This window comes from Gossypium arboreum, chromosome 7, assembly GCF_025698485.1.
Source record: "Gossypium arboreum isolate Shixiya-1 chromosome 7, ASM2569848v2, whole genome shotgun sequence".
In the NCBI taxonomy this organism is placed as follows: domain Eukaryota; kingdom Viridiplantae; phylum Streptophyta; class Magnoliopsida; order Malvales; family Malvaceae; genus Gossypium; species Gossypium arboreum.
Window position 1 is genome coordinate 96,446,251 of NC_069076.1, and position 71,927 is coordinate 96,518,177.

The window sequence follows — 71,927 nt, forward strand, 5'->3', positions numbered from 1 at the left end:
ATAATGTCGCCATATTTTTAAAGCAAAAACTATGGCAGCTAATTCGAGATCATGAGTCGGATAGTTTCTCTCATGTGGCTTCAATTGCCTCGATGCGTAAGCTACAACTCGACCCTCTTGCATCAATACACAACCCAGCCCTTGTAAGGACACATCACTGTAAATAACAAACTCTTTACCGGATTCGGGCTGCACTAACACTGGAGCTTCCGTCAAAAGTATTTTCAGTTGGTCGAAACTTTTCTAGCACTTTTCTGACCATTCGAACTTAATATCTTTCTGAAGTAGCTTCGTCATTGGTGTAATTATCATCGAGAAACCTTTTACAAACCGTCTATAGTATCCAGCAAGTCCCAAAAAGCTCCGAACTTCAGTAATATTTCTCGGGGGCTTCCAATCAAGTATGGCTGAAATTTTGCTCGGATCAACTCGAATACCCGATGCGGATACTACATGTCCCAAAAAGTTAACTTCTCTTAACCAGAACTCACATTTACTGAACTTAGCATATAACTGTTTATCCCGTAAAATCTGCAACACTAATCTTAGGTGCCCAGCATGTTCGTTTTCATATTGCGAATAGACCAAAATGTCGTTGATAAACATAACTACAAACCGATCTAAATACGGTCTGAAGATCCAATTCATCAAGTCCATAAATACCACAGGGGCATTAGTGAGCCCAAACGGCATCACTAAGAACTCGTAATGACCGTATCTCGTTTTGAAAGCAGTTTTAGGTATGTCTGAGTCTCGAACTCGTAACTGATAATAACCCGATCTCAAATCTATCTTTGAAAACACTAAGGCTCCCTTCAGTTGATCAAACAAATCATCAATACGCGGTAACGGATATTTATTCTTTATTGTCACTTTATTCAACTGACGATAGTCAATGCACAATCTCATGGTTCCGTCCTTCTTTTTCACAAACAATACTGGTGCACCCCAAGGTGAGAAACTCGGTCGAGCAAAACCTCTATCCGTCAATTCTTGCAACTGGGTTTTCAATTCCTTCAATTCCATTGGTGCCATACTATACGGAGCTATCGAAATTAGTGTGGTACCAGGTACTAGTTCGATGCTGAATTCTACCTCACGAATAGGTGGTAACCCTGGCAATTCCTCAGGAAAAACATCTGGATACTCACAAACCACTGATACTGATTGAAGCTTCTTTTCTGATTCTTTACTATCAAGTACGTACACAAGATACACCTCACACCCCTTTTTGACATATTTCTGAGCCAACATCGAGGATATAACTGCTGGTAACCCGTTCATATCAGTAGACTCAACTCGGATTATCTCATCATTTGCACATCTCAAATCAACAGTCTTTCTTTTTCAATTCACAACTGCATCATGGACAGTCAACCAATCCATACCGAGAATAACATCAAATTCATTAAATGGTAGAAGCATCAAATCGGCCAGAAAATAGGAACCTCGGATTATCAGGGGACATTTCCTGCACACTTTGTCGAATAACACATATTGACCCAAGGATTTGACACTGGATTACGAACTCGAGAGACTCAACAGTAGAGTCTTCTTGGATGCTAAAGTCTCACATACATATGAATGAGTAGAACCGTGGTCAATCAAAGCAATCACATCAAGATCAAAGAGAGTAAAAGTACCAGTAATAACATCGGCGAAGAAGCATCCTCGGCGTGCGCAAGATAGCATAAGCTCTAGCAGAGCACGAGCCTCGGATCCGGTTGCAGATCTCTAGACCCTCTCGACCGCCACTAGCATTCCACGAATTCCTAGGTGGTCTACCTCGTCTTGTAATACTCGGTTTCCCACTGGTTCACATTTTGCTCGGATAACCTCGGGCGATCTTTAATAAAATGGTCGGTGACCAGATTTATAACAGAGTGGTCATGAAATCTACAACTCCCGAATGCTATTTACCACAATACTTGCACTCGTCTCCGTCCCGACGATCATTTCTAACACTGGCAACTGAAGTGGCTCGCGTACTCACTGGGGGTCGATTATGGTCTTGTCTGGAAAAGCCCGAAGTGTCTTTAGATTGACCTGAATCCTCTTTAAATTTCTTCGGTGACTGCTGAAAGGGCTTTCCCGAAGATCTTTTACGGAACTCTCTTGCTCCCACCTCAGCTTTTCTTTTCTCTTTACTAAGCTCTTCGGCCTTGCAAGCTCGCTCGACAAGTATTACAAATTCTCTGATTTCGAGAATTCCAACATACAATTTTATATCTTCATTCAATCCATCTTCGAAACGTTTACACATTATAGCTTCTGAAGAAACACATTCTCGGGCATACCGGCAAAGCCTCACAAATTTTTGTTCATAATCTGTAACCGACATGGAACCTTGTTTAAGTTCAAGAAATTCTTTCCATTTCTGATCAATGAATCTCTGGCTGATATACTTTTTTCGAAACTCGATTCGAAAGAACTCCCAAGTCACTCGCTCTCTGGGCACAACAGAAATCAACGTATTCCACCAATAATAGGCAGAATCACGTAGCAAAGATATAGCACATTTTAAATTTTCATCGAGTGTGTAGGACAGTTCATCAAACACTTGGATAGTGTTATCCAACCAAAATTCAGCTTGTTCAGCATCATCGCTATCTGTAGCCTTAAATTTAGTAGCCTCGTACTTTCGGATTCTATCAACCGGGGGCTTATTTAACCTCGTCTAATCAGTTACCGGAGGTATCATAGGTGCAGGGGGTGTATTATTCGGGAGTAGGGGTTGTGGAACAGCCGTATTGGTTCGAATGTATTGATTGAACCAATCATTCATTACACTATAGAAAGCCAGTCTAGCCTCATCATTCTGATTACTTGCAATAGGTTGAGAGTCCACCGGCACTGTTCCATGCGCGGGAGTAGGCGCTACACTCTCAACATCATCAGCTACCGCTCGATTGGGATCGAGATCCATTACTATACATAAACACGTTTTCAACAGTCAGAAATCACCACACTATCATATTAACACATAATGGCATGTATAGCTAGACTCAAACACTCTACGTTAGTCCTAGAATCGACTAAATCGTAGGTCTGATACCAATAAAATGTAACACCCTTAACCCGTACCCGTCGCCGGAGGGTTAAAGAGTATTATCATATACAAAAGAGTCATATCAAGATAATTAGGTATAGCGATTTATTCTTAAGTTCAATTCAATTATACATTGAAAACATTAAGCAAATCTCAACCACGCATTCACATTAACCATTTGGATCACATATAGTAACTTATCAAGCCATTTTCGCATGGCTACCCATATATATACATCATCAAAAAGATAGTTATTTAACAACAAAAAGTCAAGCCTATACATGCCATTATCGAAATTTAACTACTAGAGTACCAAGAAGCTTAGATAGTGTGGTCGACTTCGACTTTGAGATCCCGAGACCGTGGTGACGAACAAAATCTACAAAACAGAGAATTAAGGTAACAAGTAAGCATTACTATGCTTAGTAAGTTTTAAGCAATGCAAACAATTAATTTACTTACGATCGATTATTCAAATTTTAAGAAATCATTCCTAGATAATTTCCATTTTGGCCAAGTATCCATGAACATAATGCATATGTAGCAAATTCACCTCACTTGAATCTAAACTGAATTAAAACCAAATATTGAAATCAAAAATAAGATCATAAGAACTCGAAAAGCATCTCATTAACAAGTTTTAACCATGTTTGCAACAAAATCACAAATTTGCTACAAGTTGTCTTCCTGAGCAGCAGTCACTAAATTATTTATAACTAGAGCTAAGGAACTCCAAATCAAGTACCGTTAATTTTCCCTGAAAATAGACTTATATATCTTCTATCAATAAAATTTACAAAATTTTTGGTTTGACCAATCAATACCAGATTTTTCTTGAAATTTTCCCCTATTTCACTGTTTGACTATTCTAACCACTCTTCACTACAAATCAAATTTCTCATTATACAGAATTCAAAACATGTTATCGTTTATTTAATTGGAAACTATACTCATTAAGGAGTCTAAGAATATAAATTTTATCTTATAACCATTTTTGTACCATTTATAATGATTTTCTGAAAACAGAACAGGGGACCTCGAAGTCATTTTGACTCTGTTCCATGCCACTTCAAATATCTCATTATTGGCAATTCTTTTGCTTACACGGTTTCTTTTATAAAAAACTAGACTCATTAAGATTTCATGACATAATTTATTCAGCCTCTAACTCAACTCCCACAATTTATGGTGATTTTTCGAAATCATGTTACTGCTGCTGTCCCAAGCAGATTTATTACACATTCTTTGCATTCATATTATTTAACATGTATATCACCAAATCAATCTCATGTAACCTTTCACCATAACCGAATACACACATACACATATGAGATTTTCACATATACTTCTCATTTCGCATTCATGATTCAATTCCGATCAATCTAACATATAAAAGTATATAATACATACCTGACAAACTTAATGCATTGAACAAATTCAATGGTGGTTTCCTCCGAACATTCGAAATCACAATCTTACTCAAATCACCGGCATTAAGCCTGCTAGGTTTTTAAAACCCGAGTCCAATTTCTAGCACAAAGCCTGCGGGATTTAACCCGGATATCTATTACCAGCACAAAGCCTGCGGGATTTAACCCGGATATCTATTACCAGCACAAGCTTGCGGGATTTAACCCAGATATCTATTGCCAGCACAAAGCCTGCAGATTATAAGTCCGGATATATTCCTTCAATGAGCACCATACATATTTATTTACAATGAATTCAATTACATAACATCTCAAAATTTTGGTTTATTTACTCATTCGAATAGTGATATGCCATGCACCAACTATATAATTTTTTTTTTTGCTATAAGCTTGAAGCATAATTTATTCGTCATATCAAGACATTATCAAGATGCACTAAATGTGACTATCCGAACTTACCTCGGTATATTGGGACGGTTGTGGATTGACTACTCTATAGCTTTCTCTTTTCCCTTATCCAACTTTGATCCCCCTTGCTCTTGAGCTAAATAAGTATAAATAGAGATGTTTAATATTTTGATCAATAGTGTTTACTTATTATTCACATTTGGTAATCAAATATCAAACTCATTTTATAATATATTATCATTACCACAATTATTCTTAAACCTACCGATTTCATAACTAATACATGTTCATACACAAATGCTACTTTCGCCAAATGCTCATGTAATTAAGGTAATAATTTATCATTCAACTTTCAAAACCAAACGTCATTATATTACTAAATATACATGCACCCACATACATAAGCTCAATAATCATAATATAACATCATGTACTTATATTACTTATGTGGCGAATATACTTGGTCATACATACACATAAAAAAAATCAATTCCAAATTTTCATTTCATTTACTCACTAAGCGAATACACTTACCATGTTCACATACATTCTTCAACAAACTCCTCTTTAAATTAAGCACATATTCGGCAAAAACAATGGTAATTTAGCAACTTTAATTTAACTCTTATTTGCTTATAACACATTTTAAGCATTCTTTTTATTCTATCAACTCAAAACACACACATTATTCAATTATAAACAAATTTATGTTCGGCAATGGCATCAAACATGATAGCCGATTCTTCCCACTTAGCATCTAATGCATCCATATGATCATTTGTTTAGTTCAAACACCTATCTACCATTATTCATCTAAATTAGCATGAAACAATAACCATATCTTTTATTAACTATCATGGCTGAAAGTTCTACTCATTCTTAAAATCAAAATTTTAACATGGGTTACCTAAAGAACTTGGTAACTAACTCAAAATTAACTTAAATTTCAAGAATTTAACTTAAACTTCTTACCTTAATGAAAACCTAAGGTGGCCGAATGGTTCTTCTCCCCAACTCTTCTTTACATTCGGCTAGAAAGAACAAGATAAACACCCTTTTTTTTTTTTCACCCACTTTTTACTTTTAATTATTATAATTCCATGATATTAAGTCATTTAACTAAAATAATGTTAATATAAAATTCATATATTATATTTTAACTAGTAACATGGCCGGCCACTATCTAAAATGGGTAATTTAACATGCAAAACCATCCTTTTCAACACATGCATTAATAGCCCGTTTTAAAATTAACCTATCACATTTCAAAAGTGTCTCACATAAGTCCTATTAAATAAATTCACATGCAAATGACCAAATCAAAGCTTGAATCTTTCACACATGCATGTTCACATATAATAAGCATCGAATATGACGGTTAATTATTTTTATGACTCGGTTTTGTGGTCCCGAAACCACTTCCGACTAGGGTCAATTTTGGGCTGTCACATACTCAATTTCGTAGGACGTTTACTAATTTGACAAAGTTTGGTAAGTGTTACATGGAATTATGTGATATAAGGAAGTACGAGTTGATAAGATATGAGTATAGAACTTGGTTGATAAATGAATTCATTTGTGATTATATAATTGTTCATCTTGAATGTACTGTCCATATGTATTGATAATTCAAATGTTTTAATGAATAAAGTTCCGACATGGAATAAATTGAACATGAGACAAATAATTATGAAATTGAACTCAAAATTCATGGAAATGACGGTTATTGATATATGGAGACCTGAGACATTGTTATATGAATATGGAAAATGTTTGATAAATGTGTTTATTCATAATTATGGAATTATATACCTCATGTGTACTATTTGCATAAAGATGATATTTCAAATACTTTGGTTATTTAAGCTTAAATATGAAATAGTATGAAATCAAGATAAGTTGTTATGAAAATATATTTAGATTACGGAGATATGGCTGATATATGTTGTATGATTACATAATGTGAAATTGTGTATATATATGAGAAATTTAATGAGAATTGAGCCCATACACATTTCTTGTTATTTATGTGAAGTATACGACTGACAAGGGTGATGAAGTTATAAATAGAGAGTTACACGGGTTGAAAACACGGGCGTGTGACTCTCCAAAGTGTGAAAATTTTCTAAGGGCGTGTGACTCTCCAAAGTGTGAAAATTTTCTAAGTGTTGCAAAAGTTTCATATGTTTACGGTTTGATCCCGAACCACCCTGAATGTATGTTTTGGGCCCCGTAGGCCCATATAAGGGACGTTAAACATATGTATGAAAGTTTTTAATTTAGAAGAAATTTTATGGCTGATTTTTACATGATTGATCATATTAAGTTCGGTAATGCCTCGTACCCTATTCTAGGCCAGGAATACGGGTAGGGGGTGTTACACATTTAGCATAAAATAACCAATTTTGACTGAGGAGGGAAGAAACATACATTAGTTTAGTTTTTAGCTTTAGTTTCTCTAGGTTTTCTTTTAGTTTTTTCTACAACTTTTCTAGGGTTTTTATTTTCTCTTATTTTTTCTTAGTTTTAAAGTTTATTTTCTGCATCTACTTCTTGTTATTGGTGTTCTTAGTGTTAGTTAGGTTAGTTATCACTGTAGCTTAGGTTTATTTACACTTTGAGTCCCTGTACCTTGGTTGTAAGACATTTCTAGCTTTAGTTTAATGTATTTTTTTTACTTTAAATCAGCTAAACTTTGTTAATTTTATATTTATTGCTTTAGACTTTCTTATTAAATGCCTTTAATTTCATGTTCTTTAAGTTTTCTTACATAAAAATCCAAACTTTTATATTTTTCTTAAGTTTTACTTTCATGGCTTCTTTACTTTTCATTTCTATGTCTTCTCTTTATTTTTAGTATGAGTAGCTAAACCTAAAAACGAGGTTGGTTGGGAGATGTAGGTAAGTTGATTTTTTTTGGAAAAGAGACTAAATTGTAATAAATTGGACTAAATCGAATAAACCTAAAAACTTTAAAAATAACACCCCTAAGGGAATTTCTAGACAAGTGAAATCGAGAGGTAATCTTGTTGTGCACCAATTCATTAGTCTCGGATTAATCGGTGAGATTGAAAGATAAATCAGATTGATTCGTCTCAGTTAGTAAAATTGAGATTGAGAGATAAAATGGAGCCATTTAGTAATTTAAGTGATTTAAGTCCCTCATTCAAGAACCGGCAAACCACATCGAAATCAACCAACCACCATTAGTCATTAATTGATTAATCTCTTAGTTTTGTACTCTTTACAATTTGGTCATTAGTTTAACATATTTAATTTTCTTACAAAATTTTCTTGTTATGATTTTCTATATTATAAAATCATATCAGTAGCCGCTTAGACTCTATAGTGTACGCTATTTATCATTCAATTGTCATCTTCTTTAGGTTTGATCCTTAGAATACTCATGTGTTACATTGCAGCACTACAAATATTATAACTGACCTTTACGCTTGCAGTAAAATCGTGCTCTAAAATTGTTTTATAAAATCGTTTATTTTATACGTACGTACGTACGAATGTGGTCAAAGTTGTTGACGCCGTTGCCGGGGAGACAGTGCAAGATTGAATAATTTTTAGTTGTGCACATTTTATGTAGAGATAAGTAGCAAAAGTAAGGTTTATAGATACAACTTTGCTTTTATTTGTCTTTATCTCATTTGCAATTTTTAGTTAATTTTCTACACTCTTTTTTACTTGTAGAAGGCGTTATATGACTTAGACCAGTAACGATGTCTTACTATTTAAGTCGAAACTAGAACGTATCATTACACATGCAAGAAGGGTGTAACATCCTAGAGACACCCCACCTCCACAAAGAGATCAACCTATCGAATATTCACGAGTAGAGTTTCAACCACCACTACACCCACCCATGGAGCAATGTACTTTGCGCGACTACGCGATGCCTAATTTGGATGTTGTCTGAGGTAGCATTAATAGCCCGATGATTAATGCTAATAACTTTGAAATCAAACCAACCATGACCCAAATGATACAAGTGAACCTTAAATTTCGAGGGTCAATGAATGATGATCCGAACCAATATCTTAAGAGATTTCTAACCATTTGTGATACCATTAAATATAATGGGCAATCCAATGACGCTATCTGTCTTCGATTATTCCCATTCTCTCTTACTGATGATGAGTTTATTTGGTTAGATTCACAGTCGGTAGATTCCATCAATACTTGGGACGAGCTAGCGAGCAAATTCTTGGCGAGATACTTTCGCCTGAGTATGACAATAGAGCTTTGTATTCATATTACAAATTTTCGACAATTGGAAGGGGAATCACTATACAAGGCATTCATGATGAGTTACTAAATGGAGATGTGAATTGTAGCATTGATTGGCTAGAAAAAGCTATGATGGCGATAGACAAAGGGGCATTTGCAGACTTTGTAATTCTTATATACAATATGAGGAATGAGCGTGACAATGTAGTGCCAAAGGGGAAGCACTCAGCAGCCTACTTGATACTTGATCGAGCTAAGGGGCATAAGCCGATGTTGCTAGCCCGTTCGGGAGAGGCTTGTTGGGTTCCATTGTGGCAAGAGGCCTTCAAGGTTAATGTCGACACAACCTTACATGGGGATCGAGATAGAGTCAGATTAGGTGTTGTGGTGCATGACGATGATAGCTTTGAGCATGGGGTCAAGTGGTTCGACTACTTGAGGCAATGGGACCGAGCTGGGCTGAGGCACTGAGTGATCCTACTTGGTCTTCAAGTTGCATATTCTATGGATTTGATATATGTTATAACAAAGCCCGATAATGATCTTTTAATTTCTAAGCTTTGTACTAGTTTGATGGATATTTCTATTTTGGGTTCTTTTTTACATGAGGCCTGATAGTATAAACGTTTATTCTTGTATTTGGATTTTTCTCATGTAGCCCGTTTCGGCAATAGGGTTGCCGATAGTCTGATCTGGCTAGGGCTTGTGACATTTGATGCTAGTTGATTATTCTCATGAGATCCATGAATTTTTTTTATGCTAGTTGATTAATGAAAGTTTTGGCCACTTAGGCAGTTTATGCTTAAAAAAAAGAAAAAGAGAAAAATAAACAAAGAACTTTGTCATTGATACACGAACAACAGCAAAGAGTTTCTAGGGTTTGTCCGTATCGGTAAGCGATGGCGTTGGCTGCTCTCAGACGCGAAGGGAGGCGTTTCGCCCCTATGATCTCTCCCCACCCTATTACCGCCCTCCGATCCTCTCCTCTCGCTCCCTCTCTGGAGTACGGATCTCGTTTTTTCCGATCTCTCTCTATACACATATTCTCATCGCATTTCCTCTATTTACTTGGACTTTTACCGGACTGATTGGATTTTGAACTGGTTTTGGGGACATTAAGTTTGTGGACATTAAGTTTGGACTTTCTTTTCTTTTTTTCTTTTTTGTATATTTTCCTGCTATTTTTTCTATATATAAAATGGACACTTTTGAAATAAGCTTAGATCATTTTCCTGCTAATAGAGAAGAATGGATTATATAATTTTTATGGTTAAATACATATCTAAAATTGAGCTAAACAGTTTGTACTGGTGTGGCTCAATCACTTAAGTTTTCAGAAGGAAGGAAAAGATCAAAATTTGAATGTACCTTGTAAAATTTATAATGAAATTTATATTTTAGCAATTTTCTTTGATGCAATTTGAGCTAATAAATAAGTTAACTTGGATGGCAGGGATGAGGGTCCTATTGGAGTTCGTTATATTTCGACCCAAGTTGGTAAGACTGTTTCCTGTTTCTTTTTAGTACGATGTTATATGCGTATGCTTTTCATGTTCTCTTCTAGAGTTACGGTTCCTGGTGAAGGTTATAACTTGGTTTATGGTCAATTCCTTGTGCAGTTAGAAACCGTATGAAGAGTGTCAAGAATATTCAGAAAATCACAAAGGCTATGAAGATGGTTGCAGCCTCAAAGTTGAGAGCAATTCAAACTAAAGCTGAGAATTCCCGTGGCCTCTGGCAACCATTTACTGCTCTTCTTGGCGATCTACCTAGTATGTCCCACCAAGAAGCCTTGATATATACCCGTTTGCTGAGCAAGCTCAATTGATTTTGTTTGTGTTCTCATTGCATTTTGCTTAATGGTTGCTATCAAGTTGTGTTTTTTACCTTTATATTGAATTGGTGCTCATGTTGTGAATCTTGTCAGGCTTTGGCATAGTTTTTCTTCCCCCACTCCCTATGCCCAGAAGGTTACGCAAATGACTTTGATATTTGGTTCATAATAGAACAACTTGAGCAGATTAGCTGCACTTTTAATGCTTCTTTGTGTTTATTTGTTTGATAATTTTGTGAGTATATCCTTATATGTCCTAGGTTAATATAAGCTGATGATTTGGAGAAGATGGATTTTTCTCATTGATTTTGTTTATTGGGGTGTAATCAGGTTTATGATTCTCATATAATAATGCCTTATGGATGTTATGTGAGTGCCTATTTGGGCTTGCTCTGAAAGAATTTAAGCTTTAGATAGGTTTTGATTATTTACAGAACTGGTTCTGTATCAATAATACCTAGTTTGACTCAGTTGATAACTAATATTACGTGGTTCAGGTTGAAAGAGAATGGTGAATGAACTTGCTTAGTTAGGGTTATAGGGTCTTTTCCTATTCACTCCCTTGTTTTGTCCTTCTATAATTTTTTTTTTTATTGTTATGTTTTACTTGTATCAAATTTATATTTCTCTTCAGCCTCATTTTACTAATGTCTTGCCACAATGCTAGGTGCTGATGTCAAGAAGAACGTTGTTGTGACCATCTCTTCAGACAAAGGTCTCTGTGGTGGAATTAATTCTACATCAGTCAAGATAAGCAAGGGGCTCCACAAGTTGAACTCTGGTATATCTCCCAAGCAACTGCTTGTTTGTTTTCTCTCTGGTGGTATCCAAATTGGATGCTTCTTATGAGTTAAATATCTTTATTTTGGAAGGTCCTGAAAAAGAAACAAAATACGTTATTTTGGGAGAGAAAGCAAAGGCTCAATTGATTCGTGACTCTAAGAAGGACATTGAGTTAATCATAACTGAGCTGCAGAAGAACCCTTTGAACTACACTCAGGTCTGTCATTGTGCTTTTATGTGCAATAATGAAAGAACCTCTGATTGCTATATTCTGTAGAAATCAGAGTATTTGATACTAAATAGAACATAAATCAGAGTTTTTATATACAACCTATGACACTACTTTAGGAAACTCTAAGTTAGGAAAGATACTAAATAGGAGATATGATCCCTTAAAATAAGGGATTTTAATAAAAAAAATATCTACAAAATATTCCTAAAATATTTACAGAATATTCCTACATATTCGATGCTTGATTCTTTCTTTATTGTCGTCTTTTTTATCATGCAGGAGTGGGATATTTCACATTAAGAAAAATCTGGTTATATAATAGGCAAGAAACAGTAATTATAGGACTTAATTTGATAATAGATGGTAAATTTATCAGTTGGTTTAGAAAGGAAAGACTCCATTTTCAGGGAAGTAATGTGACAAATGATTCAACCTACCTACTGACCTGGAACGTGAATAGTAGTCATAACAGTAATTTAAGGTAGGGTTGAATCTTGGAGGTTTTTTTGTTGCAGATCTAATTAGAGTTTAATGGATAATGATTCTAGGGAGAGTGCTAATGCTTTATGTTTGGTTATAATCTGTCATGATGTTGGTAAATAATAATATCTGCACTTCACATGTAGATCTCCTCAGTCTTCACTTAAAAGCCTTAAAAGGCTTCATATAGGGTTAGGAATTCTTCACCCAAACCTAAAGAGCGTACATGTGCAAATTCTCCTATGATTCTTCTCTATTCGTTGAATGAGCTAATGTGAACATGTACTGTCTTTTACTTATCTCTTTGGATGAACTGGATTTTCCAATATAGTTGGATCTCTCTTTTTATGGACTTTTTCTACTCTTTTTTTTTCCATGCTTACAAATATATGTGCCCTTTCAGGTCTCTGTTCTTGCAGATGAGATCTTAAAGAATGTCGAGTATGATGCTTTGAGGATTGTCTTCAACAAGTTTCACTCAGTAGTTTCATTTGTGCCAACAGTGTCAACTGTTTTATCACCTGAAGTATGACTAAAATCATTCAGCTTCATAGTTTTTCTTGTTTCTTGTTCAAATGTTGCTTTATTTTAGTCTCTGCTTGTATTTGCTGGTTTGTTTGAATAGATTGTTGAAAGGGAAGCTGAATCTGGGGGAAAGCTTGGTGATCTAGACTCGTATGAAGTTGAGGGTGGTGAGACAAAGGGCGAAATACTTCAAAATCTTGCAGAGTTCCAGTTCTCTTGTGTAAGTCCCACTGTTTGATACAAAAATCCTTATTTCTTCACATTCTGCATGGAAGTTATACCATGAAGGCATGAACTATGAATAATTGAATATAAACATTTGATTAATGAAAACCAATCTTTCAAATTTTGTGAAATTTACTTGACACCTAGGTCTTAGAGAGCTGTATTAAGATCAGAAGAACCTCTTCTATGTAATGATCGTTAATGGAAGCAATTCCTATGATTTCAAAGATAAAGTAAATTCTTTATCAGTTAAGTTCCAAAGATTGTGATAGGGCTCTAAGGTTTTGCTTGGTAGAGTAGAAAGAAAATTGAAAATATGGAAAATTGAAGTGGTAGAAAAATAGAAAGAAAATATAATTTGTCTTTAAGTAGGTTCGCTTGGTAGGAAGGATGGAAAATTTGAAAGGAAAAGTAATTATCGTTTCCTTCATTGCTTGGTAGAGTAGAACAATGAGAGGAAAGAAAATGGAACTTTGAAAACTGCATAATTTTAAACTAACATACACCCCTCTTCCATTTTCTCTCCTCTCATCATCCCAATTTAGAATGATTGGTTGGTTTTGATACATTAGGATGGAAAATGATCATCTATTATATTTTCTTTCCTCTCATTTTTCTTTTTTACCAAGCATACTCAAATCTTATTTTATTGCACTTTTCAACTCTCTTTTTATCCTTTCACTTTTCCACTCAATCAAGTACACCTTGATACGAGTACACATTGATACGGTAAAGTGCGGAAGAAGGATCGTGTTCAAGTTGTTTGACTCAAAAAGAATTCAGATTTGATTTGTAAAGAATAAATAAACAAATTTAGAAATTAAAGAAAACGAAAACACTGAAAAGAAGAAATTTAAGAATTAAGAATAAATATTCAAAATAATAATTAACTAAATAAATAAACGAAATTTAAACGTGGAAGATGGATCGAATAAACCGATAGATTTGATGATAGATGGATAAATGTCTAATTGAACCTTATTAATGAAAACAATTGTATCTTAATGAACAATGAAAAAGCTAGGCTAGCTAAGTACATACAAATAGAGCTTTAAAGTATACTAAAGCTCTAATTAATCTAAACAATAAGTAGTTTTCAACTAAATTTTCTTGTTTGACTAAGAAACAAAAATTCCTAAACAACTTAAAATACTTAAACAATATCTAAAATTAAGAATAATAAAATAATAAAACTTAATAAATACAATATTGGGCTCATATATAAATAAAAATTAAGCCTAAAAAGCAAACTCAATTTGATTTAAACTCGAATTAAAAGTCTAAAATTCGTAATTTTTGTCATAATTCCATCCAGTAATTCTGCTCGCGCAATCTTCACTAAAATGGTCATAACTTGAGCTCCCGAACTTGAAATCTAGTGATTTGAAGTGTGTTTCGAGGTACCGTGCATATTTCATGTTTCCTCGAAAAGATTCATTCTCACATATTATCTTTGATTGAATCTTGGTTTGATTTACTTAGTTTTTGACTTTGTTGTTGGGTTTTGAGGTACCGTGAGTCATTTGCCAGGGTAAATCATTTAGTATCTCTTTGTACAATGTATTTGGATGACCAAGAACGGATAGCCATAAGAGAATTTTGAGCACTCAGGTGCCTTTAGACTTTGATTGTTTAAGGTGAAAGAAAATTGTAATGATGGAAAACTGGAGGAGGAGAAAGATGAAAAGATAGAAAATATATATACATCTATATATTCCTTCCATTGGTGTCTTGGTTGGAAAGATTAAAAAAAAAAAGTAATTTTCTTTCCATCCGTTATTTGGTCGAGTTGAATAATGAAAGAAGGAAAATTAAAATTAAAATTAAAAAAGAAAAAATGCATAATCTTGTCAGTGTGCACAGTTAACTTACATTTCTGATTTCTCTGATATTTATCATCCTTTCATTCCAATTTAGAATGATTTTATTTTTATGCATTGAAATGAAAATTGCTCATCTTTTCTATTATCTCACTTTTCTCTCCTACTATGTATGCTTAATTTTTTTTTTTTCACTCTTTCCATCCCTCCATTTTTCCACTCTACCAAATTCTCCCTTAATCTTGAGAATGGATGTCATCTTATCTTCTTACCAGTATAAGATACTCAGTTTTTTTTTTTTCTCTTTCCATCTATCTGCGCTATATCGTTTCGAAAATTTACCATTAAAGCATTCTCATGTTTCTTGCAGGTAATGTTCAATGCAGTGTTGGAGAATGCTTGTAGCGAGCAAGGAGCAAGAATGTCCGCTATGGATAGTTCAAGCAGAAACGCAGGCGACATGCTTGATCGCTTAACTCTTACATATAACAGGTCTCCCTCTCACCCTCTTTCTCCTATAAACACACTTTCATATGAATCGGTTTTCATATTTTAACTAGTTTTCTCAGTCACTTTTGTGGAGCCTCATTTAGTTGCTATTTCGTGTTACAGAACCCGTCAAGCATCAATTACCACTGAACTGATTGAGATTATATCCGGAGCATCGGCATTGGAAGGTTGAACAAAAAGAACAAGTGCTATGTTTTCGGGACAGTGACGAAATAAAATCCGAGTGAACAACTGCTATGTTCGGACTTGTTCATGGTGCTACTTTGTGAAACATTTTGGTGGAGCTAGTGCGAATAATGACCTATCCATTGTCAAGTGCAATGTAAATGTGATTTTATTTTTGATCATTCATTGACATCAGCATAAGTTGGTAAGTATTTAGAGATTGGACGAATAAGATTGTCCTTTTTTTTTTCTTTCTAAATTATACTCTAAAACAGCAGCCAAATCTAATAATATAAAGTTACAAAAGGAGGATGTAAGTTTGAATTTTGTCGAGGTGATATTGTTGGGATAGATAATTACGATCCTTATAAAAGGGATATGAAAATTTATATATTATTTTATTATTTCTGAATTATTAACCATTCAAATAATGAATTAAAATTAATTACAGAAATTAAAAATAAATTATTTAAAATTATTAAACGCTTAAAATTACATTCAAATTTTGTAACTTAAATAAAATGATAACTTATTAATATCTTACCTTATTTGTACAATAATTTTAAATTTAAGATAAATTATACAGTTAATCATCAAACTTTTGTAAATTTCCATTTTAGCGTTGAAAAATATATTTAAGTGATAATTTTAGACACCAGAATATAAGTTTATAGGAAAACTTGATTTTGTAGAAAAACCAATTTATTTATTTTACTTTTAATTGTATATTTTCTCGTAAAACAGGAAATATAGATGAATTAAAATTGTCTAACCTCCAAATTAATAGCTTGCGATCAAAATGAAAATATTTGTTAACGATAATGTTGGTATTACAAACTCTTTTTAATGCCAAAAATGAAAAATTATAAAAGTTTAGTCAGCCATGATCAAATTAAAAAAAGGAAAATATATTGTCGGTATATTTATAATTTATATAGGTTTCGGGTCAGTCCGAGTCTAAATCCAATTTTTTTGGTTGGATTTTTGTTCCCTCTTCAATCTTCACCTACCAAGTGTTCGGATAAGTAAATTACCCTAAAAAGGAAGCATTTTGGTAAATTTAAATGCACTATGAAAAGGAAAAAAAAAAAAAAAAACTCCAACAGCTTTCATTAAAAAATGAAAAGAAAAGAAAGACCTCCAACAACTTGAGAACATACATACAGACTGACACAGAGAGATCTGAATACACAGAACCCAATACAAAACAGTGACCACAAATCTCCAAACCAAGCCTTTTAGAAAAGTTAGTAATCTCCTACATCTCTAAACCCTCAACTGTAAGCTTCTTTTTTGCCTTAGACTTTTATTTGGGTTCTTCATTTTTTTCACTTTTTAATGTTTCTTTGTTTTGTTTTGTTATTTGGTTTCTGAGAAAATACGAGAATTTTGCTTTGTTTAATGTTGCACTTATACATTTTCTCAATCTGGGTTTGTCATTTGCCTCCTTACTTTTATGTTTTCCTTGTTTGGGTTCTTCATTTCCTACCTTCTGCATGTTTTTTTTTTTTTTTTGTTTATGATTCTTTCTTTCTCTTCCCTTTCATCTATGGTAGTGATGAATCCTTTAATGTTTTCGTTTATTGAGAAAATGCGAGAATTATGCTTTGTTAATGGTCTACTTGGACATTTTCTCAATCTGGGTTGTTGTTTATATATATTTTCTCTTTTGATTTTTTTTTTTGTTTCTTCTGTATATGGGCTAGTTAATTGGTTTTCTTATGGTAGTGGAAGATCCTCATTACTGTTTTGGATTGTTGGAAACAGATATATATATACTTTTTGATGGAAGGACTGGTGAATTCACGGATCATTCCTATTCGAGCTTCTTGTAGACGGCATTACTCTGTTTTTCTCCCTACATTTTCCTTGCAGTTAAGGAATAAAAACTTGAATAAGGGTCAAGTTTGGATGATGAGACGTCCCAAGTCATTGGATTCGATTGCTGCTTCGATTCAACCATTAGATGCCTCGACTACAGGCAACATTGATAACAGGCAGCCTTCCAAAGGTTTTTTCTTCTTATTTGGTTCATATATTTCTTTAATTAAGTTCCCTCAATTTTGGATGAAAAACAATTAATTGGTTTATATGAAAACTTTGAAAAATCTGATTGTACCGTGTTAGATACATAGTTGTACCCAAAACTCACAATCAAGTCTGAGTAACCTAGGTTAACTTTTCTGTGTTTTGTAATAGTAATTGTGTGATATTCATCTTTTAACATTTCAGAGGTTCTTGAGCTGTGGAGAAGTGCTGATGCAGTGTGCTTTGATGTGGATAGCACGGTGTGCGTAGATGAGGGAATTGATGAACTTGCAGAATTTTGTGGGGCTGGAAAGGCTGTTGCAGAATGGACTGCTAGGTTGTTCTCCACATTCATTTTAATTTCTTAAATTCCTTTGATATTGTGGAGCATGAATAGTTGATTTTGGTTTTGTTTGATAGAGCCATGGGCGGTTCTGTTCCTTTTGAGGAGGCCTTATCTGCCCGATTGTCTTTATTCAAGCCTTCCCTAGCTCAAGTCCAGAATTTTCTCAACAAAAGGCCCCCAAGGTATGAGGCTCATATTTCACTGTCTCGAATATACCTTGATATGTTCTTCATGTAACTAAAATGCTTCTGAATTATGGATAGTTTGCAGAATTTGATTGGTGGATTTTTCTAAGCCATGATTTAATCGAACCTCGCAATGTGTACAATATTTGCTTTAAACACCGTGAAATCTTGTTATATTATGTTTTAGTTCTAGTGCTTTCCTTGTTACTTGATGGAAAAAAGATACAAGAGTTTCATGTAGCTCCATTATTTTGTGTTGCTATGTTATAATGAACAAAATTCACCAACTCCTAATTTGGCAAGGACCATTGTCTCTAAAATATCCATCTTAACTTTTAACCAACATCTTACACATTTCAGAGCCTAAAACCCAATGTTTTATAGCCAACTGCCTAACCAAGGGTGAAGTTAAATTCTAGTCTTTTTCATCTCTTTTGTATTAGTGCCTTTTTATTTATTTATTGTTGAGATAATTAATTATTTGGAATAAAAATCTAAGTTTAGGTAATACACACAATCAAGAATTGCAATCTTATGAAACACCACCCTCAGTACTTCTCGGTTTGTGATTTTTATAATGCTTGCAACATAGTGGTCATTATTATTAAATTGTATAATGGTAGTATGCAATTTAAATATATAAAATTGTTAGTTTCCCCTTGGATTAGGGCTTTCTAAATGTTGTATATCATATTTACCAATACAGTTAAACTAAATTATGAGGTTTTCTAAGAAATCGCTACATAAAAATGACTACTGAAGGGCATCAACTCTCCTCAATGAATTAATGATTTTTTATTCTTGTTTGCCTTTCTTTTTAATCTTCTCTTTGACCTGATGTTTGATAGCCTAGTTCATTATTCTTCTTACTGATCTCTAGGATTTCGCCCGGCATTGAAGAATTAGTCAAGAAGCTGAAGGCAAGGAATACCGATGTTTATCTAATTTCCGGGGGCTTCCGCCAAATGATCAATGTATGCAACTATGCTACTAAATGCTTGAAAGACCATCTCTGTTTTACTTTGTTCTGTTAAGGCATTCATGTGGTTTCATTTGCCCTTCTGATAAATGCAGATCTGAAATCACTTGCAATATTTTGATGATATTGAAAATAGAAACTTGAATGTAGGAAACTGGAAACACGAAATGGCAATCCTTACTTGACATTAGATATTACACATGCAGCAAATGGTGACTTCTGAAAAACCAATTAGATATAAAATTATGAAAGTGTGATATGGGTAATGTTGTCATCAGTAAGAGTCATTGTACAGCATGTAGGTTCCTTACTATTGAGAGAGCCATGTTATTGTATATTAATGTAATCTTCCAATGGTTAACCATTGGCCAACTACTGCCAGAAAATAGTTAATTAAGAAGCGTTTTTGTAGCCTGTTGCATCAATCCTTGGAATTCCGCAAGAAAACATTTTTGCCAATCAGCTGCTCTTTGGAAGTTCTGGGGAGTTTTTGGGATTCGATGCTAATGAGCCCACTTCGAGGAGTGGAGGAAAAGCTACTGCTGTTCAACAAATAAGAAAGGTGAGTCTTGTGGCTTTTTTTGTATTGGCCGGCTAAAAGTTCATTTTCCAAGTCTAACCAAAAAAAATTTCCAGGTTAAGGGATACAAGGCATTAGTCATGATTGGTGATGGTGCTACTGATCTTGAGGTTAGTAAATTCATAGTAACTTTCTTTAGATATGGTTAATCTTTAAGGTTACCATATAAAGTAAATTTTCCTTCAATACATTAACGGTTAATGATTGCATTTAATATAAGAATATTGGGTAAAAGTATCATGGAGGCTTTTGTATTAAGAGCTAAATTGCATTTTGCCCTCTACTAAAAAAATGGGCAAATTTATCCATGTACATTATATAAAGGAGTAAATTGGTTCCTTCTGTTAAAATTTCATCCATCTGTGCTATTAAAAGCTAGCGTGGAAAACGGAATTACCAGACAGTGACCTGTGGCGTACCACATGTAACCCATACTGACATACATAGACCAGTTTTTAACAGTAGAAATGAATGAAACTTTTAATAGAAGGACCAGTTAATTCTTTGATCTAATATACAAGGACTAATTTACCCATTTTTAAGTAGAGGGGGAAAAATGCAATCCAACTCTAGTACAGGGGTCTCCATGGTTCTTTTGCCAAGAATATTGCTATAAATAGAATGTTAACAACACTTAAAAGAGTGTCCAAAGAGCGCCGTGCATGTTTTTAGAGGAAGAACATTTCATGTTTCAACATGCTTTGAAGTTAAAACAACTTTATTAATTGTGTCAAGCGATCTTGTTGCTTGTTTGAGGGAGTGATGGTGAGGTTGTGTCAAACGTATCCTGAGTTCATTATCTATTAGCTGACTTATAATGTTGAGCACCTATAGGCTATTGAGCTGTCTGATGGATAAGGGCAATTTCTGGGTTTCTTTTTATTATATCCCTTCATTGTATTCAGCAACATTTTGCTTATCCAATGTGATTTTTGACATTTTATTTTATTTTCGTCTTGAAATTTAGGCCCGTAAACCAGGAGGTGCCAATTTGTTTATTTGTTATGCTGGTGTTCAACATCGGGAGTCCGTTGCAGCAAAAGCTAATTGGCTGGTGTTTAGCTTCACGGATCTTATAACTGCCTTGGAGTAACTTGCTTTCATTCTGATTTTTATGCCATTTTTTGGGGTTTTCTATGTTCTGTTATAAGTTTCCTGCAAATACTAATTAGGCATTCATTCTTGTTGTTCTTATAACATCTATGGCTGGTATATGGATTTGGCGAGATATTTAGGCCCAAAAGAAGCCAACAGCTATGTCAGAGACTCGGGTATGAGCGTTGAATATGAGTGTGTTCGACGTTGATATGTTTAATTGTTTGTAAGTTTTTCTATGTATTTAGAAGGTGTTTAGAGGATCATATTTTCATACTTGGTCAAAATCTGTGTTAGACATAAATGTTGAACATGAATATTTCAAAATAAGAGTTGGAGTAACATAAGTCAACAGCATACATGAACTTAGTTTATGGACATGAATGGTATGAGATTTTTGTATTAATGAATTTTATTATGTTAAGAAGGTTAGATAATTTTATAAGAATTTCAGTGATTTGTATGGTAAGGAACTTGGTAATTTATTGAAAACATTGGGATTAATTTATTTAATTCATTTAAATGAGTTTAAGGAAGTGTTGACTACTTTGGTTGAATATAATTTTTGTTCGGTAATATAATTTTTAAATTTTAAATTTTACAAAAGAATGTTAATTTTTATAAAAGTATCTCTAACAGGTAATAAGACTCAAAATCAAATCATGTGATTACTAAAAAATAAATAATAAAAATAAATATTTTATATATTTTTATCTAATTAATTTAATATTCTTTATTTGTTGTGCTATTCTCCTTCTAACATTAAAAATAAACTCTTATTATTATCGATTGGTTTTAGTGAAGTATAACTAATTAATAATAACACTTTGTAATTTAATTAAAATTAGTATAAATAATTTCTAATTAATATTATTTAATTTAGTAATGTATGAAAAATTATTTTTCATCAATAAATTTTTAAATTATGTAATTGTGACTAGTAAAAATTATATAATTGTTAGGGTTTAATTGAAGCAATGACTAGAGTTTCGGTTTGGCACTTAGATAACACAAAGGTAAGCCTTGTTATGCTCTTTCTCTCCATTTTGATACTTTTTAAACTTAAATAATGTAGTTTATGTTTAAAAGTTATATGATAATTAGATTTGAGTCTAATTATTTGTAATTACTAATTTAATTATTTCAATTTTATCCTCCATAAGAATTAGGGAGTGTAGTTGAGGTGCTCACTTTTCTTAATCCTTAAGAATTGGAATGTTTTAATTACACACAATTTAATAAGATCTACTAATTATCTAAACATATCACACATAACAAAATTTAATTACTAAATGAATCTTAACATTAAATAAATTTTAATAATATAAATAATTATTTGATTTAATATTTTAATAAATAATATGAAAGTTTATAAAAGGACCCAAAGATACTAAGTTTTTAAAATTAAAACGAAATAAAATAGAATTTTATTGAGTTTAGTGTGAGAGCTTATCTAATATCTAGAACAAGTAAGTATTGATTTTCAATTCAACGGGTTGATTTTAACTAATGTTAGAATTATATTAAATTGGTGAATCAAATTAATTGGATTGAGAATTAACTGAAATGTTGTTTTGAGAGAGATAAAATTAATTGATTCACGAGTCAAGACTAGTCATTTAATTTAAATTAAAAAATAAATTACATTTAGGGTTAGAATTGGATTTTATAATTTATAATTATTTTTCTAAATCTTTTAAGAGAAATTATTTGCATCAAGATCTGGGCTCCAACTGCCAGTTATCTGATTTGAATTGCTGGGTCATTTTCATTCTTTTCATTTTCATTTTCTTTGTTAAAAACAATACGATGGTGGGCTCTTGAATACTTCAATTTAATGTGGAGTCTATTCTTAAATTTAAATTTATATATAAAGTATCATCATATGGATGTGATGTAACTTTTAAATATCTTAATAAAACATTCTCTGTTTTATTTTTTAAATAATATTTTGAAATTGTATCAGGTTATTATTTAATTTTTATTTTTTTATTTTTAAGGAATATATATTTTTAAACGTTTAGGTGATGACGTGATGTAATTTTAAAGTTTCATCTCATCAAATGTTTACATGTGTCAAGTTTAGAGATTAAGTTTGATTTAGTTACCAAATTCATGTTCCAAAGCAGCTAAAAAATACAAGTATCAAAATGGATTTAATTGCCAAATTCAAATTCAGATTGTCACTTTATTAAACTTTTACATTTTTCAAGTTTAAGTATCGAAATGGATAAAAAATATAAATACTAAAGTGAACCCAGATTTAGAAACTAAAAATTACATTTTTTTTTTACTAAAAAATACACCCCAATTTCTTGTCATGACATGCTTTAAGAATGATTGATCAAGAAAGTAAAAATCTAAAATGAGTTTAAAAGAATAAAGAACAATATTGTTAAAATGTTCTTAAACTATGGGTTCAATTTTTCTAATTTAAGTATAAGATCAATTTAACTTTTAAGGATTATTACAATTATTTTTGTTATATATAACTCTTCCATCAAAACAATCTTCATCGATACGAGTTTGTTCTTTTGTCAGAATGGCCTCTATTAAGGGGACTTTCCTAACTACTCATCATGTTGCATTAAATGTACATATCATACATGACACCTCTGACAAATGCGCCATAAGACATTCCATAATCCAATACCCTACCTCCTAACACGATCTAATCATATGTTGTCCTATCCCATAAAGCCATCCTTTTTATAAGATAAAATACCATTCGCCAGAATGCTCATGTTAGACTTTCCTTCTCTTATAAAAGGGCCCCCAAACACAAAAGGATACTACAAGCCATCACCTTGCAATAGCTCCATTTATGTTCCCTTTCCAATCACTTACTCTCTCCTAAACACCCTTCTACCACTCTTGGCACATTGACGTGTGTGAACTACCCTTAGCTACTAACCCTTCAAATCTTGTATCTAGAATTGGCATCGTTTATTGGAACCAAGACAAAAAGTGATAGCTCAACCAAATGGTGGCATTCCCTGCCAACAAGAACAATGGAGAACGACAAACCACCAATAGGCTACATAACAACAAAACAACCTATAGATCACCAGCATGTGGTAGAAGAGTATTAACAAAAACAAGCTAGCCAAAACTATTATTCTAGGTTCGAAAGCAACTAGTAAAGCCACTATTATGCCACTCATAATGACCCCTATTATGTGGGCCAAAACAACACATATTGTGTTGCTTATTTTCAATACCCTCTACAAACTCACATGTACCAACAATAATAGTACTTTGGGCATCACAATCTGCCCCCACTATGATGAAAAAACTCATTATGGACATTGGACTCTCTATGATATTTTGAACTACAAGCTGAACTCAAACCTTGAAAGATCAAGAAAAATAGCAACGGGGATGATAAGGCAAAACACTAAGGTAATTAATACAAGAACTCCAAACATGTTGAAATAATCTATCTCGAAGAGAAGATCTAGAGCAAGAAAGGAACATGAATCAACGAGACTCAACCATCGAATAGGAAAATAGAGCATCCTTAGCGAAACTAGCTCGACAAGAAAGTAAAGCCAATAGTAAGAGAAGTAAAGTGATAGAAGGAGAGCATTGAACTCAGATGATGCTTTTTCAATAGTAAAATATACCTTTGAAAGAACAAGTGAAGTTTATAAGGAAAGAGATCAACTCTCCTACGAAAGAAAAGTTATATGACGTTGAATGGGCCCTTATGTGAACAAACCCTTAGCATCTCGAATCATTGCAAAACCAATGCCTTTAGGCCCTTAGGTAGACATATGACAACAACAAAGACCCCATCAACCACCTAACTCAATATTATAACCACTGATGTGTTGTGAAACTAATTAAAAATTTTACTAAGACAATTGTATCTATCAATTAATACTATAGCTATGGTGAGCAAAGATATCGTTCCAACGAGGACTAAAAGTACTAGTAATTATCGTCTTTCTATTATTTAACCGAATAATTGGAGTGATTGATTGAAACGAGGACTAAATATTGTTCCACTGATGTGTGGAATGGTTCAGCTCGTGTGGGTTACATGACTTGCTTTGACGCTCTATTAAGCATTAAAACATGAATTTAAAAGATTAGGAGCATAAAATTCACAATTAACATAAGATAATCACCCAAAAATACATTAAGAATGAAGTTAAAACATGTTACTTTTAACATTTATCAACCACATGAGCATCTAGAGAGTGTTAAGCACTTAAATGTTGGGTCTTCGCCACAACACTAAGGGAACATGCTAGGACATGGCAACAAATCTGTAAGCAAGAACCATTGGCAATTCCAAACAATTTCCTAATTGTTCCTTGGCCAATATCTTGCCAACAATACGACTTATAAGAGTCCTATAAGCCTCATTATTGTCAAGCAATATTTAATGAACCCTTAAGGAAATTTATATGTTGCTTTAATGAAGCAGCTTATGTAACACTCCAAAATTTATGATGTCTTAATGTCGTACTATTTTAAGAAGTGCATGAAAAAATTCTTGAAAAATAAATTTTGATTAATTAATAATCAAAAATAAAGTGGGACATTAGAGAATTATCTATTAAAGTGTAATAATTCTGTTAAGATGAGTTAAGGGATTAAAATATAAATTTACAAAAGAAAGGAATTAATGGTAAGAGGGGATATTGAAACCCCTCTACCAATGCCACCAAATGCCCATAAGGACTAATCAACGAACAAATGTCAATTCCACAATAAAAGGGGACATAAAACCAAAAAAAAAAATGTCTATCTTAAAGGTGCTATTAATGGAGCTGTAAGAAGTGGAGATCTCAAACAATTCATTAACCAATCATGCCAAAAACAGAAATCTTGATGGATGAGGCAATAGCTAAATAGTAGCGTGAGGCATAATTAACACGATATAATAGGCAGGAAAGACGGATAATACACCCTTTCAATCCTAAAAGGAAGGTTCAACAAAGGAATTTGAAGTTAATAAAAGTGGCAACGAAGAAGCTTCATCTAAGTGAAAATGAGGAATGATATATCTTCTTAGAGAGAAGGGTGAGTCAAGCATCATCTATAATTATTTTAGGTTTAAGTCTCACCATATGTAAATGTCAATGAAGCCTTAACATTGTTTGTAAAAATTGAGACCTTTAACTGTGAGTATCTAAGTTAGATGAGTTTTCCATTTAGATTTATTTTAATCTAAGTTTGGATATATTTCGATTTTTAATCTGTAATGCTTTCTATTAAGTTGATCTAGTTCTAATTGATCATATATATTATTTATGGTTTATGATTTATATAATGTATTAAATAAAAATTTTATAAGTAGAACTTTATCTTGCTTTAACTTAATTTTAATTAATAAATTACTTTTCATGCAATATATTTAATTATATTCTTTTAAAGACAACCAAAACAAACCTGGGATAACATAATATATTTTCATCTAGTCCAAATCCAAACATAATTACCGACACTTTGCATTTAAACTTAAATAAAATTAAACTACAATTAAATAATATACCTAGTCAATGAGTTTTGGTATAGTTGAAAAAAAAGTAGAGGCCTTTGATTTCCGGCATTCAGATTCAAGATGCACAATGTGCGATTATAGGTGTGGGTTTTCAAAGTACTATCTTATGCGGGTTTTAGTTTGATTGATTAGTTTGTTGGTAAAAATTCTTTACTAGTCCCTCTCAAATTCGAAAATGAGCAAATTGGTCCTTCTAAAAAACCGGAACAATTTAATTTCTTCAAATTTCAAAAGTGAGCAACTAATGACAATTAATCACTGATGTTAATATCTTCTGTCAATTGTATATAATTTTTATTAGTATAACAACAAATTTAGCCTTCAATGTTTGCATATTTTGTCAATTTGATCTTAATTATAAAAAGAAAAGAAGCAAATTAGCCTCTATATTTACGCATTTACACAAATGTCGTGGGATAAATTTGTTAAATCAAGTCAAATTGTCAGAATGTGCAAACTTTGTTATTATACCAATCAAAATTATGACGAAAAATATTAATGATGTGATTAATTCTTCTTAATTACCCACTTTCGAAATTGATAGGAATTAAATCACTTTAATTTATCTAAAATAGACTAATTTGCTTAATATCAAAATTGAAAGAGACCAAAAAAGTCTTTTTACCAAATTTGTTTCAATTCTTAATTTGCAATGATTGTTTAGTTCTCGATTTATTCCAATTTTTAGTTTGTTTGTACTAATAGATTAATTGTACATTTTGAGAGTACTATATCATATATTTATATTTTGATTGTAATTATAAACTTTAAAAAATAATATAATATTAATTTTCATGACTATTTTATTTAAATCTCTTTCCAAAATAGAGAATTTATTTAAAATCAATTTCATTGATTATTTTATTTTAATTGTCCAAATGGAAAGGTTAGAGGAAAAATTGGTCGGTGGAATTAGATTTTCTACATTCCCATCCAACAAACAAACATTTTATTATCCTTTATTGTATAGAAGCATCATATTAAAGAGCAAAGCTTTCTGAATTAATGGTATATTTTTTATGCATCAAATTGAATTTTAGATATATTTTTTAGAATTTTGGATTTTTTTTCAAATCCACACCACATGCACTTGCCCTTTTGCAATTTGCAAAAAGATAAAAACAAAGGCCAATGGGAAAATGAAATTTAGTTTAAAATTCTATAAATAAAAAATAAAAATCATTGCCCCCACCTCAATATTTCACATGCCAATTTTTCTTTTTTCTTTTTTTTTTAAAATAAAAAAGATATTTAATAATAGAATTTGGGGACCCTTTGGCCTTGGGTTAGGTTAGATAGTTGACATTGTCTCCCACCATATTATTTGAATCAAATAAGAGGAATGCTTTTTCTAATTTATATTATTGGGTATGATTAAGTTGGTATTATAGTAAATTGATTAAAAATTACTTAAAAATTCTTTTCTAATTAACTTCTAATTAAGAAAAAATTACTTTTAATTTTTAAATAAAAACTGAATATTAATATAATCGTGTTTTCATCTTTTATTATCCTTATATGAAATGAGTAAATAAAAGAACTAAAAATATAATGTTTAAAGATTCAACTTAAACTTAAAATTTATTTATTTATAAGCATTTTACTATTTTACATAGACCTCAATTGTTAATAATGTTAGGGTTAAATATTTTAGAAGTTGTGAAATTTTTATTTTTAGTTCTTTTTATAAATGCATTTGATAATTTTCTATTTTTTATAATTTATAATTTGTTAAAAGGAAAAAGTGTTTTTAAGAGACTTAAGTGTTTTTCTTGTTAGTATGATATTATAATATTATAGTTTTGAGAATGAATTATGTGTCCGAAATCAACTTGTATAAGTAATGAACAAGTAAAATAGAGAAGATCAAACACATAAATATTTACGTCAAAATCCTTAAAGAGAGAAAAAAAACTACGAACATATGAGGCTTCAACTTTTCACTACATGATAAACAAAACGATAGTATAATATAGAGAAAATAAACCTAAATACACTAAACGTACATTACTCAAACCCCAAGAACAAAATCCTAATTCGAGAACAAAATTCTCTCCATAGTTATTACAAAACTCTTACAAAAACTCATATGTGATTACATCTTGCCGCCCTTAAAGAAAAGCCTTTACTGATTGACATATCAAAATATGATACAAAACCCCTCTAAATAAACTAAGATTAGAGGTCTAATTATACTAAAATATCCCTAGAGTAATCAGAGTCCAACTGAGAGAAGTAGTCTTACTTGAAGTCTAAAACGTGACTGCATAACTTGGAGAAATGTTGTGACGTCCCATCACGCTTGTCACGACGTCGATGCCACGAACGTTTGGAGTTTCGTCACATCGTTACAACGTCGCTTGTCCTCACGCCGCGATGTTGTCTTTGTTTTACTTCTTCTTCGGTAAATTGTCGAACGTCCTCTTAAGTGCCCGCAGAATATTCAATAAATACGAGATAAATCCCATAATATGTTTAAATTTAATAGAGTGATGAAATATAGTTAATAAAAAAGATATATGATAATTTTTAATATAATTTATAAATAAATTATTTTTAATATATCGTGATAAATATGTTCTTATTTTCTGGTCAACAAATATTTCAAGTGAAATTTTAAAAATATTATTATTATAACTATATTATATTTAAATATATAGCTTTGCCGGCCTTTTCTGGCCGCCGTCTTCTAGTTTTCCAGCTTCTTAGATTCTGCAAGGTGGGATATAAAATAAAAAATAATCAAAATATATGATATAACATAAAAAAAAGTAAAAATATGAGATAAGTAAATAAATTTTAATAAATTTATATATAAGAAACTATTAATTTGTTAAAAATTATATAAATATACAATATAACCAATGTAAACACTGTTCGATCTCTAGTATGAGGCTATGAATAAAATTCCTGACCATTAAAAATACAAAAACCCTAAAACTTAAAAATTATTCAAAAACCCTAAAAAAGGAAAAATAAATAAAATTGATCCACTTTTTAGACATAATTGGAAATTATATGAAAGTGACCTTGCTCGGGTCAGTGAAGTCCACAAAAAATAAAGTTGGAGTCGAAATTTTATTTTCTCTTTTAAAAAAGATAATTTTTTTTAATAAAAAACAACAGTAATATTTATTTATTCATTTGTTGAAAACCCCCTTGTTTTTATTGTGAAAAAAGAAAAACTAGAAAATAGAGAATTTGATACAGCAACGAATACAGGTGAATGTAGCTTTGTTTAGAGATAACAGTGCAAAGGGTCTTATTCTTCAAAGGAATTCAATCTTAAAGATTCAACAATAAGAGATACTTCTCCTTTTGAAACTTGGGTCTGCTAGATTTTGCTTTAAAACTCAATCTGATTCTCACAAAACATTGAAGAAAAGAGGTAAAGACCCTTTCTTTTTACTCCATGTTATCAGCTTCATTTTAGGTTTAAATGGGTTCTTTGTTGACTGGTTTGTGCAGTTCTTAGATTGATTTCAAATTGGTAAACTTAGGATTTTCACATCGTTTTCAGAACTGGGTGTTTCTTTTGAGGTTGTTCTTGTTTGTGACGTCCAAGCTGTTTCTGTTAATAAATTGGATTTTTTGTTCATTTATTTGCTTCCAGTTGAATATATATATATATATTTTTTTTTGGGGGGTGAGGGGGTTGACAGTTATTTAGGTTGCTCTTGTTTATGATTTAGTGATTGATTGCTTATAGTTTCAGTTTTCTATTTGGTTGATTTGGTATCAATTTGCTTTGTTAAATTTCTGGAATTTTTTATCTTAGCTTTTTGCGTATTGCTTTGTGTTTTATGAGAACTTAGATTCAGGGAGACGAAGGAGATATCTGTCGTGGTTAATTCAGGCGTCGGGTTTGTAATTTGAGATGGTTTCAATGTTTTGATCCCTAGTTAGTTTATTTTTTTGTGTTCAAGTATGTTAAAGTGCTAGAAGCTGTTTAAGTTGTGAGACCTTAAGTTTTTCCAAGTTGGGGTTCATGGGAATTGTTGCTTTGAGGCTTTGGATGTTGAGGATTGAAATGAAGTTAAATCTTTGCGGCGATGAGCTCGGGTGGTTTCTGAAATTTACGTGAACGAGCAGAAATGGATTCGTGGTTTGTTGCAGTAGCTGCAGCAGCAGCTGCTGCGTATTTTGCTAAATATTGGCAAAATCTTACAACAGATAGGAATGGTTTTCCCAAGGTTTCTTCTGTGGATTCTGGGATTGGGAAGGCTTTAACAGGAAAGGATCTGGTCCACAAATTTGCTATGATAAGGAAACTCCGGGAAGATGTTTCTGATAGGAAAATATCAGATGTTTATGGACTAAATGTGGCTTCAGCTGCAGAAATTGATTCTGCTAGTGGATTCAATAGTGAAAAGATTGGAAGCTCGGGAAGTTTATCACCGGGATTGTTGACAAATGAAAACCTAAGAGAAAATCAATGTGGAAAGGAGCTGAGTGCTGATTGTGGTAGTGATTCTGCTAAAGCATCTATTGCTAGAGTCGACTCTTTTAACGAGCCTATGCACAAAAGATGCTCTCTTAAAGCTAAATATTCGTATGGACATTCACTTAAACCACTAAGTTCCTTAGATAGTTGCCTCATGGCACAATTACATATGCAACATGTTAAAATGGAGGAATATGTACTTAGCTGCCTTCCATCACCAACAACACCGATCTTGAGACCATTGCTGATAACTGACGGAAGCCGAATAATCAACAGAGCAAGTGGTGGTTTTTCTATTGGATCAAATGGAACCGGGGACAGTAAGCTGCATAATCTAGCCACTTTTGAAAAGAACAGATACGTACATGCGGTTCCTCCTCTGCCAAAAATTGATTCCTCAGATCTCCCCGAGAAGTTGAAATTTAAGAGCGGAAATGAGTGCGATGGAAGACCAAGCATTCCTTGCAAAATCAATACTGAAAAGCAGTTTCATGCACAATGGGGTACTGGTCTTACATTGTTTTTCCAATTTTGCTTTACCTATTATATTGATACTATAAGAATCTGTTCTTATTACTGAATGCTACTTTTCCGTTTCCAAATTTGTTTTCTTACTAAATGTGCCAGAAACCGTAAAAAACAGTAAACAAAAAATACATATTCACCATAGGGTAAATAGAGTACAAGCAATCTAGCATCATATTTTCAGATATGAATATGATTACAGCGAAATCCCAGGAGCATCACCGTTCTTTTCTTTTTGATTGTCATTATTTTCCGGTAGGGGAGGTCGGTGAAGGCATATTGGGGTGGTAAAATATTTTAGCGATTAGTTGGACCTCTCAGAGTTCAACATAGAAAGAGAATAAGATGTTGAATTGATTACCTTTTCCTCCATCTTTATAATGAGTTAAACTGCCTTAGAAACGGTTTCTTATACTTGTATATTTACATAGAAAGAGAATAGATATTGAATTGATTACCTTTTCCTCCATCTTTATAATGAGTTAAACTGCCTTAGAAACGGTTTCTTATACTTGTATGTTTACTTGGACTTGGGAGCAAGTATTAGATACAGGTATGTGTTTTGTTCATCGGAAATCTCTAGGACATTGGTTATTTGAGAAACATGAAGAGTCAATAGGATGTTTAAGCCTCTTGAACGATTTATTTGTTTTTATGCATCTTGTAAATTCTTTTCAGAAATCCATTATTCATGATACAAGCTTAAGCTTGATGTTAATTTAATTTATTTGTTTTGTCATGTTCTCAACTCTGCATATAAATATGTCTCGATTTCTCCATTGCACCGGAAACAATAGCATATCAGTTGCTTGTTATATTCGATGCATTCGTTTTAACACTATTCCATTCCTTATACTCGTGATTCTTCTCTTGTAGGCTAACAAATTGCATCACTAATCTTTTTATATGAAACAGGTCGTCATGATCGAGCTGTTCTGTTTTGTCTTGGGATATCTATTGGAATAATATGTTCTTACATAGGAAATAGAAGGGAAGTCGAGAAACTGAGAGGGTTGCTAAAGCAAACTGAGAACTTGGTTCAAGATCTTCAAGAGGAACTCGAGATGAAAGATTCATTGACAGTAAAGGAGCTAGCTAATGAGAATTATGAATCACAAGAGGCATGTGACAATTCCTTTCCTGACAGGGCAATGAATTCGTCTTCCCTTGAACAGAATACAGATAATTTAACAAGATTTGATGGTAAAGAATCACATCATCAAAAGGTAGAGGAAAGTCCAGAGTCTATGAGTAAAATTGAAGCCGAACTTGAAGCTGAACTTGAGAGGTTGGGTCTAAACATGAATGTATTGAATCTTGAGCAAAGACTGCCCGATCTTGGTGAGGTAAGCTTGAGTTTATCATAGCATTCCTATGGAGCTTTATAGATGTTTAATGAATTCTTTTTATTCATTGCATTTTCTCAGTTCATTCAATAGAATCCTCCTGTTTACTGGAGATCGCTATCTAATATGTTGAATCCAGTGTTGTAAAAACCGTATCAGAGTGGCCGGTTGAACCTCTTAAACTGGGAACCGGTAGTTCATCAGATCTGAATATACCAGCCAACCGCTAATCCTTTGAATGAATTAAGAACCGATTGAACCAATAAAAAGAGGGAACAACTGGTTTTAAACTTTTCTTAAGAAAAAAGTTATGGTATGTGATGGGATTAAGATATTTAACCCTTTAATTTATATTAAAATTTTTATTTTTAGTAAAATACATTAATTAAATATCCGTTATATTTAATTCTTATTTAGTATTAAAATTAAGTATTTAATATAAATCATTTTAATACAACAACTTGTTCAATTGGTCTAACTGGTTGACCAGGTTTGACCTATGGTTTTGTTTTTAAAACATTGGTTCAATTTCAAATATTGTAAACTTCAATATTTGGTCATTTGATTTGCTTGTTTGAAGCTAGCAACTAAACTAGGAAGTTAACTCGGATTCGGGAGTGGGTGTTAGATATAGGTATGCTTAACTTTTTGAATATTTTCCATATATTTGGAAAATCGACCCATATCTACCATGTTCGAATATTTTTAAGTTTCATATATTGGCCATGTTCGACTACTATCTAATATGTTGGAGAATCAGATGACCAAACATTCGGGTATATTTAAGTTTCTCATATATTTGGAGAATCACACCCCGTACCCATGTTCAAACATGTGATGGATACTGAGTATGAAGATGACTCTACTTAGCTGTTTGCTTTGGCATTTATTTATTTTTCCTTCCCTGCAAGTTTGTTTGATATCCTAATAATGCAGCTAAAATTCATGCAGATTGACCCAGATTTTGTAGCAGATTTTGCTGAAGGTGAGCTGAGATCTGATATGGTTACAGGACAAGCTCATGGCCAATCTATGTCTAATGAAAATAGAAGCGGCACCTCGACTACTCATTCCGGAAATTATGCAGTCTCACCCCGAGAGTTAACCTTGCGTTTGCATGAAGTTATTCGATCAAGACTTGAAGAACGAGTACAAGAACTCGAGACAGCTCTAGAGAACAGTCACAGGAAGGTGAAACTGATGGAATCAGAGCATAAGAATCCTAACCACAAATGGACATATTCGACAACAGAGAGTCCACCGGTAAATGAAGATCTCCATTGGACATCAAAGCCTCAAGTTCCAAAATTATCATGGGAAACTCCAGATCATGCATACAACGAGGCTTTTGAAGAGGCAAAAGAAGAGGGGACACCATTACGTATTTATCAAGAAAAGCTGGGTTGGGGTGATCAATATGACGCAAACAAATCAGATGAAACATTTTACGATCAGGTAAGAATATTGGAAGATCAATCTTTGAGGGTCCAAGAATTGCTTGATGTTGATGTTAGAGAAGATGAATGTACTGATAATGATGATGAAATGGAGAAGCTATTGATACAACAAATTGTGGAGAAAACCAAGAAAGGATCTCCTGTATTGCTAAATGCACAAAGATTATTGTTTTCCATGGATGAAATTTGAGAAACTGAAAATTTTGCAGTTAATACATATAAGACTTGCATTCTTAACTACAGCAATTTCCAGTGCATCATTTTGGTTCTTGGTTTCCAACTATAGTTTGATGCAATCTATTTACAGTGATTTGGGTGTTACTTGGATTCAAGTATATGTTTCAGTTCTTTTTCTGAGTTTCTTTTTTCCTTGGGAGGATCATATCTCTATATTTATGATGAAATGTATAACAGGTACTTAAAAAAGATGGCATTCATTTCATCTCTTTTGCAAAAATAAAATGGCATTCATTTCATCTCTTTTGCAAAAATAAAACAAAGATCACCATCTCCAAATCATAGATAAACAGAGTTTAACATAACATTTGACACCAACTTTAATGGAAATATTATAATCATATAAGGGAAAAGATCATGATCAAGGAAATGAATCATAAGACCTTAGTCTACCTATATTCTATGATTTAAAAGCATGAGATCATTTATAATTTAAAACATCAGAAGGTTCAAAGAACATTGTACAATGAAAACTTCAAGTAAGAACCTTGTTAAGAAATAAAACAACACACCGAGAGCTATCGACACGGGAAGAGCCGGTAGAGCTTTCTGATACAGTGCCAATAGCATCAATGTAATGCCCAAACCAGCTACAATTGCAAGATAACATGCATACACTGTCATAAAATCGTACATTGCTGCCCTACCAACTAACACGCTGTAGAAGATGAAGTCCCCTAATCCAAGCTTGATAGCACCAGACGAACCTAACCCCATACCTTCTAGCATCAAACTTTCAGTTGACATACCGTCTTGAGCATCCATTCTGTGATCAATCAACGGTGCTGAAAGTTCAGCATCCCTTTGTGAAACCTGTCCCTCTTCCACTCTAGCAATTCTTGCGCCATTGTGACTACTTTGAACAATACTGACTGTAGAATTCAAATCAGAATTCAAACTTGAACTGTCCTCGGAATCTAGCCTAGCATTTTGCCTTTCTCTCCAAATCCGCGTTTGAACCGGCCTTGAAGCAGAATCATGATGTGTAACTGGCCTAGCCTCATAAACCAAAGCTGGGATATCTTCATCCCTAGACATAGCAAGCTCAACAAGGAGCCTTAAAGGACCAACAGGCAATAAAACAGCAGCAAGATCATACAATGCCATTGCAACCAATAACACCCAAGTAGTCCATTCAGGCAAAAGAGTAAACCAATAAGCAACCAACATTCCAATTAAAACTAAGTAGCCTTGAGTCACAATAATTGGCATTTTTGACATAAAAACAGCCAAAACACCAATAACAGCAAAATTAAAGAGAAGCACCAAAAAGGTAATACAATCAACAGGAACACTGAATTCTTCAATCAAAAACAAGGCAATTTCACCACCCATGAATCCCAAAACCACAAAAGAAGAAAAACCCATATAGATTTTCAAGAACTTAGAGCATTTAAGGTAAAAAAAGAGCACCAAAATGAAGGTAGCAACAGTGACAACAGCTACAAAAACTAAGGAATTCAAAAGGGCACCAATGAACTTGTCCCAGGATGAATCTGAGCCGGTTTCTGAGTAAGCTATGGTTGCAATTGAGGAAGTTACGGAAAGTGAAGAACTTGAGTTAAGAATTGAGACCAAAAGGACGACTAAAAGCATGCAGATTGAAACGGGGGTGAGGATTCTGATGATTTCTTCACCCAAAGAATCAAGGAGGGATTTGGGTCGTTGGTTTTGGGCCATTTGGATGGTCAAATTTGGGAAAAAGTTTGAATCTTGGTGGAGCTTTTCTCGAATTTCCAGGTTAATTTTGATTTGGGTTTTTTTGTTAGTAAAGCTTGCTAAAATTTTGCAGGAAACAGTCGATGGGGAACTGGATTCAAACCATTATCAACCGTCGATTATTATGACTTTTCAGATGGCTAAATAATTTATGATTTGTCTTTATTATTTTTATTACCTAAAATTTTAGGTGAGTGAAAATATATTTCTGAAAGATAACGACAGAATTTTCAAAAAATGCCGAAAATAATTTTTTTTTATCAAATTAAGTATTTTTTGTGAAAATGATGAGATTAGGCTAATTTTACGGAAAGAAGAGTCTCTAGGTGATTTATAGAAAAATATTTTTAGTTAGAAGTGTTTTCCTCCGTTTTCTTAGGTTAGAGTTTTGTTTTTAAAAATTAATGTCAGAGTTTAGAGTTTTTAAGGTAGGGTTAGGGTTTATTTTTTAAGGTTTAGGGTTTGTTTTTATTATATATCTTTTAATAAATTTTAATATATATATTTAATTATTTTATGTTTTTAATGTTTTTAATTATATATATTAATTTTTATAATTTTGAGATGTAAAGTGAATAATTATTTAATTTGATGTTTAGAAGCATTGTATTTATACTAATCGTATATTCTAATTATTCGAATTGCAAAATTCTATTCACATCGTAATCAAACCTCAAACTACTTGATTTGATTAAATATTTCAATGCATTATTTTCGAACATTGAGATTTGTTCAGAAAATATATCCCAAGAATCTCAGAATATATGATGGTTGAATGGCTAAAAGTTAGGAGTTAAAATTCCTAGAGAGAAAGCGTTCCATATAGAATGCTTTTTCAATGCATGTTAGAAGAAAGTATTGAAAGCACTTCCTGCTAGACAAGTTTTAATTTGGAGGTGCTTTCAGTGCTTTTTTTTTTTTTTACATGCACTAAGAAAGCATCCTACTTGGAGAGCTCTCTCTCTCTCTCTAAATTTCAACTCTTACTAGCTCAGAAAAAATTTCTGAATCAATTGGCACTCACCTCCAAGTCTATAAAAGTAATATATTTCAGCATTGAATGACATAAGGCAGTTATGAGCAAAGAAAATTGAAAGAAGATCAGGAGAAGAGAATCGCACATAAGATATAATTTGGAGCTACCACGCAGTTTGCATAAAGTAAGGATCATTTTTTGTTGTTCATATTTAATTACAACACTATTTTTCTACATGATTTTTTTGTTTCGAACATGTGGAACAGGTTACTTCATTGAAAATGAGTGGACAAATTAATGCTATTGTTTATTACGACAGTGAAGTGTGTGACATCGAGAGTGGGGTCGTTTTTTTATTAGAGAACACTGCGCGATTGAGTTTTTACCAGAACATACAATTGTCAAAACTTCAAACAAGAATTAGGCGAAAAATCGTTGGATTCAACCAAATGAAAGTATCGTCCTTTAAATATCGATTTTATACTTCGATCGACCCTGTCAGATATGACGCTTTCGATACCAGAAGTGTAAAAGGGATAGAGGTGATGGTACAGATGCATATTGACAATGGATCACCATTTCTTAAGTTATATATGGAGTTTGCAAGGACAGATGAAGGCCCTCGGAGGTCGACATATGTTCATGTTTGAGAGGCCAGAACAAAAAAAACAAGCCGAGAGTCCAGCGACACAATTGTGTAGTGAGTTCACCGCTTTGTTAGAAAGTTCTTATTATGATATACCAAAATCATCAACGAGAAGGCACTCATCTGTTTCGGCCCTAGATGTCAACTGTAGTAAGGGGAACACCGAGCAGTCAAGGTTTGGTGGTAACATGGAATATTAGACCCCTACACGAAACTCAGTTGGTGGTTTTGATTTAAACTTCGATTAGTCGATGTTCAAATCTAGAAACACTCACAAGGGAATGACATCAAGTTTCAACGATTGGCAATCAACAGTTGATTTTGGTTGTTTTGACTATTATACAAGAAGAGATAATGTATTCCCTACGACGTCCAGCGATAAGAGGACATCTAACCTTGGAGATTTTGGTAGGGTGAGAATGTAAAGGGCACTAAATCTGATGTCGATCCAATCCAGGAACCTAGTGCCGATGGATAAAAAATTACATTATTTTTGTAATCGAAGCTAGTTCCAACTGAACCAGAAGATTGAGGTTTAGACAGTGAAGGTCTAGGCAAAGATGCCGAATAAGATCTACAGCTCAGGCGTACTCGCTTCTAGCCCACATGCATAATATGGACCTATCAATAGAATATGTGTTGGAGTTTGCATAACTACAACATAAAAGACTGGATATGTGAGTTCTTCATTGGATTCGGGTGATTTAGAAGTGGGAAATGAGTTTTCTTCTAAAGATGATTTTGTCACTGCAGTGAAGCGATACAAGATCAAGAACAAGGTAAACTTCCACGTTCTTAAGTCTTGATCTAACAAGTTCGAAGCGAAGTGCGCAATGTGAGACAGTAGATGTGTATGGAAAATCATGACTTCTATTAAGAAGAAGACGTCGGACCATAAAGAAATATACCGCTTCACATACGTGTGTTGCCATGGATACTGTATCATGACTATTTTGTATTATAACGATCAATGAATTGCTTATTTTAACGTATTCATGTTGTAGGTATTTCACAAGATCATCTGAAATTGGATTTGGAGATGATGGTGAACATAATACTACTTATAGCCAAAGCGAATCCCAAGGTGGTTGTGCCTGTTTTAATTGCAAATATCCGTAGTCAATTCAATTACACGCCATCGTACCGTAAGGCGTAAATCACAAAACAGAAGGAATTGGAGAAGATGCATAATGGGTGGGACACGCCATACAACAATTTTTGGAAGTAGTGTCGGGTCTTGGAGAGGTACGTTCCAGGTTGCATAATAGATCTCGAAACGATGCATGTGTACTACAACGGTCGGTTACTTTGTGGATGCCAAGTGTTCCAACATTTTTTCTAAACTTTCAAGCAATGTCGACAGACATTCCAGTACTGTAAGTCACTGGTACAAATCGACAATACCTTTATGTACGGGAGATACGCCCATCGGTTGTTGTTGGCTGTGGCACAAAATAACAATAGGAAAATCCTTCTGATTGCATTCACAATAATGTTGGGAGAGTCAACAGACGATTGAGATTTCTTTCTATCTAAGTTGAGGAGGCATGTTTGCCCTCAACCCGATATATGCGTCATTTTTGATAGGAAACTGGAATACTGGCCACAATTGAATGACAGAGAAGCCTTTAGGACCGCACGCATCATAAGTATTGTCTAAGACATGTTGCGGCAACTATCATGGACAGTACAATTCTACAGCTCAGCGCGTACAAGTGGTCAATATGGGTATATATTCATCACTATATCAACTGTTTGATATTTAACTGGTCAGCTGATGTTGTGATTAATGGACAACTTATTTGTTTCCCTCGACAGGGTACGAATTCGTCCAACAATATTTTCGTGAAATATTGGAAAACTTGCAGGCCATTAACAATACATGTGCAAGTTACCTATCCAACATACCCTTCGATGATATAATCTGTTTGTTTCAATTGTACTTATAGTAGGTATAGCAGGTATTGGGAAAACCACTGTGGCAAAACTAGTGTACAATCATGTTCAACTAAGAAGACAGTTTGATGTTAAATTTTGGATTTGTGTGTCGGATGATTTTGTTAAAAGGATTTTGAGACAGATGTTGGAACATTTTGTAGATGAAAAAACTCCAATAAATCAAAGTAATAAGAACTCCATGCTTAAAATGCTTGAGAAGAAGTTGAAAGGGAAATAGTTATCTTGCTGTTGTTGATGATGTGTGTAGAAAAATGGGAAGATCTAAAGCCTTGCCTGGTAGGTGTTAATAAAAGTAAGGGAAACCAAATCATTGCGACAACCCGTAGTGAAGTTGTGGCGTTGAAAGTTCAGGTACTTCCTCAGCAAGGGCTTCAACTCCAAAGACTTGAACACGACAACTGTTGGTCGATAACCAAAGAAAAAGCTTTCAATGCTATGCCGGTTCCTCTGGGCATTAAGCTTCATTCCAAGTTTAGGGGATTACCCTCCTCGAAATTGTACAAATTTTAGGCTGCAATGAGCTGGTAAGGTTTCTGATCATGGGAAAATGTACATCACTTCAAAGTTTATGAATTGCGGGGTGCAAAAAGTTGAGCAGCATAGGAGATTGATTGCCAACTTCTATTTGTCTGAAACATCTAATCCTACAGGATTGTGATCATCTGAGTGAAATTCCTAGACTGGATGGATTAGCTTGTCTTAAAGAGTTGATGGTTCACCGGTGTCCCAAGTTGAAATATGTTGCTATAACGGGTGACATTTCATCCCTTGAGCTGCTCAGTTTTGATAGTTGCAGCGAACTGCAGTGGACTGGAAATGGATTGTCCACTTGTGTGCAACTCCAAAGCTTAAGCATATGGTTTTGTCTGAATCTGAGTTTGGTTTCCGTTAACAATGAACTCTCATCTCTCAAGGAATTGAATTTGACAGCATCTGGTGAAGAAGGTTCAAGTAGTGTACTATCAAGTTCACTGCAATCCAACGCTTGTTGTGTTAGGAGATTGACAGTATCGGTTCCGGTAATCTAATATCCTTTCCAGAACATTTAGGGAAGCTACATTCCCTTGTTTATTTAAACATAAGCTGGTGCCGAAACTTGAGGAGTATTCTGGAAGACAGCCTCGTGAACCTGAGTTGCTTGACGACATTAAAGATGGGTGGTTTCTGGGAAGAACTGGAGGAATTCCCTTGTGTTAAACACCTCTCACTCTCCATTCAAGATATACATCTGATTGGATGGAGAAAACTCAAGCCTTTGCCTCATCAATCTCAAAACCTTACTGCCATCAGAGTGTTAAGCATTGAGCGGTTTGATGGATTAGAAGCCTTGCCTGTGGCTGCCCGATCTATCCCTTGAAGAGTTGGCCATCGAGTCATGTTATGATCTCATGCATCTGCCTTCTATGGAACTCATGCCAAGCTCACATTACAGATTTCAAGGTGTCCTCGATTAGACAAAAAATGTGGTCAGCAAAGCAACCTTCACATAACCTGGAAAAGTTCAATGTCCTTTTGTTTTTAAAATTATTGTTGCACTGTCATTGTCTTCATTTCCTTTGCTGCTGAAAGAATCCACCATTTCTCTGAAGAAAAAGAATGGGAAACCGAGTTGATGTTGGGGGGATTCATATCTCTGCTACTGATGATGTTTAAACACAGGATTGCCGAAATCTGCCCATCAAAGGTTGCCTTGCCTTGCCTTGCAAGGAAAAGAAACAAATAACCACACAACATTGTGAGACCCTTTTCTCCTTTCTTCCCAATGGTGATGATGGCCGTCGCATGGAGTGTGATCCAGAGGGATGGGTTCTTGGGTAGTAGAAATAATTCAGAGGAAGAAAACTGGCAGAGTGGGTTTCTAAAGGTCGTCCAATGCTTGTAGCCAGGTTGGTCCCAGAAAGGAGACTCCATTGGTATTTGAGATGGTGGGCAAGGTTAACGGAAACGACTCTTCATCTGTTTCTGCAGTGTACTAAAAAAATTCAATTTTTATCTCAAATCTAATTTCAACTTTGAAAGTACAAAAATCAAATTTGGCGTGAAAGCTTCAAGCAGCAGGTTTCCAATTGAGCTCCAACTTGGAACTGAACGTAAATTTATTTATTTTCCATAAGGAATTTTCAGTTCTCCATGGAAGGAGACATAAGAAAGTATTAGAAGTTTTACAAAGACCATAACTCACGTCATTTGATCAAATAAAAATTTGTTTCAAAAGTGATGACAATATAACTAAAAACCAAAACAATTTTACTACTGCAGACAGATTTAGTTCATGCCCTTTTGGCAAAATCACTGCCATTCTCATCATCTTCATCTCGGAAGTTTTCGTTCCTTGGCTCATTTGAGTCGAATGCTTCTCCTTCCTCCTTGAAGCCATCTTCGGTACTACCAAATTGATCACCACTGTCAATTCCCATATTAGGACTTCCAAATCCAGCTGAACCACCAGTACCAACACCATCAATGCCGCCACCACCACCAGCAACACTGAAACTCCCACTTTCGTAATTGGTTGCATCAGATTGACCAAAACCACCATGGCTTCCCTGGCCTCCGTAGTTACCACTGCCACCGTATCCAACATTACCTCCATAATTTCCAGAAGGGGGGGCAGCATTTCTGCCATAGCCACCGCCACCACTTCCATAGCCACCACCGCCGTAGCCACCACCACCGTAGCCACCACCGCCATAGCCACCACCACCGTAGCCACCACCGCCATAGCCGCCACCTCCAAAGTTACGAGGAGCTCTCTCAGTTGCATAGTTTACTCTTACTTGACGGCCATGGAGAGTCTGACATGAAAATTATTTCATAAGTTGAGATCATTAAAAGTTTTCTAATATATAATTAGTCGTAAGTTACGAATATGACAATTATCCTGATAGATGGCAACGGAACACAGGTTATATCATGAACACTAAGGTCACCACAGAGAAGAAACTATGTTATGAGAGACAACTCTGCAACAAGACGCACATTGACCAAGTTATATTATGCTATTCGGCACAGGTGCGAGTGTTGGATATCAGTATGCATTTAACACAAGTATGTTCAACAATACCATGAAAATTATCCTGATAGACGTAAAGGCAACACAAGTTATATCATGAACTCTAAGGCCATGACAGAGAAGATATTTTATGATATACTGAGTGAATCTGACAGTATATATTAACATATAAATATTGAGAAGCAATAAATTCAAATCTACAACTCTGCAACAAGAGACTCATTGACCGAGTCATACTATTGTACTCGGCTTGGATACGAGTGTTGGATATTGATACAAGTTCAACACAAGCATGTTCAATATTACCATGCATTTGGAGGGTACTTTGAGGGTCATATCCGCCTACCCATATCCGAATGTAAGTCAAACTCAAACATGGATATTAGACACGTGTACTTCAAGAAAATCAAAAAGCTGAAGCAACATAAAATCATATATTTCTGCTTCAGATTTTCTGGATGCGGCCTAGAAGCAATTTGGCAACACAATGCAAAGGCCTTCACCATAGTTTGAGCACCATGAGAAGAACAAAAGGCCCCATAGGATTACCTAATGGGGAGTACTTGCATATCATATTCTAATTTTGATCTCCTTGTACAAGGTTATATGCATCTATGCTTACCGTAAAACATATCAGAATCCTATAAGGTTTACTGCAAAGCAGCAACCAGTGGAGACTTGGAGACTACCAAGATCAAAGGAAAATGTGATTCCTCAGTAACTAAATACTTAGAAGCGTTATATTACCTGTCCATCCAAGGCCTGAAGTGCACTTGAAGCATCCTCAGAACTTGTGTAAGTGACAAAGCCAAATCCTCTAGACCTACCCGTCTCTCGATCCACGATTATTCTTGCTACAAAAAGATCAAAATTAATCAACTCTTTTACAAAGTCAAAACCAGTGAACCAAAATTGAACTCAAACTGCAAATTCAAAGTTAATACACCATATGTACAAGCATCCAGACAAACACAACTCAAAGTTAAAAACAATCATTCATTTCCAGAACATTTCATAAAGGGCATCTAATGTTAACAGTTCATGTCTTTAAACTCAGAAACTTAAACCGACACGAGTGTATGATTTAAGCATCTCAAGAGACTTTTTGACCCCCCTTCATGACAAATGCAAATTGAATTACGCAAATGTATTCATTGCAGCATACCTTCAACAACTTCACCATATTTGCTGAAAGCTTCTCTCAGACCTTGGTCATCTGTTTGGTATGAAATACCTGCAATTAAAGAAGATTAACAAGAACCCTAAGAAAAACACATAATAAAAAATTGCTTGCTTCAACATGTAAACAAAATTCGGATGCACCTCCCACAAATAGTTTTGAGCTCGGCATGTTCGACATGCACCGGAACACTTGAAAGAGGCTTGGACTTGATGCAGACAACTGGGCATTGATCTGTGTTGTCGAGGTCTGCCTAAGCATATTCCCAATTTTACTTAGGAAAGCCATTGTTTCACCTAGGAAAACCAAAAAAATTAAATTAAATTTCACTTTCAGAAAATGAAACTGATAAAGTAAAATGAGGGGGAAAAAATACCCAAGAAACAACTTAACAAACTATAATAAAACCTGAATGTTTTAACAAGATTGCTTCTAAACAGTGAACACATGCAAAAGGAAGAGCCATCAACTAATTTTAAGGTGCCACGCATATAAGATAAAAAATAATCTAAAACCCTATGCTATACACACTATTTTTCCTAAAACGCTTTTATCTGACACATATTAGAACACAAGTACAAAGGTATAATCCTCCAAATATATCATAAAACATAGAAAAAGGTTAAGCATACCAGTATCGGGTCGGACAAATATAATAGGGTAAATTCTAAAAACATTCCAACAGAGGAACCTACTTTTACAAGATTTAAACTTTTTATTAGTATTGATTTCTATCTTTATAACTCTTACAACCCAAAAACAGTAGAACATACATTTTCAATCAACTCCCTAAAAACCTAATCGTTCATGATCTTAAGAACCAAACAAGAACAACCCAGGCAGATCATTACATAATAATACGAAACATTAAACCATAAATCTGATACTATAAGAAATTAAAAAAAAAAAGGAACATCTTTTCAAGGAAACAGTAATCAAGATTCAACAGAAATCCTATTCAAATAAACAAAAGAACAATCGAACCAATAGATCAAAATCAAACATGAACAATAGTGAAAGCCATAAAAAAAGAGGGTTTTATGTCTTTTTGGAAGCTTACCCTACTGTTGTATGGGATGTAAGTGAGAGAGAGTGGGAGACGCTTGTACTTGTTTCTCAAGAGTAAAACCCTCGGGGTTTATGTAGACGGTGCGGCGTTCAGATATTTTTTCTTTTGGCAGAAAAATATTTTTTACTACACTTGTCAGTTTTTCATTGGTCTGTGCTTTTTCATGTCGGTAACATGACCTTTTCTTTATCATAAAAATCATAAATTTTATAAAATTCATTATTGATTATTGATTATAAAATCATAAAAAATTTCATTATAACATTATAAAAATCATAAAAATTTGTAAGCATTATAAATATTCATTATTATAATAAATCATTAAAATAATTTAATTTTACATCTAAACATAAATTTTAATGCTTTAGTCATATTGATTATACACAAAATTTAGAATAAATTATATTTTAAAAAGTTAAGCATTATAATGAACTAAATAATATAATCTTTTTCCTCAAACATCAAGCTATGTATATCAATCGGTAAATTGTCACGTCAATAATCGGTGCAAATATGAATTATCACACCAACATATGTTACTTAGTTTAAGCAATTTCGTTAGAAATGCAGATTTGGTTCACTGGAATTGAATAAAATTGTAATGGAATAGAACTGTATTTAGTAATTCAATTGTTTAGTTGAATGAAATGAAATAGAACTGTAATAGTATTCTTGTGTTTGATGAATGAAATAGATGTTGTTATAGCATAAGGGGAAAAATTAGAATGACTAGAGTACTCTTAGCGAGAAATTGTTTTAGGTAAATGACTATTGTTATTATTATTAAATTTTAATAGGATTATTATTAAATGTAATTTAATAAAATTATAATTATAATTTAATAATAATTTTAATATAATTTTTATATTAAAATATTTCAAATATTTTATTTTTATATTTTTGAGTTCAAGTTTTAAATGACTAATCTAGAAATTAATTTTGTTTTATTATTTAAGGTTGCATGGAATAACCATTCTTTGGTAAATCAAAGAATAACTATTACGGGAAGACAAATAATAAGAAAGTAATGGCGACTATTGAATAAGTATTACGTTTAACCAAATAAAAAAATAGTTTACCATGAATGCTATTCCATTGCCCCCAACCAAAGATGGTGTAATAGTCAACATTAATTAAAATGATAATTTGATCAATTTTTAAGTTTTGGATTCAATTGTATGCAAAAAAAATTGAGAAACTAAATTGTATTTTTTCTTTCTAAATTATTCGAGGATCTTTTATACTATGCATAATGACTTATTACGCCCTCCAATTTTACAAAAAAATTATTTTAACCCTCTATTTAATTTTTAGTTTCTTTTAGCTCTTAAGCTTGCATTGTTTGTCAAATCATCCTAAAATAAATGACAAAGTTAACGATTTGCTACACTTTGCTAATGTGACACCCGTGGATTATCATGTGGATATTACATTAACAATTAATTAAATTTTAATATTTTAAAAATATTAACATTATTTAAAGAAAGTATAAATATATATATATATATATATATATATATATAAAATTTTAAAAATTACTTAATTGTTGAATACGTGAATGTCACATCAACAAAATTAATAAATGTTAATTTTTACATTCATTTTGGGGTGATTTGGTAAATAATAAAAATTCAATAGTTAAAGGGAGGAAAAATCAAATGATTTTTTTTTTTTAAATTAGAGAGTTAAATAAGTTATTATACCAAATAATGAAATTTATAAAATTGCAAAAAAAAAATTGAATGAAATTCTTTTATTTAAAAATTATATGTTGAAGCTAAAGTCCTACTTTCTATTCCAACTTCTTCCCACAAAATATAGAAAGAGATGTATTTTGTAAAATAATTGACAACCACTCTATTTTACTAATTATTTTCTCTATATCATTCATAAAAAAATAAAAAAAAAGAATGCTTTTTTGTCAATTGGTTAGAAAATATAATTAGTTTAGACTGATTTCATTCTCACTAGACCTGCAGAAAAGAATAGTCTGTCCACAGCTCAACTAGGACTCATGTGAGTTATGAATACAAATACGTGTTTAATATTTATTTTTTTTATTTATGAACCTAGAGATTAATATCTATGTTCAGTAGTGTCATCTCATACATTTTCCAGAAAAAAAAAAATTGAAAATTCGAAAGGAGGACTCCTTAAAACTTACACACTTCGGTGCATAAACTCAACCTGAATTAAGATGTGCTTATTATGCCTTGGAGTGAATAAAGCTCAATGGATATGTTCTTAGGATGATATAAATATATGATACAATCTATCCTTTTCTATAAGAAGAGATCAACAAGGCAATTTTATCCACCAATTTAGATGCACTGTCACTATCCTTTTGTGAGAGAGGCGACGTCCATTCCTGGAAATTATGGAGGCTCCCTGTGAAATCCGTAAATAGACCATCAACTCCGATCTTGTTTAACCAATAATCATATTCCACGTACGGGTCTTGATGGAAATCCAAGTGTAAAAACATGTTTTCATTGCGGTATGTGTACGGATGAACCTGTATTATTAGCCTGTATTAGTTATCACAGACCAATGCCGACAATCAAAAGTTATATAGATGGGGAAGTACCTGTAGATCCCGGGCATGTGCTCGAGCAACAAGATCTGTTGGTGGTTGTAAGTAATTGTTTTTTACAGGAACAACCGTATCTTTCCAAGGTCCAATGCCGACGACATATTCCTTAATGTAGTCAAGATAAGGATCTGATGTAATTTCCCAATATGACTGCAATGTGAATTGCATTTTCTTCCATTAGAATTCCAAAATCCGAAAAGAGTTAATAGTGAAAGCAAGTTGCTTTGGTTCATGTTCAATCGGATGGAAAATTTCTTCCAATCAACTACATATGGTAAAGAAATCAATAATATATTGGGCAAACCATCTGATCAATGCTGGAAAACATCTTTCCATTTAAGCCTTTTTATGAAATCTTCTTTCGAGGGATTCAAAGAGTGAATTCAGGACAAACCTGATTAGTGTCCTGAGTTGGCATTGTGACATCATCGATCAAGAAGATCTTGGGTGAGTTGGTAAGATTTGATATGTACACAAGTGAAGTTGGTGCAAAGGACTGTATAAATATCGGCTTTTCTAACCAATCTTTCGACATGTATGAACCTTTATATCCATACTTCCTAAGTGTCTCCACAAACTTGTCCTCAAATCTCTTTCCATTCGGCCATTTTACCTGTTGAATGCATGGATTCAAAATCATGGGAATCAAAGTTTATAGGAAATATTAGTCAATCGACACAGTTCACCAGATTTCAAACCGACCCTAGTTTCACACTTTCATGTGGTTTGCTAATGGAAAATGATAGATAAGTTCTTAGCTTTTCACTGACATTGTTAAACCCATGGTTCAAGGGCCGTAAGAGGTATTATATGAATCCTAGGAAACACATGCTTTTAAGAAAAAATATGAAGGAGCAATCGGTTCAGTCTGAAAACAAACGATCATTGGTCAATCATATTCTTCTCTGGAGGCAAAGCAAAAAAAAAAAGCACTTACATGCTGGTTGATTAACACAGGATTTTTAATCTCGGGATAAATTCCAACAACTCTTGGTGCATCCAGTGCAATTGAAATGAACTCCTCAAAAGTAATAATGGAAAACTTTCCTGTTGAATACAAAACAACAACTATAATCAGCCTCGACAATTAAATACCTTCTTTCATAGTAGATCAACAAAATCAAGTGCCATAAAGTTGGTAATGAACAATGTAGATCAACGAAATCAGAAAATTTCTTAACAGCATAACTTGATAATATGGAGTTGAGATATGAAATAGTGTAAATCACGTAAACATGCAATAACAACCAGCAAGATGCAATGAGTAGCTAGTTCCATTTCACATTAAAAATGGTTCCCCGACCTTTTTATATGTTAGAACACAGAGTTTAAAAAACTAAACTGATAAAATAAATAAGGAACTAACCATTATACTGCTGATCCCGGAAATTGTACCTTTGCTTCACCCGTAACTTCTTTAATTCTTTCAGCGTGAAGTCAACTGCATGTATGAAGAAAATTTTGTCAGTCTTAGCTAAGATAAGAAACACAATATTTGTAAGTTAAGAGTACAAATCCAGAATTTGCGGTGAACTTAAGGTGTTAAACAAAATACAGTGCCCATCTACGGGATTTTTTATCTTTATGGCACAATAAAGGACTAAAAATTGTATGCTTCTATACCAGAAAAAAAGCCTGTGACGTTGAACCCTTGAACATTGTATGTCCTTTTACGATTTGCAAACTCTTTGTGATTAGCAACATCAGTTGTCAGGTCGAGGATAACATCATGAAAACATATAAGGACACCATCTTTAGATGATAGGATATCTGTTTCTATAAAGTCTGCACCCTCTTCAATTGCTCTCTGCAAGAAGCAGTATATGCTCAATGTACATATAAAATCAGTGATTTTAAATCGTGGAAAAGGATAAACATCGAATCTAAGCTATACACTCTCGTGTTTGAAGAGATAAAACATTAAAAAGAAAGAAAAGAAAAGCCAAAATAAGGGTCAAACTATAGAAACTATAGAAAGGGGAAAGCATATAGAGTAGGCAGAAGGTGTATAATCAAACATACCATGTATGCAGCAGCCGTTTCTTCAGGGATCTCTCCATTTGAACCTCTATGTGCGATATTATACGGACGTGAGGTTTGCATAGGCTGTCTATTTTGATTGGACATTTTACTAGGAAGTGGATAGAAAGGCCTCGCAGCACACCCAAGAATGAATGAAAGAAACAAGAAAGGGGCAAAGCCTGCAGTGTTTCATAGCATCAAATGAGTCACTCATATTGTTTACTTAAGAATGAAATACCAAATGCCATTCTTAACATAATAGTCATACAACTGCACACACATGAAAGAAGCTATGCAGCAGAAAAGTCTTTCTAAGATAAAACTAGATATAACGGTCGTCGAATCTGTCCCCAAGATTTAACACCAGTGATTCACTTATAGTTCATTAGATTTTGGAGAAAGAGTGCCATAATCTGAACAAGCAAAATCTGCAAGCAAGTTTTGAATCTATCATACAACTATAATAGTGGATGACCATTATCTTTTAGTTGATGGCTACATACACGCACATGTATATCTGAGTAATCACTTCTCCATAGAGATTTGGGGCAACCAATAGCAATATCATAAAACCAATAGAAGCAGAGGAGAATGCACATGCAGGCATCAATATATTATGCTTTATTTACAACCAGAAGGCTTTTAGCAATAAAATTGATATGTACTTATAAAGGGTTTTTTTCACCATATTTATGCATAATAATAGGTTATAACTTATAACCTATAACACTATAACAAGGGGAAAAATGAAAAGTCAATGAATCAAGAAAACCAGTCTAACAGTACATTAATGAAAAAAAATACAACACAAAACTATTGATTCAAATGAATAAATGCAAAGGATAGTGATTAATCTGTGACCATATTAAACAATGAACTGAAAATCCCAGAAAAAAAAGGGACTAAAAACAAACAATCTTAGCAGCACAAGAAAACATATGAACAAAACCCAGAAATACACAATCAGACTACTAAAAAAAACCATAACCCAGAGAAGGTCAACGACAATAATACAAACATAGTGAAAAAGAACAATGAAAAGCTTAAAACTTACATGTTAAGCTCATTGCTTTTGCCCTCAAACAATAAATCCACTTCTCTAGATCCCCTTGTTTCAACTTTTTTTCAACTTTATGCGTCCCAAAATTATGGGTTATCTATCAGTTGAAACAAATCTTCAAAAAAAAAATTATGAGAGGAAAGTGGGGAGTGTTTCTGGGTACATTATACATTATATTGTGTTGTTTGATAACATCATATGCCGTGGACGGTGGATCTACCGATAATCTCTCAGAATATTCCTTCTAAAACTCTTTGATTATTGGATTATGAAAGAATCCCATTGTGACAAAAATTCTTTTTAAATTTATATATTCCTGGATAATTTGGTTGGCACAAAACATTGGCAAACTAAAATAAAGCTCAACAACCGGTTCTTCTTTGACTGAAAAACGATGATTAGTCAGATATAACAATATTTTTGGTTTATTTACGATTTGATACTTCAATTATATCACTTTTTCAAATTTGTACCTAAGCTTCCTTTTTTTTTTTTTTGGTCGTTTGGAACTTAAAGCGCTGTTTTTCGATACCTTTTTAATGTCAACTATTAGGTCTATTAAAATAGATAACCAATTAAAAGCTACCACGTGTTATACAAATAAGCATTATTTTCTCTTTCTAATCAGAGAATTATTTATTTAATTTTATAATTGATTTCGATTTTTTTTCAATATGCAAAAGAAAAAAAAAAAAAAGAATTATTTATTTCGATGTTTAAATTTGGTCAAATTTGTACAATTTAATTCTTATCTAATCAATTTATATTTTTCAAAGGGCATTGGATTCATCAATTGTCTTTTATTATTATTAATTTTGTTGAAGGAAAGTAGAAAAAAGAAGAAGCTAATGTACTAAAGGTTTTGTTAATAAATCCTATTCTTTTGATGAAAGTCTGTGTCACATTTCAATTTCAGTATTTTTCTTCATCTTTATTAATTAAAATAATTTAGTCGCATTCCTAGAAATTTAGGGTTTTCTCTTTTTGAGGTAATGAAAGTAACGTGTCAAATTGAGAAAGAAAAGGGTTAAATAAATATTTTAGGGCTTAAACTTTGAAAATTATTTTCATATTGGGGTTTAAATTTTTTTTCTAAGTAAAGTTCTGAACTTGACAATTGTTTTTACATTGGGATTTGAGACTTTTTTTTGTCCAAGTTAGGCACTAAACTTGACAAATGTTCTCACATTGAGACATAAACTTTTTTTTATCCGAGTTAGCCCTTGAAAACCCTCAAATGCAAGCCTCAATGTAAGAACAACTATAAGTTCAAGCTTAATGTGGGAACAATTATCAAGTTTAGGGTCTAACTTGGTAAAAAAAATTAAGTCTCAATGTAGTAAAAGTTGCCAAGTTCAAACTTAACGTGGGAATAATTGTCCAATTCAAAATTTAATTTAGACCAAAAGAAAGTTTAAAAAAAATTAGCAAAATTTAGTCACAAATAGTGATGCTTTAACCTGAAAGGAAGAAGATAATTTTTTAATTTATACATTAGCTGTTTAGCATGAAACCCACTAGCTTTAAAAAGATTTAAATCAAAATTCCCCTCAAATTATAACTTCTTTCCCATTTAAGTATAATTTTTTTAAAATAGCACTTAAATTATCAATTTTATCTCATTTTACCCAAATCACAATATTGGCCAATAAAAAACCTGACACAATATGTTTTTATTTGATATCAAAATCTTGAGAATAAAATAAGACAATTGATAATTTAAGTATCACTTTTAACCCCAAAGCACTTTTAAGTATCTAAGTGACAAAATATGCCATAAATCTATATACGATTTAAAATTTTGAAATTTAATCTCTATACCTTTATTCCCAAAATTTTAATATTTCTATTTTAAATTTTAAAATTTAAATCTAACTGTAAACATTATTTTTTTATTAAATTCAAATTCATTATGACATTATTTTCTAGTTACATGGCTAATTGAACATCAAGTGAGGATTTTTTCCTCAAAATGTTACATCAACAAATTTTAAAAAAATCAACAATTTAACCTATTAGTTTAAAGATTTGTTTAGTATATTAGCCAAAGCAAATTGATATTAAACAAGACATCTTTTACTTAGAAATGACACAAATTTAACTTAATCATGATCACCTGCATTTTGAATATCAATTGAGTTAAATTTGAGCATTGAACAAGGCTTGAAGGAGGAAAATGAGTCAGAGCTTTAATCCTAAACAATTACAACAATCATCAGAAAGTGTGCATTTCATTCAATTCCAAAACATTTCCAACTGTATGTTATTAGCCTGCTTATACGAATTCATTGTTTCCATTCATCATCATCAATTAGATTCCTAAATTTCATACACAAACTGAAAACATATACCAAATGCAAGCATTTCCACATCATTGTGGCGGAGAAAACGACAACTCGCATAACATGGGATTACTCAGAAGCTTTTAATCCATCCTTTATTCCTTATATGGCCATAACATCGCCATAGTTGCACATTAGAAGAATCGATCCGCCAAATAACCCAGCAGCTCGCAGCAGTTTCAGCCAAAAAAAGATTTCTCGGGTTTACAAATAAAATTTGTTGATTAACATATAGATAATGAAACCAAACAGCAGCCTCGGAAACATGATTGTACCAAGATGTAAGAACATTTCTTGTGAACGTTTAAAGATGTTCGAACTTCAAATTCCGCTACTACTTGAAATGCACTGTTTAACATGGTGGTATAAGTAAGCTATGACTTTGATACTGCCCATAAGCTTGAAACAGATATAGAAATGCTACAGCCAATAGGCTGCTCATTTTCCCAAAGATAATGCAATTGACACACCCTTTTGCAACCTACGTTCCTTACATGTCTACATATATTCCTCAAGCCTTTCATAGGACTTTTCTTCTGCTTCATGCTGTTCTTTAAACCTCATAACATAATTCAGAGAAGATAAAAGAAAAAAAACCAAATGACTTACAAGCTTCTATTTATGTAGTCACTTTTGGGGTAAAAGAAAAGATATGTAAAAGCTTTTAACCACTACTCTTCCACAAAGTTTTCAGTTCTGAACAAAGCATCCATCAAAACCAATGGAGCCTGATATCATAATCAATCAATATATCAGTTTGCCACAACGACCATTATTTGCCCCAAAGAATGGAAAACAGTTAAGTAAACAACAAATCGAACCAACGAAGGCATTAGTTATCCAAAAAAGCTTCTCTCTTCATGTCAGTCACGTACATTACATAGACTTCTACTGACTCTAGAAGGTTGTCTTACTTTCCAGTAAAGTATCCACCAAAACTAATGGAGCCAAAAATCATAATAAAAGGATATATATAAGTTGGCCATTGAAACCATTACTTGTCCCAAAAATGGAAAACAGAGTAAAATTAAGTGAAAAAACAAATCAACCTAATGAAGGCAGAAGGCATTAGTTATTGTCCAAAAATTTCTCCCTTCATACCGATCATGCACATAGACTTCTATGACTCTAGAAAGCTATCTTACTTAACCAATGGAGCCAGAAATCATAAGAAACTGATATATAAGTTGGCCACGAAAACCATTACTAGTCCCAAGAAAAGAAACTAGAGTAAATTATGTAAACAACAAACCAAACAAATCAAGGCATTAGTTATCCTCGGATAAACTTCTTTCATATTGGTCACGGAAAAAGATTTCTACTGACTCTAGAAGGCTGCATTAGTTTCTCCAGTTGTTGTGTGTTGCTGTTATGTATATGTGGGTGTTTTTCTAACTATTCGCACCTTCGAGGAACACTCTTCGACCCATGATTTCAGTTAAGAATTAAGGCACCATATTAACAGGTAGTTTCATATAGTCAACTAACCACAATTGAATTACACCATATCAATTCAATCATATGGAGATTCATGACATATATATTTCAAGGTCCCAATGATGAGAAATTCCAGACATTGAACAACTTTCAAAATGCCTTGTTCCAACTATAAGTTCTGGATATGTTATCTTTATCCTGGTTGCTAACATGTTCAATTCTTCCAAATCAAATCATTGGTTTTCTTCTTTCATTTCCTAAATCAGTGGAGTAAAAACATATTCTCTAAACAAATTCCCATAAACCCAAATGTCAGCAAAACAAATGCATGATCAAAATAGAATTAAATCACGACTTAATGAAAGGAAAGACCCAAAAAAAGTGAAAACTATCGAAGGAAGAGCATAAAAGATAAATAAAGAAAAATGAAATACCATGTTTCGAGCCCAGTTTTCCTCGTCGTGGACTTGAGAATGCCAGAAGGCTTTGAGCTTATCGAGAGAGACCATGGAGTTTGCCATTACTGCTTCGAAGACGAAAAAAAAAAAAACAAAATTGAACACGAAATTAGAGGGTTTTTCAGACACGGCTGTTCGGGGTTTAGGGTTTTATTTTGAAATTTTTAACATAAACCTTCAATTTCAAACCCTTTTGGTTGATGGGATTTATGATTTAAGATTTGAGTTCGGTTTAAGGTTTAGGATTTATAATTTTATCTTCAGAGTTTAAGTTCAGATTTAATGTTCCAGATTTGGGGATCAGGTTAAAAAGTTATTAAAACTATATATTAATAATATTGAAAAATTATTAAATGTCATTAAATAATTGAAAAGAGTATACAATAAGGAGTTTCCAATCATAATATGTCAAATTGATCCTTTTTAAGGTTTAGGATTTATAATTTTATCTTCGAGTTTAAGTTCGATTTAATGTTTGATTTGGGGATCGGGTTAAAAGTTATTAAAACTATATATTAATAATATCGAAAAATTATTAAATGTCATTAAATAATTGAAAAGAGTATACAATAAGGAGTTTCCAATCATAATATGTCAAATTGATCCTTTGCTAGTCGATCGGACTATATTTGAATTAAAAGAAAATTCTACGACTTTGGAAATAATTTAATTGAGTTGATTTATTTGATGTTGAATTAAATTAGACAGCTATAAGAATTGTTCAACTAAAGAATTTGATTAAATAATTTTCCTGAAAAATTAATTTGAAAAACGTTAGTGATTTTTGAAAAAATTAATATGATAATTTTAGGAAATTAATTTTTAAGTCAAATAATTGACTCAATTGGTAATTAAACTTGAAAATTGGATCTGAAATCAAAAATTGAGGTCGAGAACCCAAAACTGAGGTTGATACCCAAAAATTGATCAAATTGGGTCTGATATATGAAACCGAGCCAATGATCCAATTAGTGGCTAGACTTGACCGATCGGGTAGTCACTGGCCTGGACCGAATCGACTCAGGGTCCTGTGAGGGTGTCGCACCTGCGATGGCACCACCAGATACGATGGTGCCGGCGACGACGATGGCGACATTCTGATGGTCGACGGGTGGTCCTTCGACGGTTGAGCAATGGAGGAATCACACTCCTACTAGAACTCTACTAGATAATTTGATTTTAGATTATCTATTCCAAAATAATATTTTAATAGATTTAATATTAAATTTCATTTAATACTTATATTTTGCTAGTATTTTATTAATTTAATATTAAAATGATTATCTTAATATTAAATTTAATTTAATAGATTTAATTTTAAATTTAGTTTAACTATAATCAAACTCTCTAAACTCTTTCTATATAAAGAGAGTCATGAATCATTATTTTTCAAGCTCATGAATTCAAGAGATTATAGAGAAAAATTCTCTGAAGGAATTATTTTAGAATATTTTTAGAGACATTTTCTTATTTACAATTTCACCTATAAGTTTAGAAAAATTGTGAAATTACCCAATTGATAATTTTGTAGAAGATTTTCTTATTCGAAGCAAACCTCACTCAGTAAACGTGAGTTTAAGGATAGTAGATAAACTTACTCGGTAGAAGCATTCATCCTAGACGAATCCAAAAGGTACAATTTTGATTAAATGTTTATTAATTTAAATATCACAACTAAATTTTAATTTTAGAAAAAAATTTAAAAATCTATTTTTTTTTAAATTTATTTTCCGTTACATTTTTCAAACTTGATTTTCCAGCATAACTAGGGTGAATTCAGTGGATCAAATAAAGGCCTTAACCCCTCCCTCATCACAATGTGAAATTGTGTTTAAGTCTCTTAAAAAATTATAAATTAATATAATAATAAAATTATATTTTAACCTCCTAAAATTTAAAATTTCATTCTATGCCCCTTGCTTTCGCCTTTGAAACAAGGGTGTCAATACTCTCAAAGTCAATATCTAATGGACAAATATAGATGAGGTCTTGTATCGATACCTTACACTATGGCATCGAGACTACCACTTAGGTATTGATACTAGGCATTGTGGTATCGACACCAACTTCCCTACTTTGATGATTTTGATGTTTAAAGGTGAAAATTGTGGTTGAATGTTGTATACTTCTCTATATAGATTTGGATTGTTGACAATTCAAGTAAGAGTTGTTACATGACAAGTCAATGTCAAAATGATCCTTAAAGTAGGGGAGATCATTTGATGTCGTCATTTAAACTCTTCTCATGAAGTAGAACTTTTAAAAATGACTTAAACTCTTCTCATAAATTAGAACCTTTAAAAATGACTTAAGTTAGTAGCTCACTAATCCATAAAGTTAGCCCATACTTATTGTGCTCAAATTATGCATGAGCATCACCAACACCTATAGTAAGAGCATAAGCACAACATCATGAAAAAGGGCGCATCCATTTAGTAGGAAATGGAAACCCACCCTCAACTTATCCTTTATGTACACATACTTATATTTGCCAAAGAGTAGACCACCTTGACTAGAGTTTAAGGGGGAATCCACATTGCCTCGCGTTATAAAATGGTACATTCCCAAATTTCCTTCATCGTTTGAGAACTCAAAGGATGAATAAATTCTTAAAGTTATTAATATGAAGAAATTCACACTTCTTACGCTTAAAAAAAGCCATATAAAAAGGTGCCATACACACCTTGCCAACTTAGCAAGAGTGATTCTGCACTCTGACAATATAGCCACAAACCATGTATAGAATGCGCAAATGAAATCTGCTTCAAACAAATAAATGGGAAGGAAAAAAAAATCCCTCCCATCTCCAAGAACATCGCTCATCCTACGAGTCCGGAAAGAAGTAACAAAATGATATTTATAGTGAGGCAGCCTAATCCCTCTCAATGCCAATATGACTTCCACTTCTTCCATTCTAGTGGAACAGTCTCAGATGCCATTTTCTATGTGAGCATCCAACTCTCTATAGTAGGAATCCTTTGAGGAAAATTGACTTTGGGTAGAGGACTAACCCTATCTTGCCTTTATTCCTGGTGCACTCTATTCGACATGATAGGAATTGTTGAAAGAATTTGTTTGGGAAATAACCGAAAAAAAAAAAAAAAACTATGAATGGCAAGCTAAGAAAACCTAATGGAAACATAAAAGAAAACAAATAAGAACGTATATGATTCAAAATCCCTATATATAATTAGGACAGGAAAATCAAACTATGAAAATCAACCCACCAATCAATGAAGCAAGCGTATAATGAACAATTGTAATAAATATCTCCAATAAATAATGACATGTGAAAGTGCATGTAGAAGCAAGAAGCAAGGAAACAATCATAAAAAATTATCAAATTAAAACTCAAGCATCATTGCAATTCACTCAATTACCAAGTACACTTTTCCACAACAATCTCACTATCATTAACCTCAAGGCAAGCCACTTGTTGCTAGGGCAATTGTTATACTTACATAAAATCCTTAAATGGCTTTGACAGTAAACCTCACTTCACATAGCCATTTTTTTTACCAGACAAACTTGTTGGGAGAGGACCTACCAAATCCTACGAGAATCTTTGGGAAGGTATACCAATCACCCTTCGCTTTTTAATACCAACATCCTAGAGCAAAGCATTGCCTTAATAAGTCACATTAAGTTAACTCGAAATCCTTTGACCAATTTAGTCCCCACTTTATTTTTGAAGCCCATGCAACAAGGCTAGTACTTAGTGGGACCACAACAAGCCCACAAAACGTCTATTACCTATTCTATTACTACTAAAACCCTAATCAAACCTTACGAGACGTTTAAATTCACTGCTAATGACTCTTGTCATCTCCATGGTATGAACTACTTGCAACTTTCACTAAAAAAAATTGCACCAACAGAATATTGCAATAGTAAAAAACCTCAAAATAGCCATATAAATAAACTTTCCTACAAGTAAACAATCTAACAAGTACAAGGAAACAACCTAACAAGCTTGACAGGAGCGAATGCAAAGGGACAAACAGAAAGATTGTCTCGAAGTAAAGTTATGTTTAAATCTCTTTAAAAATTATAAAATAATATAATAATAAAATTATATTTTAACCTCGTAAAATTTAAAATTCCAATTTGTCCCCAAAATTTTCCCTTTTCGCCTTGCTTTCCTCAAACCTTCTAAAGTTCAAATTTTAGATAATAATTAGAAAAAAAAATGAGAAATTTCTTAACCCACATAGGAAGACACTACCCTCGACTAGATTTCCATCAAACAGAAAGCCCAGAACAAAGCCTGCAAAGTAGCTCCCTTCACTTTTACCGTATATCCCAAAATCCGTACATGTAAAGCCAATCATTGTATGCCACGTAGATACTCAACCACTGAAAATCAATCCACGATCCTCACAGCATATCCATTCATTTCAGGCTAGGTTCTTTCAAAGCAAAAATCCCAACATCATCCATAGCTGTAAGAAAATTTGAAAAAAAAAAACAAAAACCAGACATGGAAGCCACTGCTGTTTATAGCAGCAAAGGAAGTCCATTTCTTTTTTCCTCTAGGATTACAACCAGAAAATCATTTAAACCATCACAAAATGCTGCAACTTTCTCACCTTTTCTCATTCAATCCATGGCTACTCAGAAACCATTGCCTTCAGTTGCCAAAACTGTTGGTTCTAGAAAGGTCAGTTTCTTTCTCAATTCAATTTCATCTGGATTTTCTCTTCTTGTATCAATGGCTGTTTGAGTTATAATATGTTGATGTTTTTGCTCTGTTTGTTTGGTTAAATGACAAGGTTTGATATTGAAATAAACCTGGAAATTCATCAAATTTTGATACTTGTATGAACACCAATACCAACATGACCATACTTGTTTATTGATTGCTTGTTGGTAAAGACTTAAATGTTAGAAATAGAACTTCTTACAAGGACTAATGCATGAAAATTCATCAGAATTTGATATGTATATGATCAACAAAAACTATAAAAAGGAAAAGAAAAAAAGCTTCTAACTTGATGGCATGCCATGAAAATGATGCAGGGCTCGAACTCGACCGTTTTTCCACTCGGCGAGCCAGGGCCAAGGAACAGCACAGTGGTGACACAACCAGTGAAGCTACTGACAAATGTAGAAAAACTGAAACTGCTAACCAAAGCGGAGAAAGCAGGGCTACTATCCGCGGCAGAGAAGTTCGGGTTATCGTTATCGTCCATAGAGAAACTCGGGGTCCTATCCAAGGCCGAAGAGTTTGGGGTGTTGTCGGCGGCGACAGACCCTGGAACTCCAGGAGCACTATTGACACTAAGCTTGGGATTACTGCTATTGGGTCCATCATGTGTTTACCTTGTTCCTGAAGATAACTTGGGGGAAATTGTGTTGCAGGTTGTGGTGGCACTTGTATGTGTTGCTGGTGGATCAGCAGCTTTTGCTGCTTCAAATCTTGTTTCAAATTTGCAGAAATCAAGCTGAAAATTTGGCATTTCAAGTAACAAAATCTTGCATCAAGCTATATTTGGTATTCAAACTATCTGGTTTTATACTAGTAACATTTTCTGTGATAATATCAGTGTAAATTCCATGTTTTGGACTCACTGAATTAAATCTAGAGCAATATAATGAACATTTTATTCACACGATTAATGCAATTAGCAGACATTATATATATTATGGTAATAAAAAAAAAAAAGTAGGCATACTTCGATGGATTACTACAATTAGCAGTTTTTCAAGTGTAAAAAGTATCATATAGATATAATGTAGTAAGAGTTGATTGTATTTTGCCTACCCTATTAAAAAATAAGTAAATTAATTTTTGAATGTTAGATTAAAGATTAAATTGATCTTTTCTGTTAAAAGTTTTATCTATTTAGACTGTTAAAAATTGGAGTAACTGACAAAATAACCAAATAGAAAAATGTGACATGTCACTTATACTTCATGCTAACGTATAGAGATCAATTTTTATTAATAACAATAGATGAAATTTTTTATATAATGACTAGTTTATTCTTTGATCTAACGTATGGGAATTAATTTACCCATTTTTAAATAAAAAAGTTAAACTGTAATCTAACTCTCTATATAGAAATCTCCATAATACTTTTTACCGTTTTTCAAGTCGTTATTCTAATGCCCACCTTTCAAATACTTGTTGGTTCAACCTATTAAATCAAAAACGGATGGGTATAATGGTTCAATTGTTGAACCAAATATAGAGATAGGATGGCTGATGAAAAACTAAATCATCATTTTATTCAAGAGGTTCGGGGTTTAACAAAGTGATACGAAAAACTAAATTAGTAAAAAAGCAGAAAGATTATAAGCAAAATTACTCAAATAAATTGAGGGTAATTTTCAGTCTACTATACTCCACAAGCGAATTTAGAATAATACCAAATATATTTTTAATTATTTTCTTAATTTAATATTAAAATAATTATTTTAATATTAAATTTAATTTAATACTTCACTTATTCAAACGAATCTACACTCGATAAATGTAAACTTAAGAATAGTAAAAAAAATATTCAATTAGAACATTTATTTAAACGTTATAATTTTGAAGATTAAATTGGGGTAATTATTTGGTTAATTATTTTACTACAATTTAAAGCAAGTGGCATCATCTAAACAAATTAAATAGGAGATATTTTACTTTTTCCTTGTTATGTAGATAAGGGTTCCTCCAATACCAGAAAATGGGTAAAAAACTAAAGATTGAGAACTAAAAGATATGTTAAAATTAGAAGAAAAAAACAATTTTTTTAATAAATTGGATTTGTCATTTTCATCCTTAATTTTTTTTAATATAACCTTCCTAATTTTTTTATTTATATTATGATTTAAATGTGTGATTAAATTAATGTCACAAGTCAACTCGACATTAATTCAATTAATGAAATTATTAAAATAATTTTTCATTAAATTATATTATTACGAGCCTGCTTTTATCTTTTTAATATTATTTAAAACAATAAAAAGTTATAAATGTTAAAATTTGGATCCATACTACCAACATCTATAAAATCTTTCTTTTACCACTTTAACTAAAACTTTATTTTAATTCTTAATGATTTTTCTTAATTACTTGTCTTTTGTCCAAAATAAACTTGTCATATTTTAACTTTGGTGGTCAAAATTTCAACTTCTTACTATTTTAAATTCATATTGGTAAGAATTATATATATTTATATATATTATTAACTATGAATGAAATATGAAAGTGTTAAGGTTGTCGAGTTGTTATCACGTAAGTTGCAATTAGACTCTAACAAACATAAAACATATTGTTAAGTTGTTAAGATAGTTTATTGTAGCTAGTGTTGCAACATAACGATAAGATACATAAAACAAATAATGAACATAAGCAGAAACAAGAAGACAAAAAAAAAAAAAAACCAAAAACCTATTTATTTTTGTTATCTTCAATATTCATTCAATAATTTTGAATTAAAAATAACAAAATATAATCAATTAAAATATTTTTATCACTACTAAATTAATTTAAAATTTTAGCATATTCTAATATAATCATATGATAAATATAATGTATTTTTCATTTAGTATATGTAAGTTTTTTTCTTTTTGAAGTTATAAATATAGTCACATTGAAATTACAAATAATACATCCAAATAACTATAACTAGAAATAATCACTATAAAACAAGACTAAACAAATAATCAGAATATATCTAAACTTAGACCAATATAAATCCATACAAGAACAAATATGGTGGGGCGTAAGCCAAAATAAATATAAATTGAGAACTCACACATGATTTATCAGAACTTAAATCTTATATCTTAAATTTCTCAAGACCATAATTTTACCACTAAGCTAAGGCGTCATGTAAATTTATTTTTTTAAATTGTTATGAATGATAATTAAATTATATTTCTTTTATTTTCTTTTTGTTTCTTTTTAATTTTATCTAAATAAATGTTAACTATTTAAAATTTAATTTAATTATATATATTAACTTTGAGCTTTTTAATATTTTAATAAATTTTATTAGATTCTTGTAAATAATGGTAACTAATTAATTTCACATAAAAATTTTAATGAATAATCTCAAAGTTAATATATAACTGAATTAAATATAAATTTAAAATTAAAGTAAAATATAATTTAATTTCATAACACTTCAATATATAATAAAATTCTCATTATTTTGTAATTAAAATTGAAAATTTGGAATAAAAATAGAAATGTTTTCCTATTTAAAATTTGTTTCCGAGGAGATTTATAAACTTTTAATTTTTAAATATGAGCGAGGTAAGTGGGCATATTCTTAAAATTAACCATAAGAGGTAAAAGTGTCTTTTACCTTAAAATAATTATCAAACATTACTTTAAATTATTAAAATAATTATAATATTTTTAAAAAGTAATTATTACATGTAAATATTTGAAACTAGCCCATGAATCGCATGGTTACCAAACTAGTTGTCTCTATTAGATAATAGCAAATTAATAATGTGAGTGAAAAAATTGTATAATAAATATATTTATAGAAAATTTATGTTAAACGTAACCGAGATTTTGGTAAAATTGATAAAATTAATGCTTTAAACACTTATATTTAAATTGAGTTCTACCATACATATATTTTATCTTAAAAACATTTGTTTTTCTCTAAAACTCTTTTATATTTTTTAATATATTTTACTTTAAAATGATGTGTTATGTTTCACTTTTTAAATCTTACTTGTAAGGTGATGATTCAAATTTGAATTATTTTTGGAATAAATAATTATTAGACTAATAAGTCATAATTTAATTTTTAAATTTTATTTGTAAAATTAAAATTTTCATTAACAATATTTCAAATAAAATGCCATGTTAAAATTTAAAGAAATATGATAACTAAAAACGTAATTTTCTTTATAATTATTCATTGAAAAAATTTAAATATCTAACCAACTAATGTCATCCAACAACTGCACCTAATACTACATGCAAAATAGCCGTCCTATTCTACTAAATTACTAATGCTATATATTTCTACAAATTTGACAACTAATAAGCTAGGTTTTTATGTGTTTGATAATTAATTTCTTATATTTTATATCTTAATTACTAGATTTGTTGAGGAGGAGAAGAGGGTGGAAGCTTAAGCGATGATTCACATAGTGTGTAACATGCGAAGAGCCGTAGACAATATAAAAGGACAAGTATCCTCTTTATTTTTCAAATTTAATTTGATTTGTATATGAATTTGTTTAAAGTTAGATTATTTATTCAATAGTTAAATTAGGTTGAATCATGGTTTTAATATTTAATTTTAAATTCTTTTAGTATAGTTGAGTCTTACTTTGCACAATAAACTTAGTTGGACTTGATTTAATGTATTTAATTTCATTTTACAGACACTAATTTTAACTTACTAATAAAAAAATAAACTAAATTCATTTTATTATTACTTGAATCAAAATATCGAACCAAAATTAAAATATCCATACCTTAGCTTGGACATGTGGTAGCACGATGAATGACTTAGTGAGCACTCACGGATAGTCATTTGCCTTGTACCTTTAGTGACGACCATCTGGTTGGTCATGAAATCTGGCTGGTCATTCATGACCATCTACCTGCGTACTTCACACCACTTTTGGCCATCCGCTATGGATTCCCTATAAGGACCGCTTAGGGACCATTGGGGCATAACAACCTCGTACTCCCTAAACAAGGAGAATGTCAAGAGCAGTACCAAATAGTACTATGATTGACGACAACTAACATGTAACGCCTAGTCGACCACACAAGCAGCCTACCGCATCCTTATTGTCAGTGACATGACAATACTAGACAAAGGGATCTACCTTATATATACCCAACACACGAAGAGCAAAAGACCCCTTTTCCCTCAAGCACTCACAAAGCACTCTCCTCTCTAGATTTTCTTAAGTCCTCCTAATCCTTCCTTCTTAATTCCTATCTTTGGTTCTATGCTTATCATAGATGAACCGATCTCATAGACACCATCATCATCTCTTCTCCACCACATTCTTCTCCTTGTCTCCTCCTTGTCGATTCCTTATATCAACAATTGGTGTGATGAGAGTGGATCGAAAACCATGGCTCATTCTTTAGCTGATATTGTAACAACTTATTTTTAGTGATATCAGAAACGGTGGTTTCGAAACTTCGTTTACTGATGATTGAGTTAGTAAGTTTTAAAATTGGATATATATTGGTCTATTATATTGATTATATGAAATTCTGATTAGTAATTTGGTTAGTATGTAGTTGATTTAAGTACCGGGACTAAATAGTAAAGAAGGTAAAAATTAGTTATCCTTGACCTTTAGAAGCTAAAAAGGTCTTCTATCGAAATTTTCCCACTTTAGATATTGTGGACGGTTCATGCCTAAGTTTAGAAGAAACACTTGTAAGTTTAGATAAACACCTGATAAAATGTTAATTATGTAATATTTTGATAATTGTGTTAGTGGGTATTTAGGTGGAAAGAAAGAGAATGATCTTCATTCTCATCTTCTCCACCGAAGTCTCATTGTAGTTGGGAGAAGGAAAAGATCTAAGAATTTATTCAGCTTTTAGCTTTGCATGGTAAGCTAATTTGAGCCTGTTTTGCATGAATTTTTTTTTTTTTTAGATTGTCACATTTCAATTTAGCTACCCATGGTGTTTATTTCTAAAAGGGTTAAAGATTTCATAAGATTACCATTTTTGAATGCTTGAGGTTTTGAAAAGTGTTTTGCTGAGAAGTTTAGATATGAAAAAGGCTTCTCGTAATGAAGTATAAATATCCAAACTAGTTTAAACACATTGTAAGTTAATGCACGGAATTTAGAATTTCAAGTGATAGGATATATATAGTGAGTTGATGAATGATATCGGGTTAATATAAATTGAATTAAATTATAATAGAGATCAAGATTTGAATCCGTCAAGATAAGACTGTGGAAAAGGGAAGGTTGTTAAGTAGACTTCATTGCTTTGTGTTATATTCTACCAGGTAAGTTCATACAATAGGAACATTATTTAACCTTCTTTCCTTTTTGTTCTTAAATTATATAAATAAAAATGTGCTAAGTAGATGTAGTTTCTAAATACATATAAGTGAGAATACTGAAACATGTTATGAAAGAATGCAAATAGAAATACAAAATGATAGTGTCCCGATGAACTTAGCAAAAGATCCATACACATGGTTACATGTTATTTCCAATGATTCCGAGATTCAGTATTTGTTGTGGACTCGAAGATACATGTGGCAAAGATTTAGTCTAACTAGTAATATGATGTCATTTTAAAGGTTTAGTCTAGACTGATAACCATATATGTATACAGCCCTAAGTAGGTTTTCATTGTGTCAATAAAGGTTTATCCCGGACAGGTAACCTGACACCTCTGTATGTGATTAGCTTGAATGAGCCTTTGCTGTGAAGAGTACCTGTGTTTTGAACTCTTTTATGACGTTCATCGGGTAATGCAAAGCATGTGAAACATAAATTTGAAAGTTAAGAAATGAAGGGAAATGAAAGAATTAATTATTATAATTGAAGCCTGCATTAACGAAAGGGTTAAAATGGAGTTAACAGGAGGAGTGTCATTCTATTATGACATTATTCGATACATTATGTACAAAAGAATATATGAATCCATCTTGTTGGCGTACTGTGTTGGCAGATAGGTAAATTATATTTGCGTATTAAGTTATCATATAATTATTTTGTAATGTAAGTAAACTGTCGAATTTGTATAAGCTTACTAAGTATTTTAAATACTTACATCTAGATTATTTTTACCTTATAGATTATTGGAACATTCAGAACTCACAGATCGGATAAGCAAAAAGTTCACACTATCCATCAGGAATTGTGGTAGACTCTCGATTTATTTAGGTCAATTCAAATGGCATGTATATAATCATTGAATAGTTGTAAACAAACTTGTTAAACCTTGAAGGAGGTTATTTTGAGTTTTGTGATGTATGATAATAAATATGAAGTTCAGTTATGTAATGTTCCGTGTTTTAGATTCTGTGGGATCTTCCACAATTTGGAGTATCCACGGACCATTCTTTTGGGGTATTCGCAGGAAATGTTTTAAATTTTATATCTTCCTTACTCGTGAAATAATATTCACGAAATAATCCGCCATAAATGTTTAAAGTAGGTAATACTTTGTGAGTTCACGTAGTAACCTTCTGTGGCTAGGGTTTGGCAACCGGACTGAGCCAAATGTGTTACAGATACCTTTACTGACCCAACAACAAACCCTAACATGGAATTCTTTTTATCCTAAGTGCAAACTCAACCACCTGTACAAATCACCCAACAACCACCTTTTAACATTGACCAAACTGCCTAACGCCAAACTCAGCCTCTACTAGGCATTTCCCCTACTCTCCTTAGAGATACTCACACATATCCACCTACTACCAGTTTCCACCTCCACCTTGGTACTGTGTCCCGCCTCTTTAGGGCAACGTCACTACTTCTTCCTTGAATCAAGCCTCCTAGCATCCCAACTCTAGCTCTCAACAATAGTTCACCTAGATACAAGAGAAAATGAGACATCTTGAGGCTTAGCTCTCAAAGCAGCAACGTCTTTACTAAGAGTAGAAGGAGAGACAATGTCTATTTCACTAACAAAATGCCTACAATGATCAACTTATAAAGGAACTCAAGGTAGGTAAGGAACCTTCCAAGAGAGATAACCAACCTTAGAAGAAGGAAAACCACCCATCCATATTCCACAAACAGCAGGGTCAAAGGCAACCAAATAACCCTCTGATTGAGAATGTTAGCTTGGCTAGTTCCTAGGGCAAAGGTCCCCGTGATGGTGTTCCCTTGGATGAGTAAATGCAATCATTAAGAAACTACTGCAAGAATTCCAATAGGCTAAGGACGATGAAGCTTTTTAGAGTTATGCTAATGAACCATGTGTTACAAAGGTATTGGTTTACAACCTCCCCTCGTCCTTCAAGTTCCCAAAGGTCTCTTATGGTGGTCTAGGAGACCTTGAAGATCATCTGGCCCACTAAAACAATAACACGAATATTTTAGGTACATATAATGAGATTAAGTATAGAGCATTTTCTATAACGCTCACCTATACTGCCCGAGCATGGTACTTATCGCTACCCTAAAGTTTCATCCACAATTTTAATTAATTGGCCAATTTTAACAAGACTTTGTGGCAATGCTCGACTTATCTGATATTCATTCACCAGAAGGAAGGAGAATCCCTCCATGATTTAATTCAAAGATTTAATGTAGCCACCATGATCTAGTCATTACGGCCTTTATTGCATGTACTACCCATCATTTCTTAAAGTAAAACCTTGTGAGCAACTCCCCGGACAAGCTCTCCACCTTGTATGAGATCGCTTACAGGTTTGCGAAAAGTGACAAAATTCAATAGAGAAATGCTAGATCCCCTGTACCAGACAGCAGGACCTCCGTCCTCTAAGCAACTCATCCCTTTCGTTCAGTTACGAAAGTTAACATAGAACTCATCCTTAGGTAGGCAATAGGGGGAATAGACGCCATCATGCTCTACACCTTTCTCAAATAAAATATATATCTTCATTGTGTAAAACAAACATATATATACAACCACATTTAGTGGTGTAAATAATTATAGACCAATGAAATTGTTTTTACAACATATTCCATACGTTCAAGCAAATATTTACCATATCAGCACTAAATTAATATGTGATTATTGCGAAATCAAATAAAAAAAATTGAAACATACTGAATCTGTAAGGAGTTACAGTTTGATATATTGATCTGGAATGAAGTCACGAACAAAAATTGTTCACTTGTCCACAACACTATCTTCCCAAATAAAAGAGATAAAATTTGATAATTATTATACTTAACACTTTCTTGTCGAGTGTTTGAACAAGGAAACATTATTTTTTTTTTCTATTGAACCAACTACCTTTGGCATTTAGTTATTTGAATTCAAAATAAAAATAGCTACCATTAGAGGCATCATGTAATGATAAAAAAATTATTACAAATGAGTGTCCATTATGGATGTTCAAACCTAACATAGACATTTGAAACTATCACAATTCTATATAACAATTTGACACTCCTTTGTTGTAAATGGTTTTTCAAGATCTACCACCTGTTCGGCCTCTAATTTGTTGAAATTCATTCTTACATTTAACTTTTTTCCATCACCCATACTTTGAAATTGGGACTTGAAAAAATCAAATCCTATTCTTTTTAATCTCAAAGGGCTTCTAAATCTATGTATTTCCTACCATCAAACCACAAATGCATTTTTTATGTGCCCAAACCTTGGCCATTGTGTGAAAGGACTTTGTCTTTGTAGAAACTTAGTTTTGACTATTGTTTCAAGAAATTATGCTACCAAGCTCAGAACAAGTAGCATTCTTAATTTTTTACTTAATATCCCTTCTAAAAGAACAATTCTATTTGTTGTTTATTTTTTTGTATAACTACTTTCAAAACAACTATGTTCAAAACAGAGCTTTAGTTTAGAACAATTGTTATCTATTGTAGTTGTCATTTGAAAAAAGCTCATGTTGAGAACAACTAACATTCAAGACAACTCTTATTTAGAATAATTATGTTTCAAAATTAGTTTTTGTTCAAAACAACTTCTATTTAGAACAACTGTGTTTTTTAAAGAGTCATTATTCATAACAAACTCTTCAAAGAAAAGCATCATCGCTAAACAACTCTTGCTCGAAATAACCTCTACGTTGGGAACAAACATATTGAGCACAATTCACATTTGGAGCAAGTCTAAAAATCCTTTACTTAGGAATAATCCTCGTCTTACATTCTAAGAGATGTTCCACAGAAGATGTTTCACAAAAATAACCCTGGTATATGGTAGGGTTTTTAGGTTGTGTTCACTCTTGGGATGTGGAGATCTTGGCTTGGTCGATCAAATATGAAGGTAATTAAGAGGTTTCCTCTTAACCTTTTATTGTAACATTAAAATTTTCTCTATTCTTTCTGAAACATGGTGAGCTCTTATTCACTATTCACCATCACAATCATCAACAACACCCTTCACCTATAAAATGAATATTAATGCCTTTGTAACTTACAATATCATTTATTACTCCTATTAATTACTTAGCTTTGTAACTCTCATTTTTTGACACTCTTGGCATTTGGATTGCCAAAATTTTCTTTAAGCCCTCTTAACTTATTTCATTGCTCAACCTTTTCCGCAACCATACACAACCTTCCTCCACCTTACAAATCACCACTTGTCGTTGCACTCAATGTTATCAAATCTACATCAATCTTCCTATCCGCCTTCTTTCGGTATAGTTCTTTTTTCTTCAACTAAAATAAATGTTATTCATAAGAATTTTCCAAACTAACCAAAAGGTTAGTAACAAAAAAAGAAAAAGCCCATTGACAACATCAATGCAACCAAAACAAACATCGAAAAAAATAGTAAAATAATGAAGACTTGAAGCACAAGACTGTAAAACACCAATTTACATAAAAGAATACTTTAACACTCAAAAAATCATAACTTCGATAAGGACATACATGCATGGTAGAACTAGGGTTGATTTCATTCACTTATTTGCAACGCTTTTTTTCTCCACCTAAAGGCAATGTCAGAAATTTCATTTGGGGGGCCAACATAAGAATATCAAATTTAAGGGAGGCAAAGCTAAAAAATTTGTATTAGAAAAATTTAAATTGAATTGTTAATCTTTCAAAAGGACTAAAATTAAATTTTCTGTTTAATCAAAGGTTAAAGAGACCAAAACTAAATCGTTTAATTTTGAGTAAGGCCTGGAGAGGAATTTGACCATTTGGCCAAGAAAGCCCTGTCTCTATCTAAAACTCTCTACACTGTTCTTGTCTCCTTTGATCCATGCTATTCTCGATTTTTGTCTCCATAAAAATTCACGACATCTTAATTTGGACCACAAAGTTTGCTGCACTCTCTTCCTTTCTTCTATAACTCTGCAGGCTGGAGGTCCCTCAACTCTCCATTCTCTTCAATTACATCCAGTTTGCTTTTTAAGCATTTCATTTCACTCTCTACACTACCAAAAACATCACCTTTCCTTCTCTCTATTTATCCATCTTAGATGAATTTAATTGTAAGTACAAGATACTTCTGCCCAGGGGCGAAACCAGGGGGGCAGGCATGGGCCCCGGCCCCCCCCTAAAATGGGAAATTTTCATTTAGGCCCTTTAGATTTTTTTTAAATTTTAAATTAGTAAAGGTAAAATTGCACTTTGCCCCCCCTAAAATTATAAAAATTCAATTTAATCCTTTAAAAATTATAAATATATAGACTATAAAAAATTAAAATTTCCTTTGGCCCCCCCCCAAATTTTTTTTCTGGCTTCGCCCCTGCTTCTGCCGATTAGGTAATATTTTAAAATTAGACTGTATATATGTAGCAAGTTAAAGCTAACCTACCATGTATATTGCCTATTATTTGACCAAAATTTTTAATTAGGGTTTATATTTAATGAATTTGATGATTCATTTATTAAAAATTTTAAAGATAAATATAAATTATTTTCTTTTTAATAAAACGACTTTCACTTTGATTTACTTCTCCATATATAAGAGAGAAATGTATATATATATATATATATATATATATATATATATATCATAATAAGTAAAATAATATCAACTCAGTCAATGAAATTATTAAAATAATTTAAAAAAAGTAAATAATAATTTTATATGATTAAAAATATCAAAAGAAAAATCTATTCTTTTTGATGATTTATATAGTAACAAGACAAAACCCAAACAAAGAAATATGACTAACATAACTTGAATTCAAGCCACATAGACGATGAACACCTTTTCTTATATGGCCATCACATGGGTTCAAAAACACCCATTATTTCATTATCTAAAAAAGTTCACAATATTGTATATTAACCCGCTTTAAGTAATGGTATAATTTTTGAAGTAGAAATGTAAAATTTTGTAGAAACAATTTTTTCTTATTATTTTTATATAAAATTTTTAAAAATAAGTTTTTACATTTATAGTGCATTTATCACACATTCGCATGTGGG

At 32.5% G+C, this 71,927-nt stretch overlaps 7 protein-coding genes and 1 long non-coding RNA gene across 9 annotated transcripts; 4 read left to right on the forward strand and 4 right to left on the reverse strand.

The window, feature by feature from the left end:
• Nucleotides 1-9,654: 9,654 nt before the first annotated feature.
• On the forward strand, nt 9,655-16,006 carry LOC108460173 (ATP synthase subunit gamma, mitochondrial). The gene is made up of 9 exons (XM_017759553.2): nt 9,655-10,129; nt 10,580-10,623; nt 10,746-10,898; nt 11,628-11,741; nt 11,833-11,960; nt 12,859-12,981; nt 13,081-13,200; nt 15,396-15,517; nt 15,638-16,006. Exons 1-9 carry the CDS (start codon nt 10,026-10,028, stop codon nt 15,705-15,707), a joined length of 978 nt encoding a protein of 325 aa, XP_017615042.1. The 5' UTR covers nt 9,655-10,025; the 3' UTR covers nt 15,708-16,006.
• Nucleotides 16,007-16,624: 618 nt separating this feature from the next.
• LOC108458223 (phosphoserine phosphatase, chloroplastic) lies at nt 16,625-21,361 on the forward strand. 2 transcript variants are annotated; one of them, XM_017757652.2, is made up of 8 exons: nt 16,625-16,980; nt 17,468-17,711; nt 17,933-18,065; nt 18,149-18,256; nt 19,140-19,233; nt 19,651-19,800; nt 19,875-19,928; nt 20,786-21,361. In XM_017757652.2, the coding sequence occupies exons 2-8, from the start codon at nt 17,486-17,488 to the stop codon at nt 20,909-20,911; spliced, it is 891 nt and encodes a 296-aa protein (XP_017613141.1). In that variant the 5' UTR covers nt 16,625-16,980; nt 17,468-17,485; the 3' UTR covers nt 20,912-21,361. The 2 variants fall into 2 exon arrangements, with proteins under 2 accessions (XP_017613141.1, XP_017613211.1); XM_017757722.2 differs by having other exon boundaries at nt 16,625-16,946.
• Nucleotides 21,362-29,501: 8,140 nt separating this feature from the next.
• Nucleotides 29,502-34,437, forward strand: LOC108453379 (uncharacterized). The gene is made up of 4 exons (XM_017751453.2): nt 29,502-29,816; nt 30,244-31,375; nt 32,313-32,743; nt 33,695-34,437. Exons 2-4 carry the CDS (start codon nt 30,523-30,525, stop codon nt 34,388-34,390), a joined length of 1,980 nt encoding a protein of 659 aa, XP_017606942.1. The 5' UTR covers nt 29,502-29,816; nt 30,244-30,522; the 3' UTR covers nt 34,391-34,437.
• A 200-nt stretch (nt 34,438-34,637) lies between these two features.
• On the reverse strand, nt 34,638-36,314 carry LOC108453389 (presenilin-like protein At2g29900). The gene has a single exon (XM_017751465.2). It carries the CDS (start codon nt 36,115-36,117, stop codon nt 34,870-34,872), a length of 1,248 nt encoding a protein of 415 aa, XP_017606954.1. The 5' UTR covers nt 36,118-36,314; the 3' UTR covers nt 34,638-34,869.
• A 5,482-nt stretch (nt 36,315-41,796) lies between these two features.
• LOC108480626 (glycine-rich RNA-binding protein 2, mitochondrial-like) lies at nt 41,797-45,128 on the reverse strand. Its single transcript, XM_017784041.2, has 5 exons — nt 44,991-45,128; nt 44,074-44,226; nt 43,916-43,984; nt 43,498-43,604; nt 41,797-42,532 (listed from the first exon to the last, which is right to left on the reverse strand). The coding sequence occupies exons 2-5, from the start codon at nt 44,216-44,218 to the stop codon at nt 42,008-42,010; spliced, it is 846 nt and encodes a 281-aa protein (XP_017639530.1). The 5' UTR covers nt 44,219-44,226; nt 44,991-45,128; the 3' UTR covers nt 41,797-42,007.
• Nucleotides 45,129-47,037: 1,909 nt separating this feature from the next.
• LOC108467421 (glycerophosphodiester phosphodiesterase GDPD6-like) lies at nt 47,038-51,059 on the reverse strand. Its single transcript, XM_017768027.2, has 8 exons — nt 50,669-51,059; nt 49,615-49,793; nt 49,216-49,399; nt 48,959-49,033; nt 48,530-48,639; nt 47,987-48,205; nt 47,587-47,742; nt 47,038-47,514 (listed from the first exon to the last, which is right to left on the reverse strand). The coding sequence occupies exons 1-8, from the start codon at nt 50,679-50,681 to the stop codon at nt 47,272-47,274; spliced, it is 1,179 nt and encodes a 392-aa protein (XP_017623516.1). The 5' UTR covers nt 50,682-51,059; the 3' UTR covers nt 47,038-47,271.
• Nucleotides 51,060-52,903: 1,844 nt separating this feature from the next.
• LOC108472282 (uncharacterized) lies at nt 52,904-55,207 on the reverse strand. Its single transcript, XR_001869526.2, has 2 exons — nt 54,888-55,207; nt 52,904-53,364 (listed from the first exon to the last, which is right to left on the reverse strand). It is a non-coding gene; the product is annotated as an uncharacterized LOC108472282 (long non-coding RNA).
• A 4,081-nt stretch (nt 55,208-59,288) lies between these two features.
• On the forward strand, nt 59,289-60,521 carry LOC108481528 (uncharacterized). The gene is made up of 2 exons (XM_017784651.2): nt 59,289-59,571; nt 59,931-60,521. The coding sequence occupies exons 1-2, from the start codon at nt 59,392-59,394 to the stop codon at nt 60,357-60,359; spliced, it is 609 nt and encodes a 202-aa protein (XP_017640140.1). The 5' UTR covers nt 59,289-59,391; the 3' UTR covers nt 60,360-60,521.
• Nucleotides 60,522-71,927: the final 11,406 nt, after the last annotated feature.

Bases quoted from the DNA above. Each gene is read 5' to 3' on its own strand.
- LOC108467421 (XM_017768027.2), bottom strand. The intron at 48,206-48,529 runs GTAAGTGCTTTT...TGCATTCAACAG, and splicing joins CTGTGTTAATCAACCAGCAT to GTAAAATGGCCGAATGGAAA. The intron at 47,743-47,986 runs GTTTGTCCTGAA...TTCACATTGCAG, and splicing joins CAACTCAGGACACTAATCAG to TCATATTGGGAAATTACATC.
- LOC108460173 (XM_017759553.2), top strand. From the start codon at position 10,026: ATGGCGTTGGCTGCTCTCAGACGCGAAGGGAGGCGTTTCGCCCCTATG. The intron at 10,899-11,627 runs GTATGTCCCACC...CCACAATGCTAG, and splicing joins TCTTCTTGGCGATCTACCTA to GTGCTGATGTCAAGAAGAAC. The intron at 15,518-15,637 runs GTCTCCCTCTCA...TTCGTGTTACAG, and splicing joins TTAACTCTTACATATAACAG to AACCCGTCAAGCATCAATTA.
- LOC108453389 (XM_017751465.2), bottom strand. From the start codon at position 36,117: ATGGCCCAAAACCAACGACCCAAATCCCTCCTTGATTCTTTGGGTGAA.
- LOC108458223 (XM_017757652.2), top strand. From the start codon at position 17,486: ATGGAAGGACTGGTGAATTCACGGATCATTCCTATTCGAGCTTCTTGT. The intron at 17,712-17,932 runs GTTTTTTCTTCT...TTAACATTTCAG, and splicing joins TAACAGGCAGCCTTCCAAAG to AGGTTCTTGAGCTGTGGAGA. The intron at 19,234-19,650 runs GTATGCAACTAT...GCGTTTTTGTAG, and splicing joins GCTTCCGCCAAATGATCAAT to CCTGTTGCATCAATCCTTGG.
- LOC108480626 (XM_017784041.2), bottom strand. From the start codon at position 44,218: ATGGCTTTCCTAAGTAAAATTGGGAATATGCTTAGGCAGACCTCGACA. The intron at 43,985-44,073 runs GTGCATCCGAAT...CTTTAATTGCAG, and splicing joins CTCAAAACTATTTGTGGGAG to GTATTTCATACCAAACAGAT. The intron at 42,533-43,497 runs GTAATATAACGC...TTTTCATGTCAG, and splicing joins TTCAGGCCTTGGATGGACAG to ACTCTCCATGGCCGTCAAGT.
- LOC108481528 (XM_017784651.2), top strand. From the start codon at position 59,392: ATGGAAGCCACTGCTGTTTATAGCAGCAAAGGAAGTCCATTTCTTTTT. The intron at 59,572-59,930 runs GTCAGTTTCTTT...AAAATGATGCAG, and splicing joins AAACTGTTGGTTCTAGAAAG to GGCTCGAACTCGACCGTTTT.
- LOC108453379 (XM_017751453.2), top strand. From the start codon at position 30,523: ATGGATTCGTGGTTTGTTGCAGTAGCTGCAGCAGCAGCTGCTGCGTAT. The intron at 31,376-32,312 runs GTACTGGTCTTA...TATATGAAACAG, and splicing joins GCAGTTTCATGCACAATGGG to GTCGTCATGATCGAGCTGTT. The intron at 32,744-33,694 runs GTAAGCTTGAGT...AAATTCATGCAG, and splicing joins GACTGCCCGATCTTGGTGAG to ATTGACCCAGATTTTGTAGC.